This window comes from Rutidosis leptorrhynchoides, chromosome 4, assembly GCF_046630445.1.
Source record: "Rutidosis leptorrhynchoides isolate AG116_Rl617_1_P2 chromosome 4, CSIRO_AGI_Rlap_v1, whole genome shotgun sequence".
In the NCBI taxonomy this organism is placed as follows: Eukaryota; Viridiplantae; Streptophyta; class Magnoliopsida; order Asterales; family Asteraceae; genus Rutidosis; species Rutidosis leptorrhynchoides.
In genome coordinates, this window is record NC_092336.1 from 569,642,921 (window position 1) to 569,715,009 (window position 72,089).

The following is a 72,089-nucleotide window of genomic DNA, read 5'->3' on the forward strand; positions in this document are numbered from 1 at the left end:
GTGGGAAGGGGTTAAATTCTTTCGGATTTTTAAAATTTTTTATCTTTATACACTTGGTTACCATTAAAAATACTAGTAACGTAGTAGTTGTATTAGAATCTAGTGCTCTCTGATAATAAAGAACAGCCCTAGTCTTATATACTGACTACCCAATTCTAGTAAAAATTTTCAAAATTTTCAATTAAATGAACTCAAAATCATGTTTATACATATTTATGAACGATAAAACTAGGTGTTAACACCGAAATTATTGTTACCTAGGAAAGGACATAAATTGAGAAACAAACCAAAATGTTAAAATTCATTTAAAATGGAATAGAGAACAATAAAAAGGAAAATAAAAGCCAAGTGTGGGAAAAATTACCAAGTTATCTTAAACATATGTCACATATTTCTGTAACAAATAAACTGAAAATACTTTTGCTTTGGACTAAACTAAACTATTTTACCCGATGAAAGAAAAGAAGAGATGGATCTACACGATGAATCAATTCCATCATTAAAAGGAAGTAAAGTCTTCCGAAAAAGACACGCGCTTCTTGATTTAGGTCAAGAAGTTGTCGTCCAGACCAGCTGTAGGTTGACGAAAAATCTAGAAAAGTCATCACTAAAATCAACAGGAAATCCACGGACCTCAGCATTAAACAGGGTCACCAAGTGGTCAGATTTATCCTAACCATGAGAAGGATTTATCTCGTACAATGGGGGGGCACCATGCAAATTAGCTTGATAAAGACTAATGAATCAGATCCCCAGAAAGGATAATCTCCTTAAAAGATCAAAAATCAGCTTTTAAGCCTGATATTACTCAATCCTTGAGATTGACCTTAAAGATTGAGAATTACAAACTCATGGAATTCAATGATATCTAAACTCGAGCTTGAACGAGAAAATATTTTGATCAAAATTACAAACCGATTTGTTTTCTGAAAACCCTATTTTCAATGCGTTCATTACCATTGAACGTAAAATCCTAGGAATTCACCTGGAATTCATTAGGTCACCTGAACTAAATCGGGTGTCAATCGTAAGAACGGTGGTTGCATAGTGGTCAAAGACAGGACCTTGTGCCAGACCGAAAAATCATAAGGGTGAGCTTTACTATTGCTCCTACAAAGGATAGTAATTGCGTCCGACACGTTATAGATCATAATTAAAAGCATGTCAGGGGACATTGCCTTAACAGTTGTTTGTTCAACGCTTTCCTTTACAACCGGACGGTAGTTTATCGAAAGGTAATATACGGGACAAGTAAACTGGACGTGTTGCTTTCCTAATACAAGGTTAGCAAGTGGGTGACACAAAACCGCAAGTTTTGAGCTAAAATTTTCAAATCTGAAACCCACCAATCCCACAAAAATATTTTGCAAACACCGGTGAAGGGTTATTCTGGAAAACTTATCTAGGGTAAAAACTAGATTTAATTTTCAATTGATCAAATATTTTCATAAAGATCCAATTTCCTTAATGGATCTAAATTTTTATATAGTCATATGGGACTGTAAACCACATCATTACTACCATTGTTTATACCGCCGTATAGAAGTCACTGATGTACATAGTGTGAAGAATAAAGAAGTGATTCTAGTATTTCAAGACGATATTGCTTGAGGACAAGTAACGCTTAAGTGTGGGAATATTTGATAATGCTAAAAACAAACATATATTTCATAGCATTATTCCTCAAGAAAGACAAGCTTTTAGTTACAATTTTTCTATTTACAAGTGATATTCGTTTAAATAATAAAAGGTGAAGACAAAAGACAGATTCGACGAATTGAGGACGCAAACGACCAAAAAGCTCAAAAGTACAAAATACAATCAATGAGGTTCCAATTATTGATAAGAAACGTCTCAAAATTACAAGAGTACAAGATTCAAAACAAAAAGTACAAGATATTAAATTGTACGCAAGGACGTTCGAAAATCCGGAACCGGGACCAGAGTCAACTCTCAACGCTCGACGCAACGGACTAAAAATTACAATTCAACTATGCACATAAATATAATATAATATTTAAATAATTCTTATAATTATTTAATATATTATATTTATTTATAAAACCGTCGGCAGAAGATAACAACCAAATGTGAGCCTCCCCAGCTGGCCATGCGATCGCATGGCCTGGAAGGTATAAATCCATGCGATCGCATGAGCCCCAGTTCCAGCCCACATGCCTATAAAAATCGAGCTTTGGTGCACCACAAAATCCATCTATCTTTCTCTTCTCCATATATACGTAAATATATATATAATTTATATTTTAATTTTAATTTTAATTTTAATTATAATTCTAATAATAAGGGTATGTTAGCGAATGTTGTAAGGGTGTAAGTCGAAATTCTGTCCGTGTAACGCTACGCTATTTTTAATCATTGTAAGTTATGTTCAACCTTTTTAATTTAATGTCTCGTAGCTAAGTTATTATTATGCTTATTTAAAACGAAGTAATCATGATGTTGGGCTAATTACTAAAATTGGGTAATTGGGCTTTGTACCATAATTGGGGTTTGGACAAAAGAACGACCTTGTGGAAATTAGACTATGGTCTATTAATGGGCTTTATATTTGTTTAATTAAATGATAGTTTGTTAATGTTAATATAAAGATTTACAATTGGGCGTCCCTATAAATTACCATATACACTCGATCGGACACGACGGGCGGGGTATTTATATGTACGAATAATCGTTCATTTAACCGGACACGGGAATGGATTAATAGCCACTAGAATAATTAAAACAGGGGTGAAATTATGTACAAGGACACTTGGTATAATTGATAACAAAATATTAAAACCTTGGGTTACACTCAGTCGACATCCTGGTGTAATTATTAAACAAAGTATTAAAATCTTGTTACAGTTTAAGTCCCCAATTAGTTGGAATATTTAACTTCGGGTATAAGGATAATTTGACGAGGATACTCGCACTTTATATTTATGACTGATGGACTGTTATGGACAAAAACCAGACGGACATATTAAATAATCCAGGACAAAGGACAATTAACCCATGGGCATAAAACTAAAATCAACACGTCAAACATCATGATTACGGAAGTTTAAATAAGCATAATTCTTTTATTTCATATTTAATTTCCTTTATTTTATATTTAATTGCACTTCTAATTATAGCATTTTTATTGTTATTGTATTTAATTGCACTTTTAATTATCGTACTTTTTAATTATCGCAAGTTTATTTTATCGCACTTTTATTATTCGCAATTTCATTATTGTTATTTACTTTACGCTTTAATTTAAGTCTTGTATTTATATTTATTATTTTACATTTGGTTTTAACTGCGACTAAAGTTTTAAAATCGACAAACCGGTCATTAAACGGTAAAAACCCCCCTTTATAATAATAATATTACTTATATATATTTGTATTTTTATAAAAGTAAACTAAAAAAGCGTTAAGCTTTGTTTAAAGATTTCCCTGTGGAACGAACCGGACTTACTAAAAACTACACTACTGTACGATTAGGTACACTGCCTATAAGTGTTGTAGCAAGGTTTAAGTATATCCATTCTCTAAATAAATAAATATCTTGTGTAAAATTGTATCGTATTTAATAGTATTTTCTTGCTAAAATTAATAGTATTTTATATACACCTCGCGAGGCATCAGTTATGATGGGTGTGGTCTTACCATCGGCTACTTCTACACTAACCGGTTTAGGTAACACAGTAGCTGGTAAATTCAACTTAGCACAGAAATTTAGGGACATAAAACACCTATTGGCACCACAATCAAACAATACGCGAGCAGGTATTGAGTTGATTAGAAACATACCGGTGATCACTTCGTCGGTTGCCACAGCATTCTCAACCGACATCTGAAAAGCTCTAGCCTCTGCTGTTAGAGGGTTCTTCCTCTTCTGCCCACTCGAGGCAGTTGACCCTTCAGCTGATGCTGAACGCGCCCCTGACCCTGCCCCGGAACTACCACTCTTCGACGGACAACTAACTTCACGATGCCCTGGTTTGTGACAAGTCCAACACACACTATTCAGATACGAACATGCTGAAGACTCATGCCCAATAACACCACATTTTAAGCATCTTCGTGTTGCCTCAGAACACTGACCACTGTGAGAAGATCGACAAATGTGGCACCAATTCCCTTTACCTGATCCTGATCCAGTACTACTCTGACCACTTTTACCCTTCGATTTAAACCCACTAAACTTCTTGGATTTAGATCCTAATTGACAAGATACTTGCCCACCTTGTTGTAGCACATTACCAAACATTCTGTTTCTGGCGGCCTGAACATCACTTTCTACCATCTTAGCCATCACAACAGCTTGAGACAACGATGTAGCTGTTCTAACAAAAGTTCGGTACTCTGGTAGAATAATATTAACAAAATGCTGAATACGAGATGCTTCGTCTGGCACCCATTGTTGTACAAACCTCAGTTTATCCATAAACTTCTCTACTACCTCACCGATCGTCATTTGAGGTGTCATCTTCATTTCAAGAAACTCAGTCTTGATTCGGTTCATATCAAACGGATTACAATACTGTTCACACACCTTCCCATAAAACTGCTCCCATGTGATCATACTCACTTGCTCTTTCGGTATACTGGAAATCAAAGAATCCCACCAAATCATAGCCCTACCTTTCAATAGTCTACTAGCATATGTTACCTTCAGCTCGGGTTCACACTGACACGCTTCAAATACCCTTTCAACTTCTAGCAACTAATTAAGAGTTACAGTTGGATCAATACTTCCAGAGAACTCGGAGGGTTTGAAATCACGAAATTTTTTATAAGTACACCTTTTAGATGGTTGCATGTAAGGTTGTTGGAACATTTGCATTTGGTATGGATTCATCATCATGGGATTTTGGTAAGTAAAGGTGTTTTGTGGTGGCATATAATATTGGTTAGGTATTTGATTCTGAAACTGGTTCTGGGACACATTAGGTATCGTTTGAGATTGCGCGGTTGGTGTGACGCCCTGTACAAAACCATCGTGTACAATTCGTCAACAACAGGATCTTCACACGGTCAAACACTATATGTTGTTTGAAAACCAGTTTGCATTCATAAAAAGATAGCGTTTTACAAAAGATAACGTGCATCCTACGAATAGGAGCATAAACATAAGTATTTGAACCTAAGGTCGTTACAAAGCCATTGTTTGAAATTAACATAAACTACGAATGCAACAGAAAAGTTCCATGAATGAGACATCTCTAGTAATGCAGCGGATAACTAATACAGCAGGTCCTTAACAGCAAGACAACAAATCTAACAGCGGAAGCAAGAAACCTCTAGGCACCTGAGAAATACACGCTTAAAAGTCAACACGAATGTTGGTGAGCTATAGTTTAAATTGTAACAGTAATGTAAGGTAGGCCACGAGATTTCAGTGTAACAAAACAGTATGAAAAGTATATGTATAACCGTGGGCACCCGATAACTAGACTTAACATTTATAACTCCCTAAAAGTACACTTGGTGAGTGCGTATGTTCACGAAGTATTAAACACCCGTTAAATGCTAGCGCGACTAGCCCGAGTGGGGATGTCAAACCCTATGGATCCATATCTAAGATTCGCGTTCACTGGTTCAAAAACCAATGACTAAACGTTACCGTGCTAAGGGGAATGTTTCTGCCGCTGTATAACCCACAAACATATAAAGTTTAAGTACTCATGCCTAGTATGTAAAACATAAAAAAGCACATGTATTCTCAGTCCCAAAATAATTAAAGTAAAAAGAGATGCTATAACTCACAGTGATAAAAGCGGTAAAGTCGGTAATGAAAGTACGCAAGTAGTAAGTCGGTCCAAAAGGTCGTCAACCTAAATCAAGGGTTACTAGGTCAGTAGGTTGTTTTTATAAATTCTAATAGTGCATAAAATAAGTTTAAGTGTCATCATCATCATCATTCATCATCATAAAAGCTAAGTAAGTTCAACAAGAATAGAGATCGAAACAATAGGCTGACTTCGGTCAGCTGATACAACCTCTACGTAAATCGAAAAGACGCATAGTCAGTGGATATGGCTCCTATGTGAGTCTCCTAACCGCTGATCAATTTTCAGAACCTAACTCGTCTTCGTTTGACCGTGGCGACGGTTTAAGTGTGAGTAGGTCAGAAATTTCAGCACAACGTTAATAGGGTGTAGTGACTCTCGGAGGCCCATAAATCCTAAACCGTAACTCGGATTAAGACAAGGCCTAAATGGAAAATCATCTACTCGAACCAAAATAACTGAAAATAAACTTTCCAGTAGCCCAGGTGGCCTGATAAGATACGAAAATCAGTGGACATGTGCTCCGGTGGGGTTCTTGGTGCTTGATGCTCATCACGGTTCTCATCCTTGATGCTTGTAGCTTCAAGTGTACAACTCGTTGATGGTTTAGCATCACTTTTGACCAAGATTCTACCATCAATACAAAATATGTTAAGACCAAGTGGTAACACAACTCATTTAAGAGTCTTAGATGGATGATGAACCAATGTTACATCATATCCTTAGTCTTAACACAAATACAAGTCCTATTTACAAACAAAGTTACAAACTTTACATCAATCAAACAAGTATGAGCACAATCTAAGTCAAATGAGGTGATGAAACCCTAAGCTAGAGAGCTTGGATCCTATTCACACAAGTTACAAGGTTGCAAAGCTAGAAAGCTTGAACCTTTATTGTTCTTGAAGATCTTGAAGCATAAAGCTTGGATCTTTAAGTTTCATGAAGACCATAATGACAAGTTTTGATCTTTATAACAAAACAACAAGATCATAAGCTAGAAAACTTAGATCCAACAACAAGATATGAAGATTCAAGCTAGAAAGCTTGCATCTTGGTTGTTCTTGAAGATCTTGAAGCATAAAGCTTGGATCTTTAAGATACATGAAGATTACAAATACAAGTTTGAATCTTTATAACAAAATAACAAGATTAAAGTAAGAAAAATATAGATCTACAAAGTTGGTGAAGATTCAAAGCTAGAAAGCTTGAATCTTCCATGTTCTTGAAGGATTCATGCTTGAATCAACAAGATATAATCAAGATCAAGGCTAAAGAGCTTGATCTTCCATGATGATGATGTTCACGAATTAGAAAGGAAGAAAGGAAGAAGAAAAATTAAATACTTACAAGTTTCTAGAGTGAGAAAGACTAGAAAGAAGATAGGAGAATAAGTGTGTGTGAAATACAAATGGAAGCAAGTGTAAAATGAGAGGAATATGGCTAGTATTTATAGGCAAATTTTGACATGGATTGGTGAGGTGGAGGGGCCTTATGGCCGTGATTTTCAAAGGGGGAGGGGGGGGACAAAATCTTGCTTTTTGGTTAGTGGTTGTCTAAAGTAGGTACTTATGCTAGGATCCCATGTAACATTATGGATAATCCTTATCCAAATGCTAGTATGACTCATCCAATTAAATGGGCATTTATTTTATTTATTATGGGTCACTAGTAAATAATACTTGGGCTAATTAATTGGGCCACTAGCTAGTGTAGGGTGAGCTAAGGTCCAATAAGGTAGAAAGTCCAACAAGAATAACTATTGTGATCTAGTAAATAATTAAATAAAATTTAAGCATCCAAAAGCCCAGGAAATTATTATTATAAAATAATAATTAATATTTCGCAGTCATAATATTTCGGTTACGACAAAAGTCAAACGTGCGCGCAGTTCGCTGTTTATTCGAAACGTTAAGTAACGCTAACGGTTATAAAGGATTTCGGTGAACAAGTTAAGTATCCTACGTACTCTAAGGCACGTTTTAACATATAATTGGAAGTAAACCACGTATATCAAGTTTCCAGAGTATAAAGTAGCACAGTACGCACAAATACGCAGTTTCGCAAAAATACAAGGCACGAAAGCAAGTCGAAAAAGTCGGGTCGTTACAGTTGGGAATCCAGGTGGTGTATCATTATTTCCAGAATGCCTTGCCAATTCAAGCTCATTAATTTTGTCCTCAGCCTCTTTTAGCTTGCTTTCTAACTGAAGGATGTAACTACTCTGATCATCATCCGACTCAACACCCTCTTCTGGTGCTCTGAATGTTCCGGGGTTGGAAGGGCCAGTTGCGTTTCTATCAGCCATACATGTGCTACAAAACATCTCACACAAAAGCTTAGTGGATAACAGTTAGTTCAATCACAACTAACACATGTATATCCTATTTTCACTTAGCCCCCACTCCCACAGACATGTTTGACTTGCCTCAAGGTTTGGAAACAAAATACGCGCACGTATTTGCTGCCAAACCATGCTCTGATACCAACTTGTAACACCGGCAAAAAAAAAAAAATTTAAACACAGCGGAAGACTTTATTAACAAACACACTATAAGTCGCGTCATTACATTAATCTGAGTAATTAAGTTTAAGTTTACATAAAGGAGTTACGTTATTACAAAACATGATTTAAACAAAAGTCCACATCAGAGTAGGGTTGTCAAACATGTCTTCTGCATCAGCACCCATCCCGACTAGCAGTACCTAAACCTGTAAGGGGTAATTATGTGGGGGATTAGCGCACTGCTAAGTGAATGGAATCTATCTAACAGATATAGCTTAAGTCACACACAAGCTATATACTAACAACAACACATGCTAACTACCAATTAGCATACAATAAGACAATACAAGGATCGACGGCTTGTACGAGAACACGACTCCTAGCTGATCGGACTTAAGTCTACCGATAGTCTCTGCTACTCAATTCGCAGTATAGTTATCCAGATGCAGGTGATGCATCGTTCACACTATACTCCACAATTAGTAGCCTATGGACCCAACCTCCCATAGGCACGGTTGACCTCATACGGACTATAACCTCTCCTAGGCACGGTTTCGAGTCCACAGTCTCCCTAGGCCTGACTGGTGCCATTCACACAGTGTACACATAAATCACATACAACATCAGGCATACTATATTATTCTAACATGGCAATTTCTACACTATGCATGGTAAAAGATTCAACCACGGCAGCATGATATGCTACTTAAACTCTATCTAGAGATAGACCCACTCACCAATTACCAGCAACTGCTCAGTTATTATTTCTGAGCTTCCTCCTTGTTCTTATAACCTGAGAACAACACAAACAAAGTTAATATGCATATCTAATAAATAATATACTCATTTCATATAATTAAATAGGTCATAATACCATATATTCATAATTTTATGAGTCTACATCATGACTCCATTCAATAATGGCATACAGGTGCGTGCAAAACACGACATACACACTAAAACTCCTTTTCTGACCCAAAAACAGTTTGACCTAGTTTATTAAAAGTTCACCATTGAAAAGTATTCTTTATTACGATTCTAACAATAGTTTATTCATCAAAAACGGAGTTACGTTTTGAAAGTTACGCCTGTTTCAATTTCATAAAAGGTACTGTAGCAAATAGTGGTTTTTGAACACTGTAGCAAATAGTGACACTGTAGCAATTTTGGCACTGTAGCAAATAGTGACACTGTAGCAAATAGTGACACTGTAGCAATTCGGGTACTGTAGCAAATAGTAACACTGTAGCAAATACTGTAGCAAACTGGGTTTCGAACAAGTTCACCGATTTTGTGATTTTTTTCCCCAAAAACTCGATTTCTAAGTGTTTTTGACCAAATTTTAAGCACAAGAAAGTTACTAAACATATATACAACCTATTTCTAACATCAATTGATGTTTTTAAACATCAAACAACTAGATTTGAGCTAATTTCTATCAAAAACCCATTTAACACAAAAACCCAATTAGAACAAGAATCAAAGCATGAATCTATGAAACACTTACCTTGTGAGGATCACGAAATCACAGAGAACAAGTTGCTAGCTTCAATTAATCCAAAGGCTCACAAAATCAAATTAGGGTTTATGTGTGTGTTTGTGTATGCGTTCGTGTGTGTGTTTGATGAAATGAGAAATGGATATAAATATCCAGAAACAAATACTTAAATGAGTTACAAACTCATACCCTATATCACGCAGGTATTTACCAGTTATCTTATCTGATAACCTTTCATATCTCCTTAGGCGGTCCTAACGGAGTCCAAATTAAATAAACCAACCTGTTCTTGGACCCTTGTCACAAACTGGTCACAACACAATTATAATAAAACACTAATAAAATAATTAAAATAAAAGCACTTAAGACTAAGCACAAACCCTAAGGGCAAAATAGGCAAATTACAACTAGCCCGGGTTTCAGTCTGTTACAAGATCTAAACTCGGAATGCGAAATAACCGTAGATCACATAAATCAGTTCTCGAATAAAGTGTTGTTTGAAACAGGATTTTGACTTAAGAAGATCACACTCTTATTGTCACACAAAATAGTGGGACGATCAGGAGGTAAAACATGCAACTCGCGAAGAAGATGTGTGATCCAAAATTTCAGCAGCAGTGTTAGCAAGTGCCCTGTATTCCGACTCATAACTAGACCGAGCAACATTAGGTTGTTTCCTTGCACTCCAAGAAACCAAATTACCACCCAAGAAAATCGAATAACCATAAGTAGAGCGTCGCGTCTCAATGCAACGTGCCCAGTCTGTGTCTGAATAACCAAGCAAAGTTGGTTTTGTGGCATGTGAAAACTGAAGACCATAATGAATAATGAATAGTTCCTTTCACATATCGTAAGCTACGCTTGATAGCTTGAATATGATCAGTTGTCGGAGCATGAAGAAATTGGCTCACGTGATTTACAGCATAGGAAAGGTCGGGACGAGTTATAGTGAGATATTAGAGGGCACCAACAAGAGATCGATATTGTGTTGGATCCGAATAAGGAGTGCCCTAGGTTGTAAAATTCTCACTCGTTGACCAGGGAGTGGCAGCAGGCTTTACATCAAGGAGTTTGGCTCGAGTGAGAATGTCACGAGCATACTTTGTCTGACTAAGAAAAAGACCTGAATCCAAATAAAGCACCTCAAGCCCCACAAAATAACTAAGTTGAACGAGGTCAGTGATGGAAAAGTCATCATGCAATCGAGTAACAAATTTTCGAATATATGTAGCATCATTTTCTGTAAGAATCAAGTCATCAATGTAAACAAGCAAATAAAGGAGACATGTACCACGTTTATAAATGAAGAGGGATGGATCCGCGTGAATGTTGCTAAAACCAAGTTGTAGAAGAAAGTTGCTGAGACGTTGAAACCATGCATGAGGGGCTTGCTTAAGACCGTAGAGAGCTTTCTTTAGTTGACATACATGAGTAGGGAATCGTGAATCAATGAAACCCGGTGGTTGTTCCATAAAAATAGTTTCAGTAAGATGGCCATTGAGAAACACATTTTTCACATCAAGTTGACGTAATGGCCACCTATGAAACTGTGACAACCCGGAAATTTCCGAACAAATTTAAACTTAATCTTTATATATTTTCGACACGATAAGCAAAGTCTGTAATATTGAAATCTCAAAAACTTTGAACTATGTTCATATATTCATTTACCCTTCGACTGCTCTCGATGATTCACGGACAATTATGTGTAAATAGATATGTATGAATATATACATATGCGTAATTAGTAAATTGAAAAATATTAATAAAACATTTAATGGGTTGGTTGTTATGAATATAATTATGAAAGTATTATTATGACTTGAAAATGTTAATAAGAGTGTTTGTTGAATAATACTTTACATAACCATATTAGCTTCAATATAAGAATATAGATGAAATTATAAGATAATATCAAATGGTTGAATTATCAAGATTCATTACGATATGATTTACGTGTCTCTGATTGAGAGGTCCACTTTGAATTAGGGGACCTTTTCTTTTTAACAGTATTTGGAATAATTGGTAAAGTGAATTACAAGTAAGAACAAAAGTGTCAATTAACGGGAACTAGACAAGAGTTAATGGAAATTCCTATTTAATTTTCAATTCATGCTTTACAACATTTTCCTCGAGATTTTAATAAGATAACTATTTTAACTTTCATCTTAAAGTTGGAACGTGGAATATAAATAACTTAGATGTTGGATATCGACATTTTACATTAAGATGATTTCATACGTTTATCTAACCTTTGGACTTCATATCACGTTTCACCAACAAACGTTAACTTAAAAACTTGAAACCTATTAAGAGTGTATTTAATCTTACCTTTCTAAAACGTTTTACGATATAACAACTTCTACTATTATAACCTTTTTAGTAAAATGATTCTTAAATATATTTAGTTTTGGAAAAAAAAAGTTCTCATATTTATTTAAACGTACAAAAACATTTTTGTTTAAAAAGAACTTTATTATTAAAATGTTTTATAAGATAATTTGTATATGACTTTTGAAGAATTTAAATAAAGCTTATATTATAAATTACAAATATATAAAGTGTTTCAAAAATGTAAACGTGATTTGGTATTATATTTTTCTACTATTCCAAAATGAACTTTTAAAATATAATTAGTTTTGAAAAACTAAATATTATAATATTAAGTAAATATTTCAATATGAACAAATTTATATATTTTTTAAAATAAGGATATATATATATATATATATATGTATATATATATATATATATATATATATTACAAGTGACAAAATATAATATTTAACGGTTGATTTAAAGTAATATATTTTGATAAACAACGAGACTTTTATTTATGGAAGCAAATGACCACGACACTCAAATATAAAAGATTATGCGTTGGATAATATAGTCTATCCATGTTAAAGTCTAATTATTGATAAAGGTACACGTCGCGTAACGTAAAGGACAAGTTTTCTTAGCGTACGAAAGGGCGTTCGAAAAACCGGAACCGGGACATAAGTCGAGCGTCAACGTACAAGTCATAGGAACTAAAATTATAAGACAACTATGCACGTAAATATAATATAATATATAATTAATTATAAAGATTAAATATATATAATTATTTATATTAAATAAATGGGTGTCGGTAGCCTAAAATGAATGAATGTGAGTTGAATTTGTGTCTCATGCACTCGCATGAGCTCTCCACACAATTCTCATGCAAGTGCGTGAGGTGGTTAGGTGGTGAAAGTAGCCTTTAAATATCGAATGAATTGGATTCAGTTTGCACACGTTCATTTACATACTCCGTAGGATTTATATTATTATTATTATTATTATTATTATTATTATTATTATTATTATTATTATTATTATTATTATTATTATTAGTATTAGTATTAAGATTAATATTATTATTAATCTTATGGTTAGGAGTATTATTATTAGTGTTATTATACATAAAATACTACGACGAGGTTCTACTCGCATGTTTTCAAAAATGGATTTTTCGAGTAGGATAGGGCTAAGGAAATTATGGGTTATAGCTATGGAGGTGATGGGTAATGTTCGGGGGTATGCTCGTGGGGTCAATCTATTATTTATCATCTCCGTTGCGTCTACGTACTTTCCTGCAATATTGAATCTCAATATTGATACGTGAGCACTCATAACTTAACTTTTATATATTAATAGTGTATCCCTAACTAGTGCTCGAGTATATAGGATTATGCATGCTTGTATTTTTGATATTGTCGTTAGATAGGATATGTTGAATCCTGAATTAGTTACACGTGCAGTTGAGATAAGGTATAAGATATGCATGTCGTTGGAAAGATAGTGAAAAATTAAGAACTTTTCATTTAGATATCGAATGGTTTCGATGAACGGATTAGAAGTTATAGTCAATTGAATTTTTGTATTATTATTAAAAATGATTATTATTATCGTCGTTATTATCGTCGTTATAGTTTTTATCTAATTATTATTATCATTATTATTATTATTATTATTATTATTATTATTATTATTATTATTATTATTATTATCATTAAAAATTGTTATTTTTATTATTATTACTATCGTTATTATCGTTAAAGTTATAATTATTATTATCATTAATATTATCATAATATTTATTATCATTAATATTATTATAATTAAAACTAATATTAGTAACACCTAATTATTATGATTACTATTATTATCATTAATATGAACGCGATATAAAAGACGACTAAAAGCTATTAAATAAATCGATTAGGAAATAATGAGTATGAGTATCATGACGAAATTAAAATATTGTAAGATATTGATTTAGATAAAAATATCGTTCTTATTATTTTTATCATTATTATTATTAAAAGTATTATTACTACGAAATTATATGTATTTTTACTACGAAATACAGTATTGTGAGTTTCATTTGCTCCCTTTTTAAATACTTTTGCAATATATATTTTTGGGACTCAGAATACATGCTCTGCTTTTATAAATGTTTTACGAAAAAGACACAAGTAATCAAAACTACATTCTATGGTTGGATTATCGAATCGAATATCACCCTTTTTAGTCTGGTAATCTTAGAATTAGGGAACAGACACCCTATTTAACACGAATCATAAAGATAGATCTAATAGGCCTAACAAACCCCATCCGGGTTACGGATGATTTAGTACTTCGATTTTATCATGTCCGATGAGAGTCCCTGAATGATGGGGATATTCTAGACGCGTTTTGTTAATGTCGATTACCAGGTGTTCGCCATATGAATGATTTTTATCTCTATGCAGTTTGTGCGAAATGCCTGATATGAGATGATGTTTATGAAATATGAAAATAGAAATCTTGTGGTCTATTGTATTATTGAAAATGATTGTTTATGATAAACTAATGAACTCACCAACCTTTTGGTTGACACTTGAAAGCATGTTTATTCTCAGGTATGAAAGAAATCTCCCGCTGTGCATTTGCTCAATTTAGAGATATTACTTGAAGTCATTCATGGCATATTTCAAAAGACGTTGCATTCGAGTCGTTGAGTTCAGCAAGATTATTATTAAGTCATTTATAGTTTGGATATATTATGAAATGGTATGCATGCCTGTCAACTTTCGTTGAAGTGAAAGTTTGTCTTTTAAAAACGAATGCAATGTTTGTAAAACGTATCATATAGAGGTCAGAACCTCGCAATGTAATCATATGTTATTGTATTCATTCTTATGGATTAAGACAGGTCTTTACATGTGGTATCAGAGCGCTGGTCTTAGCGAACCAAGTCTGCATTAGTGTGTCAAACTGATAGTCGTTAGGATGCATTAGTGAGTCTGGACTTCGACCTTAGCTGCATGTCAAAAAGTTTTGCTTATCATTTCTTGTCGGAAATTACATGCTTATCATTCTTAGTTTAGACACATCTTATTGCATTGATTGCATGAATAGTGTATAGACAAAATTCATATCTTAGCGTATCTGCTAATTCATATCATAGTGTATCTGTTACTGTAAACTTTGCCTGCCATATTCCGTAAATTCCTCCGTAATCTACGAAATCTTTTGCTCTATATATAGATATTCTATGTAATTAGAATACCACTCGATAGCCGAAAAATCATTTCATATCGAAAAATCCTTTATTCAATTGTACAAAATGGAATTCGTCATTAGTTCAAGTCCCTCGGACTCCGAAATAGAATCCCACTCGAGCTCCGAAAGCAGTGTGACCGGAATGGATCAACCAATCAGCCATCATCTATTCTGGATGAATTGGAGATGGGTTCGTAGCCTCCTCAATCATTGGAGACAAGAAGAAAGTGATCCTTTCCATCCACCACATTGTCCTCTTGGCGATGAACCTGAAGCACTTACCGGCGAACCTGTCCGAGACACCATTTTCTCTCTCATTTCCAGAGTATCTCGGCATGATTATATACTATCTCACATTCTAGATCTTACTCACCCACTCGTCCGAACCACCAATCATCCCGGTCTGATAAAAGAAGTCAAAGAGGTTCACGCTCAGATAGTGGCTTTGGAGAATATGGTGCATTACAAACACCACCAGCAGCAGCAGCAGCACCAGCAGCATAACCATTATCACCTCTAACCACAACCGCGTTGTAAACCTCAACTTTACAATCTGTCCTACGAGCACAAATGTCATACGCTATGTAGATACCATGGAATACCAACAACAACAAACGATGAAGTGTTGATTCATAACTTCATTGGAGAAACACTCTGCGACAATTATGTAGTCTCTAAACTCTTAGAGATTATCTATTCTAGCCCTAACCATAAATCAGTTGAGTGAAACAAAATGATAGAAGAAAGAGTAGGAACCCTGACAAGAATGGTGTTTGATTTACAAGTTAGACTTGTTTTACCAACAGCATCAACAGTACCGTAGCATTACCAACACAGTCAGTGCCGTCAGCATCGTCAGAATCAGCAGCACCTATAACATTACAAACTCCGTCAGTTCAAGAATCACTGTGGGCATCATTACGAATCAATAACGTGTATATTGTATCAACGAGTTATGAAGTATTAACACATTCCCTCTGAAGAAATTATATATATATATTTATATATATATATATATATATATATATATATATATATATATATATATATATATATATATATATATATATATATATATATATATATATATATATATATATATATATATATATATATATATATATATATATATATATAAAATTTGAGATCAAAATAAATCTTTTTGTACTAAGTTATTATGTATGGATCTTAACTACTCGGTTAATTCATATTACTAATATGCTATGATGTACATCCTTCGTCAGTAACTTAACCATCATTAACTACGATCTCTGTTCTAATTCAATGAATTCCAGCTCATAATAAATCAAGTATATTATTCAAATATATGTTTGATTTTACACTTTCATCATCAATGTACTCGAAACTTTTCTGATAACATTATTCATACCTTGCAAAGTTCACAAGAATTCTACAACTACCAACATCATGCATCAACAAATAACGAAGTATTAATTCATAATTTCAAATTTCATTGAATAAATACTCCGTAAAAGTTATGTAATTTCTAAAGACTTTAGGGACTATTCAATTCTAGTTTCAATCGTAAATCGAATGAGTTTAATTTAGTATTAACTCATTAAAATCTATGTTACATCTGAAGAAAATATACACATATATATTTTCATAAAGACTGTAATAAAATTCTTTTGTACAAAATATTAATTGTGAAATTTTTTTAACGGGTAGGTAATACCCAAGATATATATATATATATATATATATATATATATATATATATATATATATATATATATATATATATATATATATATATAAATTCACAATTTATATGTTACATTCTTCAAATCTGATTCAGCAATCATCAACTATACTCATTACTCTCACAAAAATATACATTCTTTTATAGAAATCAAAACAACCATTCTTATCCAAATTTGATTACGTATTATGATTTTGACAAATCAAAATTTAAGTCAAGATTCAACCGGTATCATCACTCTTAGATTCCTACATCTTTCAAAGCTACACTTTGACTTCAAAACTGTGTTAGAACATCAAATGTATATTAACGATTACAATCTGTGTTCAAATCCTCCGAAATTCCTGAAGACACTTCAAACAATGAACAATCGAGATGATGATCCAACCACATGTTATTCACAATCATACATCTGGAAAACTCTTGAAACCTAAGTAACAGTTTAACACGTACCCGCGTTAAATCCTTTGGCATTTATTAGCAAAAATAACCATGCTAATCCTTTTCAAAGTAGAAAATTCTGTCACAGCTCCAGCAAGTAAACTTCGATTTTTCATTCAGAGTAACCTTATTATAACCCTGATATATACGATTACCCTTTTGTTACCGGGGAACCTTTTATATTCTACGACATTATCAGCAGATGTACCAGCAACTCGTTACCCCTTTGGCGTAAGTCTCTCCGAAAAATCATTATATGTACTCATTGAAACCCCATCATTTACTCATCTGCATCTTGTAGCGAGAATCGTCATACGAATCATCGGGAATTAGCAATCAGTATTTTGAAATTCCGCAGCATGACTACGCCAACAGTTATATGTGTACATATAACGTCTATCTTCTGGACTTATATACTTCGAATGTGAAGTTTCTGAAAAACACCCTAAACTGCAAACTAGTTCTCCGAATTTTGAAAAAGCTGAATGAAGCAGCAGAAACTGTACATAACCGTAACAGTCAAAAGTTTGATGATAAAGAATAGTGTGTTGGCAAAGCCCAGAAGAAGAGAAGGTTTGGAACTGGAAAACGGATTGAGCAAACCATAAAGGAGGCTGTGGACAAATCACAAAGACTAAACATGTCTTCAAAGAATCTAAATGATTCAGTGACTGTTGAAGTCATTAACGAATACCTTACTCCTGACTCTAAACCCCTACGGACAATATCCTTCATCATCCTCTGATATTAGAAATTCTAAGATATCATCGTATCTGTCATTATAAATATCCTCCATATTTCTGAAGATATTTCCATAATTATTCTTATCTGAAATCATTTATCTCTTCACGTTATCTGTATTACATCATAAAAGAAACTATTTTAGTTTCTAAATTCTGAAACCTTCGATTTTAAAATAAGAATATTTTTGAAGTAGTATTGAGAACTGAAGCATGAATTAGTATAATATAATGACACTTGATCAACGTGATTATATTACAGTAAGTCATGCTGAGTTTCTAAATGGAACGTGATGATTCACAGATCATAACGTCATCATGTGCCATGCTACACGACTCTTGTATTCTATTTAACCTCTAAAAATATCAAGAATATATTTTCTTGATGATTCGGTCTTTTCCGGGATATTCTGGTAATTTGACAAATCAAGACCGTACTATTATAATTTCTTTCTTAGAACATTAACTATATTCATTTCGAAATCCATACCTACGAATTCTGGACCGTTATTCGCTTGACTTGAAGTCGGGAAGAAGAGACGAAAGCATGGAATTCTGAAATACAAGGGAAAATATAAAGCTCGACGACAACACATAAATTACAAACCGTGTATATCAATACGTATTGTAACGTAAAGACACGGGAGAATTAAAAACACTATAACCCCAAGGTAATAGTAAAAGTAAATAAAATCCTTCGGTGGGAGATGAAAGAGAAGAATGACATATATGAAAGTTAGGAATATATCAAGAATCAAAACGGGATGGAGCATATTGATGAATGCTTTAAAGTATGAGTTAAGGGAGAAAGAATAGAAGGTGTGAGTTGTAAGGAAACGAATGAGGTGGATTTATAATAAAATATCCGACAGAGAAATCAAGATGGATTATCGCATTAAATCGAAGAGGATCATAATTTCCTTAATCGCCGAAGAATCAAATCCTATATAGATTACAAATATTTCCTTTAATCAACTGTGATGACGTCAAAAGATAAGGCAATTCTCTATTTTCTCATTTCACTCTTTTACGATAGCTTCACTCATACGCTTCAAAAAATCGAATTATTTTATCCGTATTTCTTAATCATGATAAAATTCTATGTATCAGCTTATATTCGTCATAATAACATTCTTACTGTTAGTCATGACGACCTCGATCAAATTTTAGGGATGAAATTTCTTTAACGGGTAGGTACTGTGACAACTCAGAAATTTCCGAACAAATTTAAACTTAATCTTTATATATTTCCGACACGATAAGCAAAGTCTGTAAAATTGAAATCTCAAAAACTTTGAACTATGTTCATGTATTCATTTACCCTTCGACTGCTCTCGATGATTCACGAACAATTATGTGTAAATAGATATGTATGAATATATACATATGCGTAATTAGTAAATTGAAAAATATTAATAAAACATTTAATGGGTTGGTTGTTATGAAAATAATTATGAAAGTATTATTATGACTTGAAAACGTTAATAAGAGTGTTTGGTGAATAATACTTTACATAACCATATTAGTTTCAATATAAGAATATAGATGAAATTATAAGATAATATCAAATGGTTGAATTATCAAGATTCATTACGATATGATTTACGTGTCTCTGATTGAGAGGTCCACTTTGAATTAGGGGACCTTTTCTTTTTAACGGTATTTGAAATAATTGGTAAAGTGAATTACAAGTAAGAACAAAAGTGTCAATTAACGGGAACTAGACAAGAGTTAATGGAAATTCCTATTTGATTTTCAATTCATGCTTTACAACATTTTCCTCGTGATTTTAATAAGATAACTATTTTAACTTTCATCTTAAAGTTGGAACGTGGAATGTAAATAACTTAGACGTTGGATATCGACATTTTACATTAAGATGATTTCATACGTTTATCTAACCTTTGGACTTCATATCACGTTTCACCAACAAGCGTTAACTTAAAAACTTGAAACCTATTAAGAGTGTATTTAATCTTACCTTTCTAAAACGTTTTAAGATATAACAACTTCTACTATTATAACCTTTTTAGTAAAATGATTCTTAAATATATTTAGTTTTGGAAAAACAAAGTTCTCATATTTATTTAAACGTATAAAAACATTTTTGTTTAAAAAGAACTTTATTATTAAAACGTTTTATAAGATAATTTGTATATGACTTTTGAAGAATTTAAATAAAGCTTATATTATAAATTACAAATATATAAAGTCTTTTAAAAATGTAAACGTGATTTGGTATTATATTTTTCTACTATTCCAAAATGAACTTTTAAAATATAATTACTTTTGAAAAACTAAATATTATATTATTAAGTAAATATTTCAATATGAACAAATTTATATATTTTTTAAATAAGGATATATTTATATATATATTTTTTACAAGTGACAAAATATAATATTTAACGGTTGATTTAAAGTAATATATCTTGATAAACAACGAGACTTTGATTTATGGAAGCAAATGACCACGACACTCAAATATAAAAGATTATGCGTTGGATAATATAGTCTATCCATGTTAAAGTCTAATTATTGATAAAGGTACACGTCGCGTAACGTAAATGACAAGTTTTCTTAGCGTACGAAAGAGCGTTCAAAAAACCGGAACCGGGACATAAGTCGAGCGTCAACGTACAAGTCATAGGAACAAAAATTACAAGACAACTATGCACGTGAATATAATATAATATATAATTAATTATAAAGATTAAATATATATAATTATTTATGTTAAATAAATGGGTGTCGGTAGCCTAAAATGAATGAATGTGAGTTGAATTTGTGTCTCATGCACTCGCATGAGCTCTCCACACAATTCTCATGCAAGTGCGTGAGGTGGTTAGGTGGTGAAAGTAGCCTTTAAATATCGAATGAATTGGATTCAGTTTACACACGTTCATTTACATACTCCGTAGGATTTATATTATTATTATTATTATTATTATTATTATTATTATTATTATTATTATTATTATTATTATTATTATTATTATTATTATTATTATTATTAGTAGTATTAAGATTAATATTATTATTAATCTTATGGTTAGGAGTATTATTATTAGTATTATTATACATAAAATACTACGACGAGGTTCTGCTCGCATGTTTTCAAAAATGGATTTTTCGAGTAGGATAGGGCTAAGGAAATTATGGGTTATAGCTATGGAGGTGATGGGTAATGTTTGGGGGTATGCTCGTGGGGTCAATCTAGTGTTTATCATCTCCGTTGCGTCTACGTACTTTCCTGCAATATTGAATCTCAATATTGATACGTGAGCACTCATAACTTAACTTTTATTATTAATAGTGTATCCCTTAACTTTCTGACCAAATTTAAACTTTATCTTTAAATGATTTAATGTTTTCGACACGATAAGCAAAGTCTGTAATGTTGAGTCTCAAAGTTTTGGAACTATATTCATGTAATCAATTATTCTTTGACTGTTCTCGAAGATTCACGAACAATATATATATAACTTAATGTGTGTATATATATATATATATATATATATATATATATATATATATATATATATATATATGATTTCAAGTTATTTAGTAAACGATATTAACATTCGATTATTGATTCGATTATATTTAGATAAGTTAACTAAAACGTTTAAGATGAACCAGTAAAACACTAATTTGCTACAGTATTTTCGAATTGCTACGTTTTCGAAAATCACTATTTGCTACAGTCAAAACGACCTTAACGTTTTCGAAAATCACTATTTTTATACATATCTATTTACACATAAACGACCTTAACAGTCAAAAGTTTGATGATAAAGAATAGTATGGTGGTAAAGCTAAGAAAAAGAGAAGGTTTGAAACTGAAAAATGGATTGAGTAAAATATGAAAGAGGCTGTGGATAAATCACAAAGACTGAACCTGCCTTCAAAGAATCCAAATAATTCAGTGACTACTGAAACCATTAGTAAGAACCTTACTTCTTATTCTAAACCTTCACAGACAGATTTTTTGCATCATCCTCTGATATTAGAAATTCTAAGATATCATCGTATCTTTCATTATAAATATCCTCGATATTTCTGGAGATATCTTCATACCTATTCTTATCAGAAATCATTCATTTCTTCGCACTATCTGTGTTACATCATAAAAGAAACTATTTTAGTTTCTAAAATCTGAAAAATTCGAAAAAAATGGATGTTTTGAAGTAATGCTGAGAACTGAAGCATGAGTTAGTATAATATAATGACACTTGATCAACGTGATTATATTACAGTAAGTCATGCTGAGTTTTTAATGGAACGTGATAAAGCTTCACAGATCACACCCTCATCATGAACCATGTTACATAACTCTTTCATTCTATTTAATCTCTAAATATATCAAGAAAATACTTTTCTTGATGATTCGGTCTTTTCCAGATATTCTGGTAATTTGATAAATCAAGATCTTGTCATTACAATTTCTTTCTTAGAACATTAACTATGTTCATTCCGAAATGTATAGCTACGAATTCTGGACCATTATTCGCTTGACTTGAAGTCGGGAAGGAAAAACGAAAGCATGGAGCTCCTAAATATAAAGGAAAATATAAAGCCTGACAACAACACATATATTACAAACCATTTATATCAATGCGTATAGCAATATAAAGACACGGGAGAATGAAAAATACTATAATCCCAAGGTAATAGTAGAAGAAAATAACTTTCTCTGGTGGCAGATGAAAAAAAAGAATGAAGGATACGATAGCCAAGAAAATATCAAGAATCAGAACTTGATTAAGTATTTCACAATCTTTTGGAAGTATGAAATAAGGAAGAAGATGTAGGAGTGGTGAAAATAATGAAACGGAAGTGGTTAATTTATAGCGAAATATCAGACATAACAATCGAGGCAGATTACGCATTTAAAGGAAGTCTTAATTTCCTTAAATTTCGAAGAATCAAATCTTATTTAGATTATGAAGATTTTCTATTCCTTAAATTCCGAAAATCAATCGTAACTACGTCAAAAGTTAAGACGAATCTCTATTCTTTCATTTCACTCTTTTACGATAACTTCTCTCATACGCTTCGAGAAACCGGATTGTTTTATTCATATTATTCAACGGTGATAAAATTCTATTTATCAACTCATATTCGTTATGAAAACATTTTTATTGTTAGCCATGACGACCTCACTTAAATTTCGGGACGAAATTTCTTTAACGGGTAGGTACTGTGATGACCCGGAAATTTCTGACCAAATTTAAACTTTATCTTTAAATGATTTAATGTTTTCGACACGATAAGCAAAGTCTGTAATGTTGAGTCTCAAAATTTTGGAACTATATTCATGTAATCAATTATTCTTTGACTGTTCTCGAAGATTCACGAACAATATATATATATAACTTAATGTGCCTATATATATATGATTTCAAGTTATTTAGTAAACGATATTAACATTCGATTATTGATTCGATTAATATTTAGATAAGTTAACTAAAACGTTTAAGATGAACCAGTAAAACACTAATTTGCTACAGTATTTTCGAATTGCTACGTTTTTGAAAATCACTAACTTTGCTACAGTAAAACACTATTTCAAAATGAAAATGTATATATTATATATATATTAACAAATAGCGAGACGATGATTTATAGAAGTAAATGACCAAAACACTCAAAAGTTTAAGATATACTTTGAGTGGTATAGTTTATGGATAACTTAAGGCTATATTTTGACAAAGGTACGTGACACGAAACGTAAAATGAAAGTTTTCTAAATGTACGAAAGAACGTTTGAAAAGCTGGAACTGGGACATAAGTCGAGTAACGACGTACGACTTATCGGAACAAAAATTACAAGCTATATAGGTACGAGAATATAATATAATATATAATTAATTAATATAAATTATATATATTATATATTAATATAAAAATACGTCGACAAACTAAAAACCAAACAAGTGTGAGCTGGATCCTCCAGCCATGCGATCGCATGGCCAAGGAGGCTAAACCCCATGCGATCGCATGGGGTACTTTTTCAGCTGAGGTCCTATAAATTCAAACGATTTCAGTGCTGTTTTCCTCACATTATTCTTAATATTACTCCGTAAGTATTTATTTATATTATTATTATTATTATTATTATTATTATTATTATTATTAAGATTAATATTATTATTAATCTTATTATTATTAGTATTATTAATATTAATTAGTATTATACATAAAATACTATGACGAGGTCATGAGCGTGTCACTTTCAAAATGGATTTCGAGCGGGATAGAGCTAAGGAAATTATGGGTTATAATTATGGAGGTTATGGGTAATATTCGCAAGTCAAACTTAGTGTTTATCATCTCCGTTAAGTCTACATACTTTCCTACAATATTGAATCTCAATATTGATACGTAAGCACTCATATTTTATCTTTTATATATTAATTGTGTATCCATGTCTAGTGCTCGAGTATATATATTTATACATGCTTGTATGCTAATTTTCGTCGTTAAACAGTTATGATGATTCACGAAGTAAATACATATATTACTGATAAAAGGTATATGATATGCATGTTTTCGGAAAGTTGGCGAAAAATCAATAACTTTTCATTTAGATATCGAATAGTTTCGATGAACGGGATAAAAGATATGATCAACTGAATTATGATTGACGTTAATTGAAATTGCTTTTGAATCTGCAATTAAGATTTAAACAAATGGTTTACGAGATTGATAAAATGGATTTTTAAATATTACTAGCCGAGTAAATGAATTCTTAAATAAGGCATGTCTCGTTTGTTGAACAATTGATAGTGCTCCAAATGAACATATATTTAGTAGCAATATCGTTCCAATATGTAAAGTTTTTAAATGTAATTTCCTTATTTTTAGTTGTAATAGTTAAATAAATAAGTGCGAAGACGAAAGACGCAAATCGCTCGAAAATGAAGATTTAAAGACAAAAACGAAGATTTGAAAGACCAAAACGTCCAAAAAGCTCAAATGTACAAGATACAATTCAAAAGGTTCAATTTATTGATGAGAAACGTCTAAAAATGACAAGAGTACAAGTTACAAAACGCAAAGTACAAGATATTAAATTATACGAAAGGACGTTCGAAAATCCGAAACCGGTACCCGAGCCAACTATCAACGCTCGACGCAACGGAGCTGAAAGTACAAGTCAACTATGCACAAGAATATAATATAATATTTAAATAATTCATAATAAGAATAATAATAAATAATAAAAAGTTGTTAATTGAGCATAGTTAAGGGGTCATAAGTGAAAATTTCAAATCAACATTTGCCTATAAAATGGAATTCACGTAGTAATGAAAAAGAACACCTTCACTTCATTTTTCTTTCTTTCCCTCTGTAAGAATATATATATTTATATTTATAATATTAAGTTTAATTTAAGTTTAATAATAATTGAGTTATTGTAAGAAATATTTTACGGGTTTTAAAGTCGAAACTCTGCCCGTGTAACGCTACGCGATTAATCACCACTGTAAGCTATGTTCTTCCTTTTTAAATTAATGTATCGTAACTAAGTTATTATTATGCTTATTTGAGCCGAAGTAATCGTGATGTTGGGCTAAAATATTAAGAAGGGGTTATTGAACTTTGGACCATAATTAAGGTTTGGGCAAAAGACCGACACTTGTGGAAATTGAACTATTGACTATTAATAGATGGGGGGTATTGTCTAATTGAGTGACAACTCATTGGAGTCTGTCGAACCTATCTTCAAATTAATTAACCTAATAATTAATAATGATTATGGTTGTCCTATTTAGTGATGTTCATATGGAATCTGTTATAATCATTTAATTAATCAATTGGGTTGGGTAATTGATTATTCATTCTGATCAAGTGGATGAATTAATATTCATAAACTAATTAAAACAGGGGTGGATTACATACAGTGATAACTGGTGTAATTGTTGACAGAAGTGATAACTGCGTCACAGTTTAAATCCTTAATCAGTTGGAATATTTGACTTCGGGTATAAGGGTAATTTGACGAGGATACTCGCACTTTATATTTATGACCGATGGACTATTATGGACAAAAACCAGATAGACGTATCAAATAAACCAGGACAAAGGACAATTAACCCATGATAATAAATTAAAATCAACACGTCAAACATCATGATTACGGAAGTTTAAATAAGCATAATTCTTTTATTATATTTCTCATCGTATCTTTATTTACTGTCATTTTATTACTCGCAATTTTATTTACTGTCATTTTATTTATTGTCATTATTTTACGCACTTTAATTATCGTCATTTATCTTTACGCTTAAAATATAGAATCGACAAACCAGTCATTAAACGGTAAAACCCCCCTTTTATAATAATATTACTACTTATATAATTATATATTTTTTGTATAAATATAGTTAAAAATATAGTAAGTATCACCAGCTCCCTGTGGAACGAACCGGACTTACTAAAAACTACACTACTCTACGATTAGGTACACTGCCTATAGTGTTGTAGCAAGGTTTAGGTATATCCCATCCGTAAATTAATAAAACTTGTGTCATATTTTGTAGTATTTTGTATTAAAAATAATACTATTTCGTACCCTCACGCTACATCATCAAGTTTTTGGCGCCGCTGCCGGGGAGCGCTAAAACGCTATATTTTTAATTATAATAATATTGAAATAAAATATAATAATATAATAATATTGAAATAGAATATAATAATATAATAATATTGAAATAGAATATAATAATATAATAATATTTTAGAATCAAAATTTGATACGTAAAGTTTTAAAAAGTCGTATTTATTAAATACTTCAGGGGTATATTATGTAACTTGTAATTAATAATTTCTATCATGTCGCTTTCATGTGAATAGTAAATTAATTAATTTCTTTTCATTTACTATTCATGAATAGTAAATGAATTAAAAAAAAGTTTTGAAAAAAAATAATAATTATAAAAAAATTATTAATTTGTAAAAAAAAATCGTTTTTAAAAAAAAAACGTAAAAAAAAAACGTAAAAAAAAAAAAAAAATTATTAAAAAAAAATATATTTTTTTAAGATTTTGTCTATAAAAAAAATGTTTTTTTTGTTTTATTACCTTTAGATTTTTAGACTATAGTTACAATTTTTAGTATTAAGTTTAGTTTTGCATAGTTATTTTTATTTCTATAATTTTTAGGTTTGCCGTAAAATCCCTTAAGTGCTTATTCCTTAGACTAAGATTTAGGTCCTTTAGAATTTTGCGACGCCGTTTTTCGCGCTACTTTCTTATTTTTATTTTTCGACGCCTATTTTTCGACCTTTTATTTTTCGACATTTTTCGACGCGCAATCTATTTCTTTCTTATTTCTCGCCATTCTAGTTTTTAGGACTTAGAATTTTTTCTACTTCTTCTCTAAATTTCTTAAAATTACGAAAATTTATTTTAAGCGGTTAAGTTAATAGACGTTGACATTTTTCTGGTTCGTAGTAATAGTTGGATTTGTTAGTGGCTAGTTGTGGGCTTCCGATTTAAAGGGTCCTGGCTACCTGCTACATCTTTTGGCTATTCGAAACGTGGGCAAAATCAGAAAAGTCTATTAATTGGACAACTTATATAAGTTTTTCTTATTTTTTTTATAACTACTAGGATATTCTGTGAATGCACCGAGCAAAACGTTCACCACCTTTCATACGTTCACCACCTATAACTCGATCAAGACATCTAGCCAATATTGTCGCCGTTGATTTTTCTTTAGAATCATCATCTAGTCGACCAAGAACTCCAACTCAAATTTCTGATAATCCATCTTTTGAACCCGACCTCACAATTGAGAATCCGGAGAATATTCAGGGACAATTCCAAGATCCAGAACCACTAATCATTCCTCCTGAACCACAAACCATTAAATCAGAATCTTCTAGTGATTCGTATTCAACAAATTCAATTATGGAAAATCTGGAACCTCTAAGTATGGAAGACCGAATGAGAGCCACACGCACGGGCCAAGGTCACGCCATTATTAAGCCAGACATTAATGCGCCAGATTATGAAATCAAAGGACAAATCCTACACATGGTAACTAATCAGTGCCAATATAGTGGTGCGCCGAAGGAAGATCCAAACGAACATCTTCGTACGTTTAATAGGATCTGTACACTATTCAAAATCCGAGAAGTTGAGGATGAACAGATCTATCTCATGTTGTTTCCCTGGACTTTAAAGGGAGAAGCCAAAGATTGGTTAGAATCGTTACCTGAAGGGGCGATTGACACATGGGATGTTTTAGTTGAGAAATTTCTTAAAAGATTCTTTCCGGCATCTAAAGCCGTGAGACTTCAAGGAAAAATTGTTACGTTCACACAAAAGTCAAATGAAACTCTATATGAGGCGTGGACAAGATTTGGAAAGTTGTTGAGAGGATGTCCTCAACACGGTTTAGACACTTATCAAATAGTACAAATATTCTACCAAGGTGTCAACGTTGCTACACGAAAAGACATCGACATAACAGCTGGTGGTTCCATTATGAAGAAAACCGCAACTGAAGCTTACAAAATTATTGATAACACAGCCTCCCACTCTCATGAGTGGCACCAAGAGAAAGATATATATCGTTCATCTAAAGCGGCTAGAGCCGATTCTAGCCATAACTTTGATTCCGTTTCCGCAAAAATAGATGCTTTCGAGAGACGAATGGAAAAGATGAATAAAGATATTCACGCAATACGAATTAGTTGTGAGCAATGCGGTGGACCACACTTAATGAAAGACTGTCACATTGAACAAACGATGGAACAATGTGAGAATGTTGTCTACATGAACCAAAGGCTGGAAAATAGTTATCAGAATAATTATCAACCGCCAAGGCCAAACTTCAATCGAAATCAAAACATTCTTTACAATCCAAAAGGACCCGACAATAACTCGTATAACCAACAAGGTCCGAATAACCAACCAACTCAAAACAACACTTTCAATCAACAAAGACCTGGCTTGTATAAACCACCACAACAAACTGACGAGAAGAAGTCAAATCTGGAAGAAGTGGTATTTAAGCTAGTTGAATCTCAAACACAATTTATTGAAACTCAAACCCAAACGAATGAGAGGTTTGATCAGTCATTTAGAACTCAACAAGCTTCCATTTTGAATCTAGAAAAACAAGTAGGTACTCTTGTTAGATTGATGAGTGAAAGGGAACAAGGAAAGCTACCGAGTAATACTGAAGTAAATCCTCGGAATGAGAATGTTAATATGGTTTCAACAAATTCTGAAAAACCAGCTCCAGAAGATGGGAAGGTTTTAGATGAGAGTAACAATGAAGAATTTACACCACCACCACCACCCGAGTATGTAAAGCCAGTGGTGTCACCATACAAACCACCCATCCCGTTTCCAAGAAAAGGAGTTGAGTATGAGCAAGTAATAAGTAATAAAGATTGTGATACCTCTGGAAAGAAGAAGAAGAAAAAGAATAAGAAAGTGCAAGAAACAAAAGCCGTAAATATAAACCCGGTGAAGACAGTTCCACCAAAACCTCCACCTAGGGTAGGTGATCCGGGTGAATTTATTGTTCCTTGTCTACTTAGTGATTGTGTCATGTATGATGCACTAGCAGATTTAGGTGCAAGTGTAAGTGTTATGCCTCTTTCCTTATATAAGAGATTAGGTGTAGGTAAGTTAAGTCCAACGGATATGAGTGTTCGACTCTTTGATCAAACCATTAAGCACCCAGTTGGAATTGCTGACAACCTACCCGTTCAAGTAGGCAATTTAACCTTTCTAGTCGAATTTATTGTCATTGACATAGAAGAGGACCCAAACGTTCCTCTAATTTTAGGTCGACCATTCTTTGCGTCCACCAAGGCGTTATTTGATGTAGGAAATGGAAGAATGACACTTAAAAGTGGTGACAAATCGATCACCTTTATGATTCGAAAGACTAAATCTCCACCAACCAAAACCGTTGAACCAGCAAAAACGATTGGTAAGAACCATGTGCTTTTACCAACTCCAACGGTAATACTTAGCAATAATGAAACGCCTAAGTGTGGGGAAAATGAAGTAACACCTAATGATGACATGATAACAAAGAACCCCGTTGTTGATACGAAATTAAATGATCCCGTTATTAATAGTTCAATGAAGAAACTTATTAAATGGATTCGCGATGCTAGAACCAAGGGGAACTTTAAGTTATGTAACCGGTTAGTATCCAATCTATCGCCTAAAGAAAAGGTGAAGCTAGTTGAAATTGTGGATATTACACAGGAATCCGACCAATGGCTTAAAGAGAAAGTCACAGATATGCAAGTTGATTATGGACCAAGAGAAATTGACGATGAAGTTAATCACAATTTTGACACCACAGCTACCTAAGTGTGGGGAGATTCAAATGTTCTAAAAAGAAAATGCTGTCTAGAGTTAATTGTTCTGTTCTCGTGTAGTTCCGAGAATGGAATCCGATTGGTCTTTTCCGCTAGCAGACACTAAAGAACTAGTTTTCTCCCTCCATTCTGAATTTTTATTTTTTTTAGGTTTTATTTGAAATTAATATGCATTTTAATTTATGTTTTATTATGATTTTAAAAAATAAAATTTACTTTAATTCATTAAGTTGAAAAAATGATTTCTAAAATTCGTCGTGAGTTGAAGACTAGGTCGTTGAACCGAAATTGCTTTACCCAAGGACGGGGCGATAAATTTTGTTATCATTTAATTTTATTGATCTAAAGTATGCAAAAAAAAATATTATATTAATTTTTGAACGTAGGGGTTATATACCAAACTTCAAAAAATATGTATATATGTTTGTATTTTATGTTATGTACACAACAGGGTAAAACAGCGCACTTTCAAAGACTGTCATTAAGTTCAACAAAAAGCTACTAATTTTGATGACAAGGCGCAAAATATCAAATGTGATGTAAAATAATATGCTTATAAACTGGGTATTTTTAATCACTTTTCTACACTAATCACCCTCATGAATTTATAATTATAGTCTGATTTCATGCAAATGAGGGCATTGCATGATCTCAAGTGTGGGGAAGGGTTATAAATTCTCTCGGGTTTACACTTAGTTTATTTGCCAAATTTTGTGAAAATTTGAAAAATTTTCAATTAAATGAACTCAAAATCATGTTTATACATATTTATGAACGATGAAAACTAGGTGATAATACCGAAATTATCGTTACCTCGAAAAGGACATAAATTGAGAAACACCCTAAAACGCTTGAATTCATTTAAAATGAAATAGAAGAAAATAAAAAGGCAAAGAAAGAAACTAAGTGTGGGAAGAATGTACCAAGTTATTCAATTTAAAACATATATCACATATTTTTGTACAAGATTATTGCAGGTACTTTTGCTTTGGACGATACTAATCAGTTTTACCCGGTTTACTGTAATACATTTGAAAGAAAGATGGATCTACACGATGAATCAATTCCATCATTAAAAGGAAGTAAAGTCTTCCGAAAAAGACACGCGCTTCTTGATTTAGGTCATGAAGTTGTCGTCCAGACCAGCTGTAGGTTGACGAAAAATCTAGAAAAGTCATCACTAAAATCAGCAGGAAATCCACGGACCTCAGCATCAAACAGGGTCGCCAAGTGGTCAGATTTATCCTAACCATGAGAAGGATTTATCTCGTACAATGGGGAGGCACCGTGCAAATTAGCTTGATAAGACTAATGAATCAGATCCCCAGAAAAGGATAATCTCCTTAAAGATTAAAAATCAGCTTTTAAGACTGATAATACTCAATCCTAGAGATTGACCTTAAAGATTGAGAATTCAAACTCATGGAATTCGATGATATCTAAACTCGAGCATGAACGAGAAAATATTTTGATCAAAAATACAAACCGATTTGTTTTCTGAAAAACCATTTTCAATGCGTTCATTACCATTGAACGTAAAATCCTAAAAAATTCACCTGGAATTCATTAGGTCACCTGAACCAAATCGGGTGTCAACCGTAAGAACGGTGGTTGCATAACATGGTCGGAGACAGGACCTTGTGCCAGACCGAAAAATCATAGGATGATCTTTACTATCGCTCCTACCAAGGATAGTTCTAGCATCCGACACGTTAAAAGACCATAATCATCTGCATGTCACGGGACATTGCCTTAACAGTTTCTTGTTCATCGCTTTCCTTTACAACCGGACGGTAGTTTACCGAAAGGTAATATACGGAACAAGTAAACTGGATGTGTGCTTTCCGATACCGGGATAGCAGTGGATTACACGAACCTAAAAGTTTTTAGCCAAAATATTGATCCACAAATATATTTTGCAACACCGATAGTGGATCAAATCAGAAAACTTGTCTAGGGTAAAATCTAGCTTGAATTTTCAAAAGATCAAATGTTTTCATAAAGATCCAATTTCCTTAAAGGATCTAAATTTTTATAGTCATGTGGGACTGTAAACCGCCTTTCAAATGTGCACTTTGCTTTGGAAACCGAAAGTAAATCGGCTATTTGATTGCAAGTGTCGTTGACCTAAACCCAAGGCAACTGTGGATGACACACCCACCTTTAACCATATCGTTACTATCATTGTTTATACCGCTATATCAAAATCACTGATGTACAAAATGTGATGAATAAAAAAGTGATTCATGTATGTTTTTATTTCAAGTTCTGTATTGCTTGAGGACAAGCAACGCTCAAGTGTGGGGATATTTGATAGTGCTCCAAATGAACATATATTTAGTAGCAATATCGTTCCAATATGTAAAGTTTTTAAATGTAATTTCCTTATTTTTAGTTGTAATAGTTAAATAAATAAGTGCGAAGACGAAAGACGCAAATCGCTCGAAAATGAAGATTTAAAGACAAAAACGAAGATTTGAAAGACCAAAACGTCCAAAAAGCTCAAATGTACAAGATACAATTCAAAAGGTTCAATTTATTGATGAGAAACGTCTAAAAATGACAAGAGTACAAGTTACAAAACGCAAAGTACAAGATATTAAATTATACGAAAGGACGTTCGAAAATCCGAAACCGGTACCCGAGCCAACTATCAACGCTCGACGCAACGGAGCTGAAAGTACAAGTCAACTATGCACAAGAATATAATATAATATTTAAATAATTCATAATAAGAATAATAATAAATAATAAAAAGTTGTTAATTGAGCATAGTTAAGGGGTCATAAGTGAAAATTTCAAATCAACATTTGCCTATAAAATGGAATTCACGTAGTAATGAAAAAGAACACCTTCACTTCATTTTTCTTTCTTTCCCTCTGTAAGAATATATATATTTATATTTATAATATTAAGTTTAATAATAATTGGGTTATTGTAAGAAATATTTTACGGGTTTTAAAGTCGAAACTCTGCCCGTGTAACGCTACGCGATTAATCACCACTGTAAGCTATGTTCTTCCTTTTTAAATTAATGTATCGTAACTAAGTTATTATTATGCTTATTTGAGCCGAAGTAATCGTGATGTTGGGCTAAAATATTAAGAAGAGGTTATTGAACTTTGGACCATAATTAAGGTTTGGGCAAAAGACCGACACTTGTGGAAATTGAACTATTGACTATTAATAGATGGGGGGTATTGTCTAATTGAGTGACAACTCATTGGAGTCTGTCGAACCTATCTTCAAATTAATTAACCTAATAATTAATAATGATTATGGTTGTCCTATTTAGTGATGTTCATATGGAATCTGTTATATGTAACACCCTAGGCAAATCCCACATCGCCCACGGACATGAGTGATCATGGGATTATAAGGTAATACTCACGCTTAAATGACACAACGCGTTTTGGGACCACGGGCAGAGCAGATGTGTGAGTACGATACAGTTAAGCGTGCTCGGGTGAGAGCACTACCAGGAAGGGTGACCTTCTGGGAAAGTGCTTCTCGTGTGTGGTCGCCAAGAAAAAGCCGTGCGCCTGCGGGCAAAGCGGACAATATTGTGGTCATGTTAAGCTGGGGTGTTACAGAATGGTATCAGAGCCACTCATGTGCCGTTGGGGTGGTGGGGCAAACCTCATCGAGGACGATGAGTCCCTAAGGGGGGGTGAATGTAACACCCTAGGCAAATCCCACATCGCCCACGGACATGAGTGATCATGGGATTATAAGGTAATACTCACGCTTAAATGACACAACGCGTTTTGGGATCACAAGGTTGAGTAGAAGTGCGAGTACGTTGTGGTTAAGCGTGCTCGGGCGAGAGCACTACCAGGATGGGTGACCTCCTGGGAAAGTGCTTCTCGTGTGTGGTCGCCAAGAAAAAGCCGTGCGCCTGCGGGCAAAGCGGACAATATTGTGGTCATGTTAAGCTGGGGTGTTACATTATAATCATTTAATTAATCAATTGGGTTGGGTAATTGATTATTCATTCTGATCAAGTGGATGAATTAATATTCATAAACTAATTAAAACAGGGGTGGATTACATACAGTGATAACTGGTGTAATTGTTGACAGAAGTGATAACTGCGTCACAGTTTAAATCCTTAATCAGTTGGAATATTTGACTTCGGGTATAAGGGTAATTTGACGAGGATACTCGCACTTTATATTTATGACCGATGGACTATTATGGACAAAAACCAGATAGACGTATCAAATAAACCAGGACAAAGGACAATTAACCCATGATAATAAATTAAAATCAACACGTCAAACATCATGATTACGGAAGTTTAAATAAGCATAATTCTTTTATTATATTTCTCATCGTATCTTTATTTACTGTCATTTTATTACTCGCAATTTTATTTACTGTCATTTTATTTATTGTCATTATTTTACGCACTTTAATTATCGTCATTTATCTTTACGCTTAAAATATAGAATCGACAAACCAGTCATTAAACGGTAAAACCCCCCTTTTATAATAATATTACTACTTATATAATTATATATTTTTTGTATAAATATAGTTAAAAATATAGTAAGTATCACCAGCTCCCTGTGGAACGAATCGGACTTACTAAAAACTAAACTACTCTACGATTAGGTACACTGCCTATAGTGTTGTAGCAAGGTTTAGGTATATCCCATCCGTAAATTAATAAAACTTGTGTCATATTTTGTAGTATTTTGTATTAAAAATAATACTATTTCGTACCCTCACGCTATATCATCAACAATCGTCAAAATTGACTGTTTTATCATGTTTTTTAAAGCTTCATAAAAACTATAGTTTAATTTTACAAGAATTGGGAAACTATATGAAATGTTAAAATGGTTCGATTGCCATGATCATTCAACTATTGTATTGAATCAGATTGACTTTTTGAAACAACTTTGGATAACTTTTGTATGTCGATCTCGAGCATTAGGATTGTGATACACTATGACCTGACCTAGCTTGATAGACATTTATTGACCAACATATGTTCTCTAGGTTGAGATCTACGGTTATTTGGTAATCTGAGTTTCAGTCACATTTTGGTGAACGACTTTATATGCTGCTAAGGTGAGTTTCATTTGCTCCCTTTTTAATTGCTTTTGCAATCTATATTTTTGGGCTGAGAATACATGTACTTTATTTTTAAACGCAATGGATACAAGTACATACTAAATTCTACACCGAGTTTGAACCGAAAATCCCTTAGCTTTGGTAACTAGTAACTGCCGGCTATAAGAACTGGTGGGCGCGAGTAGTAGTATATGGATCCATAGGGCTTGATATCCCCGTCCGAGCTAGAGCACTAGTCTTTTAACGGACGTATGCTATTTGAGAAGCGTACACGTTGGTTTGCGAGTATTATTAAGATGATTATACAAAGGATATAAATTATATATACATTAAGTTTAGCTACCAGGGTGCTCAATTTCGTAGAATATTTTGATAAACGTTTCTGGATGAAACAACTGAAAACTTGTGATCCACTTTTATATACAGATTATGCGAAACACTAAAACTATGAACTCACCAACTTTTGTGTTGACACTTGTTAGCATGTTTATTCTCAGGTTCCTAGAAGTCTTCCGCTGTTTGCTTATATGTTAGACAAGCTATGTGCATGGAGTCTTACATGGCATATTTATCAAGGAAATGTTGCATTCACCAAATCATCACCATGTATCTTATTTTGACTGCATTGTCAATGGAAGTACTATTGTAAACTATTATTTACGGTGATTGTCTATATGTAGAAATCATCAGATGTCGAAAACCTTTGATTTAAATATTCATTTATGGTGTGCCTTTTCAAAAGAATGCAATGTTTACAAAACGTATCATATAGAGGTCAAATACCTCGCAATGAAATCGATGAATGACGTGTTCGTCCATATAGATTTGGAACGATCGTCACATCTACCATTTTGTTCTGGTGTGTAAGGACATGACATTCGATGATGTGTACCGTTGGCCAAAAGTAGAGATTTAACTTTAGCATTAATAAATTCTGTACCCCTGTCACTTTGAAACACTTTGACCTTGCGCTCAAATTGAGTATGTACAAGATTTAAGAAGATTGTAAACCCGCAAACAAAAAAAAAATCAGACTTAGCCTTTAGCGGGTAAAACAAAGTGAAACGTTAGAAATCATCAACAAATATTACATAATATCTATATCCATGCGTAGACATAACAGGAGCAGGTCCCCATAAGTCACAATGTATCAAGTCTAAGACATGAGAAGAACGCTTTTTGTGATGACCCGAAAAATTTCGACTTATTTAAACCAATTCTCTATACGATTTATTATTTTGACACGTTAAACAAAGTCTGTTAGATTGAGTCTCAAAATTTTAGAACTGTTTCATATATCCAATTACCTTTGACTACTCTCGACGATTCATGAACAATTATATGTATGTATGTATATATATATATATATATATATATATATATATATATATATATATTATAAGATGTACTGTAAAAACGACTTTGCTACAGTAAAACACTATTTGCTACAGTAAAAACGACTGCTACATTAAAACACTATTTGCTACAGTGAAAAACGACTGCTACATTAAAACACTATTTGCTACAGTGAAAACGACTTTGCTACAGTACTACAGTGAAAACGCCTTTGCTACAGTAAAACACTATTTGCTATAGTAAAAACGACTTGCTACAGTAAAACGCTATTTGCTACAATAAACACTATTTGCTATAGTACACACTGTTTGCTACAGTACACACTGTTTGCTACAGTACACACTATTTGCTACAGTAAATACTATTTGATGTCGACGAACTAGCAAACAAAAGCGGATCAGGCGGCCATGCGATCGCATGGCAAAAGCACTGAAAACCCATGCGATCACATGGGCCTCAGAATCAGGATATGTGCCTATAAAAAGCCAGTTTGCTCGACGAATTTCATACACCATTTCTCTTATCTTTATTCTGTAACTTATATTTATAATTATGATTATAATTTTAATTTTAATTTAAGTATAATAATAATAAGGAATATTACGCGGGTGTTTTAATTCGGGTTTCAAACCGTTTTAAACTAAGAAAATATTGGGTATTGTTCGGGGTATTGTTCTTAAATCCAAGGCCAACCATACAGTCGTCTACCATCATTACGTCTACGCAATTTTCCTACAATATTGAACCTCAATATTGAACCGTGAGTTTATAGTCTCCCTTTTTAAATACTTTAAATATTTTTGGGCTGCGAATACATGCAATTTATTTTAAACGCAATAAGACACAAGTACATACTAAATTCTACACTGAGTTAAACCGAAAATCCCTTAGCTTTGGTAACTAGTAGCTGCCAGTACATAGGATATGGACTGGTGGGCGTGAATAATTGTATATGGATCCATAGGGCTTGACATCCCCGTCCGAGCTAGAACGCTAGCCTTTTAACGGACGTATGTTATTTGAGTTTATGACACGTTGGTTTGCGTGTATTAAAATGAATGGGGTAATTATCATTATAACGTTAAAGTTTAGTTACCAGGGTGCTCTGTTACGTAGAATCTATTGATAAACTTTTGATGAAATCTTGTGGTCTATCTTTATATATATTTATGACTCGAGCAATTAAACCTATAACTCACCAACATTCGTGTTGATTTTTTAGCATGTTTTATTCTCAGGTCCTTAGACTGCTTCCGCTGTGATGTGCTTGTTGCCTGCATGGAGTCTCTCATGCTTTGTATAAAGTTTATTGCATTCTAAATAAAACTGCGTTGTGTAATAAATAATTTGACTGTGATGTCAAACTGTATGATAAAAACTTATGTATTTTGGGGATTTGCTTATACCTAAGCACTTACCCACACGTTTATAACTTTCTATGTTTAGAAAGTCGCTTATTTTAATGAATGCAATATTTTATCAAAACGTATCATATAGAGGTCAAAACCTCACTGTGAAATCAATGATTAACGTGCCGCGTCAATAGCGATTTTGACGGGTCGTTACACTTTTCGTTATTAATAAATAATAAGCGTTTGCTCTTAGAGAGTTGACATGATGAACAAAGGCCCGATTTCGGCAATAACGATGTGACTGATAACTGTCCAAATTTATTCAATAATAGAATAGTGTCAAATGAGACATGTCCTAGACGACTATGCCATCGTTCAAAAGAGTCACGAAGTTTTGTGGAATGTAACTTCGAAAGAAAAGCCTTGTGTCCCCGTTCAAGCACATATAGATTTTGACTACGCCGACCCGTTGCTACAATTACTTTTGTGAGACGATTCTGAATAACAACTCATGATCATTAAATATTATGTCAACAGGGTTATCAGATGTCAATATACTAATAGATAAAAGATTCTTGGTAATATAGGGGACAACAAGAACATCTAGTAATTTAATATCTTTATAGATGAGGGAAGAGCCGATATGTGATATCGGTATCGAGTTACCATTACCAACCATGACTTTCTCATTACCTGAGTGGGGTGCGGCTGAGTCAAGATGAGATGATGAGGGAGTCATATGTGCGGTAGCCCCTGAATCAATATACCAAACAGGATAATTACAGGCTTTAGCGAAGTTAGCTTCAAAAACAGATGAGCGAGATGCATAAGTATTAAGATCGGGACACGCAGAAGCATAGTGCCCGTCATTACGACATAACTAACATCGAGGAGATTGTCTACCAAAAGCATGGCCTCTCACGATAGCGAGTCACACGGATAACACACAATAATATAACTGTGTTGTGGCTTAATAATGAAAAAAAGAAAAATTGCTTCGAATATACGCTGATAAGTAGAAGTACGAATCGATTTTGTTGAATTAAACTAATTGTGTTGAGATAGGGACAACCGGACAAATTAACTCAATGATAAAGAAAAGATAAGTCGGCGATACGGATGAAGAACAGAAAAGAAAAAGAAATAGCTGGACGTGATACAAGTCGGTGCGAAACAAAATTATGCCTAGACTTTTATGCAAAACAATACGGTGGCATAAAACTACTATGCAAATACCAATCTTGAATTAGTTAATTCTTAGTAGATTTGCAGTAGCAACGAGTGAAAAAGGAAAGAAAAGAAAGAATAATTAAACGTATTTTAGATGATCGTGAGGATCGGATAAAAAAGTTAGGCTGATACCATGTAAGAAATAGTTCTTCACACAATTGTGGGAGTAATTTGATTAATATTTATAATACAATATAACTTGGAGAGAAAGATAAATACAATTATATGGAAAGTGTATCTACACTAAAAAAACTAAAACTTGTTCTCCAAGTACGTGATCATAGCCATTACGTAATCTTGTCTCTAATACAGACCCAATATATTTTCAGATTTTATAGTTTTTTGAAGATGACAAATACTAATATAACATTCAAATATAACTAGTGTTGAAAATTTTTTCAGAACCCCATTGAATTCGTATCCTGAAATTGCCACCGCCTGTATACGCATATGGATGTAAAGTAGAAAACATTTATACTACTTTATTCATATACAATGACAATTTTTTAAAAAAAAAAAAAAAAGCAAAGTAGCGTAATACAAAAACAATTTTACTAACCTCAATCTGTTAGTGTTTTGGTGATGACGTGACCTCATTTGAGTTTACCCTTAGGCCCTATGAGCTACGTAATATTTTTATTGAGCTTACACACTCATTTCATAGGTCTCGTAGGTTGCGGACATTTCGCGTTCGAGCCTTAATCGATAGGCTTTTACCACACAGGATGCTCATTTATGAATTCGCTTTGGAGGCTTCCTCATGCGGGACGATAGGAATGTAATGTTTGTCTGAGAAAATGATCTGGTTCATGGGTTCCGACATCAACTTCGGATATCCGTCAATAACTCTTAACTAACATTAAGAAAAACAATAACAATTTATCTTTAGCTAATAAATGTAAATGTAATTTATTACTGTATTACTTTTAACTTTTATTTATAATTTTAATTTTAATTTTAATATATGCTCAGATCAATACGAATACAATAAATTTGATCCAATTCATCTCATGTTAAATAAATTGGGACGCGGTATTAAACCTTGCAAACGAGTAACCGCGTTACCGATTGCCCTGCCACTAATTTCTATCACATGGCGACGTGGTGCTGGACAGCCCAAAATTTGACCTTATTTAATATTCCCCTCTGCCCATTTGATCTTTGCTCCTGGCCGTAGGTTTATCAATCAACGGTCCCGATTCGTTTTAAGAATTTACTATTAACATAAACAGATTTGGATCAAGATCCATGATGGGATTGGGTCCCACAACAAATAGTTGTCAGCTAATCAGACATAAGTCCTTTAATAGGTACGGTTGATTGCCGAAAATCACCGATAGTCCCATCCAACGGTCATAAATAATTCTCGTGAAAAACAATGTAGCAGCAATACACAGTAGGGCAATTTCCCAGATCCAACAACCCCTTTTCTTCCCTCCTTAATTACATCTATAACCCTTCTTGTTTACTTATCTTACTAAATAGACTGCTATTCTATATTTCTACTAAATACATGTGTCACTCCGTAGTATGCTAATCCATATTTTTATATTAGTATATTCTAAGCAGTGTTGTAAATCTCCCGAGATCTTCCCGAGATCTCCTCCGAGATCTCGTTTTTAGAAGGCAACCGAGACGAGATGTTCCTCTCCCGAGATTTCTCAGTCAACGAGGTCAAACTTAGTCAAAACCACGATTTCTCAGATTTTCTTGCCAATTTTTAAGATTTTCTTGTAAAATTCGTAAATTCTAAGATTTTCTCGCTCATTTCTCGGATATTTTTGTAAAATCTCGTAAAAACGCATATAAATATACATATATTTATGTTTATATGTATATTTTTATTAAAAAAAACTATAAAGTCAACGTAAGTCAACGTCCGAGATCTCCCCGAGATTATTCCGAGATGCCGAGATCTCCCTAAAAAGTTCAAACGAGATCTCCCCGAGATCCGAATTCTCCAACCTTGATTCTAAGAAAATAAAAGTGTCATTATATTTTGAATAAACTTATTTGCATAACCATAATTAAAGTCTTTGATCACTTCGTTTAATAACTAATAAATTTGCAACGAGTAATAAGTAAAAAAGTAGTGTACGAAGTTATTCATTAATAAAGGATTTGTTAACTGTCGTAATTTCATCTTAATGTATGTATAATAAGTAGACGTTCGTAATAATCATAGTCATAAACAATATATATAAATCACCTTATACTTTACATTATTTCTACTCATCTAATCTATCTTCTCTCAAGTACATATCAGTATATTCATATTTCATAGATCAAAATCTGATGCAATAAAAGTGGTATGTTTTGAAATTTAATTATTATTCTTTTGGTTTTGGATTTTACCAACGACAACCCTAAAATTCGTCATTAACACGCTTTAATTTATTGTAAATTGCCGGTTACTAGTCACTTTCTTAATGACTGTTACCAAAACATACAATAACTTAAAACGTATTAACGACAACTCGTAAAGTTATCGTTAATAAAATTCTATTTTTTCTAATAAATAATAACTCTTTTTGGAATTAAGATTCACAAAGTTACAATATAACTTGATTAATCATAACTGTTGTAAAATAAAAAATTTAATTTTGGCTCTCTACATTTTTGCTTACAAAAATTATAACTTAACCTATTAAATAATTTTATACTTGAGAGGATCATAATTCATCTGTTTACTAATCTATAATTTTTATTTTTAAAGGCTAATAACATAAAGGAGTGTTAAGTCACAATCAATTCATAAAATGAGGTGGTTACTTTTTCAATGAAATTCAATTATAATCTACATTCATTTTTTATTTTTTTTTCCCTTCTATCTTGTTTTCCTACCAGTTTAAAAAAGTGTAAAAAATTTTCTGAAAGTTTTTTTATAAACTTTTTGCAACTCAATTATATCTCATAATATATTTGTTTTAATGTTTATGCCTATGCCTATACTTGCACTCGACAATGAAGACCTGTTAATTGAGTTGAAAAATCTAACCAACTAGGTCCATACATACAATACAAAAATAAAATAAAATAAAATAAGGTGCGTGTCCAATCAAAACCTATTTATACCTCATTAAAAATTGAACATGTCTAATGAGTCTAATTTTTGGGTCTAGTTGGGTCGATAGATTGAAAATTAGATCCACAAATACTATTTGATTATACGTTCTTTCTTTTCCATCCAGAATGTGTATATTCTTAGGTTTATCTTTCATCAGAATGTGTATCTTTCTTCCCTAGTAATTATATCATTTTTAATTTTTGATAAACCGGTGTAGTTGGAACAAGGACCACGTGCATGATTTGAAAACATGGTCAAAACGGATTGAACTTTAAATGAGTCGAACAGGTCGAGTCGAGACACAAGTCGGTTTAGGTCAGATTGGTCAAGACCGTTTTTTAATGTATAAGCTGTACTTATAGATATAGATGACATGACATTAAAATCAAACTCTTTTAGGTTCATAATTTAAACATAAACAATTACAAAGGACTAAAATCAGACATATTATAAATTAAATGGCTCTTTAATGTAAATTTTCACATTCTCTTTTTAAGTCTTTGGTAAGCAGTCATTCACCTCTCTTTCCCTTTTATCCTTCTCCTCACGAAAAAACCCTCCGACCACCTCCGCCGCTCTCCTCCGTTCAACACCGTAATAAACCGTCGCCTTAAAGGAGACTACAGGATTTATCAACAAATCAAAACAAATCACAAGATGCAACCAACAACAAACGGCAACACAAACACAAACGCCGCAACTGATTTAACTCAGCAGCAACAACAACAACAATGGCTAGCGATGCAACAATATCAACACCAGCAATGGCTAGCGATGCAACAATATCCAGCTTCAATGGCGATGCATCATCCAGCTATGATGTATCAACAACCACCACACTATATGCCTTATTATCAACAACAAGCTCAACAATATCAACAGCAACAAAAAAGTTTAAATAATAGTCAACAGATTCAGAGTACAAGTGAAGACAATAAGACTGTTTGGGTTGGTGATTTGCAACTTTGGATGGATGAAAATTATCTTCAATCTTGTTTTTCTCAAACCGGAGAGGTAATTCATACTATTAATGTTATTATTATTATTATTATTTAGGATTTTGACTTTTTATTAATATTTGACTCTTTATTTATTTGTTGATGTGGTTGTTTCTATTATTGTGTAAATGTTAAACTTTCAGTAACATTTAGGGTTTAGTCTTGTTGATCTAAAAAGAGATATTCATCATGCTAAAACTAAAGTTGCTACTATTATATTGTAGCAATTAGTTAAATTTTGAATCATATTTTGTATTTTTTTTAGTTATCTTACATGGATAGTAATTTTATTATGTTTTTTTTTTGAAAGTTTGTATTGGTTCAAAAATAGAATTTGATGCCTCTTTTGGAATGGTATGAACTTTTAGGATACTTAAATGTTGGTTCATATGAAAAGGGTATTTTGCTCCTTGAATTGGCCCAACAGTGCTACTTGTTTTATGGCTTTTTAAGCATAGTGTTTCATCTTGTATGGTACTATATACATATATTATGTATATTATACATATATATTTAGACAAACCAATATTGAGCTGGTTTGTATAATTGTGTGAATAACTTTTTAAGTGTAGCATATATATATGCACCAACATTCAATGTCTATGCTCGTATGATAATAATGAAAAAGGTGTATTGCTAATTAATTATATTGTTATATTCTTGTTAACCTCTTACATTTGGACAAATTGCTTTATCATTAGGATGTCTGATATTATTTAAAAAGCATTTCCATGTTATTAATGTGTATATTGCTAATTTCATGTTATCATGTTATTAATTATTCAATTCAAGATTCTAAGAATCGCATTTTTTATGGGGTTAACAACCATATTAAACAAAAATAGCGTCATATTTCTATGTTTATTGATTTTTTTTTGATTTTTTTTTGCAGGTAGCATCTATAAAGCTGATACGAAACAAGCAGACTGGTCAGTCAGAACGTTATGGGTTCATCGAGTTTGTTTCTCATGAAGCTGCTGATAAAGTTCTTCAAAACTTCAATGGGGCTATGATGCCTAATACTGATCAAGCTTTTCGTTTGAACTGGGCAAGCTTTAATACAGGTGAAAAACGGGCCGACACCGGTTCAGATCTATCCATATTTATAGGAGATTTGGCTCCCGATGTAACAGACACACTTTTGTATGAAACATTTGCCGATAGATATTCGTCTGTCAAAGGTGCAAAAGTTGTTGTTGATACAAATACCGGTTGTTCAAAAGGTTACGGGTTTGTTAGGTTTAGTGATGAGAATGAGAGAACAAGAGCCATGAATGAAATGAACGGTCAATATTGTTCAAGCAGGGCCATGCGTATTGGTGTTGCAACCCCTAAGAAACCGTCTACTCAACAACAATATGGACAGAATCAATATGGGTCTCAAGGTATGGGTTTCTGGTCTCCTTTCTTTTGTATTGCTTAGAGGTGGTAATACTTACCCAGTTACATATGAGTTTTTTGGTTTGGGATATGTTACAGTGGGTCAAACGGGTTTACATGAAATAGTTTAAGATGAAACGAGTTTATGTATTGAATCAAAAGTCGTCCAAAGTGTATGCACTTGGGTTAAATTATATTTAAAGGGTTTTCTTTCATACATACACACATTGTTGTAAAACTCCCTGATCAATGCCAATTACTCCTGATTACAACTTTTTAGGAACCGGGCGAACTTTTTTTCTAATATCTGAGTAATTATTTGGTCAACATTGGTCAAAGGTTTAAAATCAGATTTGCTGGTCAAATACGGATTTTGTCAGTCAAAACCGGTCAAAGTTAATATTGGTCGTCATTTTAATATGAATTTAAATTTTAATAAGAATTTTGAACAACTGAGGATTATGTTTATGTTTCTAGGCAATTATGGTAACGTTTATGTTTATGGAATTCTTGTATATCTACAAATATAATTTTGAGATTTATTATATATATGTATATATGTATGAAATGTCCAAACCGATTACTTCCCGATTATTCCCTCAAAAATGCCGAAACCGAGTACTCATCAAGTATCGATTTTTGCAACCTTGAATATGCACACATCTTCTTTTGCTCACGTATATAAATTGTTTTCTACTTTTAGCTGTGTTATTAAGTGGGGGAAATGGTTATGGAGCTGTTCCTCAAAACTCCCAATCTGATGGAGATTCTTCTAACACAACCGTGAGTTGAATGTTTAATTTTTTTTAGTAATTATAACTAGCTGATCGAGCTGGTATCTAGTTTACTAACTTTTTTTTTTTTAACTCTGCGTAGATTTTTGTGGGCGGACTTGACTCCGAAGTCAACGATGAAGACTTGAGGCAGACATTTTCTCAGTGTGGCGATATTTTGTCTGTTAAAATTCCTGTAGGAAAAGGATGCGGTTTTGTTCAATTTGCTAGCAGGTACATTATACTTGGCTACCATTGTAGCATTCGGGTATTAACAATTATGTATTTATTATGTGCGAATTGTTTTTTTTTTATTTTGTTCCGGAGGATATCTAAGATATTAACTTCGAGTTGGATTTTTGTAGATGCACAAGATTGGTACCGATTGTTTTATTTTTTAAGGTATGAAATTTAAAAGCAGATAATTATTATTCTTTGACTTTCTTTATACAGAAGCAGTGCTGAGGATGCAATTCAGAACATGCATGGTACAGTGATCGGCAAACAGACTGTTCGTATTTCATGGGGTAAAACCCCTGCCAACCGACAGGTGTGTATTTTTTGATTTCATTATTTTTGAAAATCAGAATTTTGTATTTTTCATTTGTCTGCAAACATATATTAACAATGCACTTCTTTATGCATTTTCAAGTACTTTATATCATCTCATTTGGCTAAAACATGACTAAATGACATGACATGAGGTAGAATGTTTAATCAGAGTTTATTTTCATATATGGTATCTTCTTAAGTTGTACACTCTAGCTACAGAAAGTTGTGCAAGTTTCGTAGGTTGAGATCTTTTTTTTTGTTTGTTTTTACAATAGTTGTGTTGTAAGTTTCATAGGTTGAGATGAAATGGTCAAACTTGTCGCTGTTAATTTTTCGTTATGACATAGATACTCTTGGTTTTGGTGGACAAAGTTCTATAAGGGGGTGTTTGGATTTTATGTAGTCTGATGAATCATGTACTAATAAATCTAAACAATTTAACATTTCACGTATTTAACAAGTATCCTATCCTAATACTATATTTCATGATATCAACAACAATAGTAAAACTTGATGAAAAATACTTAAAACACGGTATAATGGAAAGGTGAGTGTGTTCTTTAGTTGTCACTAGTATTCAATCATGCCGTTGAGAGTATGGAGTTGATTATTTAACCCCTAGCCCCTAGGTATTCTTAATCACAATATCCAATTTTTTAAAAAGTGATTATAATGTGTGCATATTGCGTTCACATTTTGTTTCAATGATGTTAATACTGTGTTTTCGGTAAATTGAAAAGAACTTGGCATTTTAGCTATATTTGTTGATAACATCACACCCAAAATGCCAAGTTGTACCCTGATCAAGTTTCCGAGCTCCATGTAGCCCGTTGATCATTTTTAAACTATTTTTATTGTTAATGAAAATCATTTTTTAAGTATGTACCATTTTGCTATTAGAAAATGGGACCCAATATCACTGTCATCATTTTTGCTTGATTTTCTCTTATTCATATGGCTTTGTATTTGCTTTTAACAGAGGATGGGTGGTAACGGAGGCAACGGAAACTACTACGCGAAGCAAGGATATGGTGGCGGCGGATATGGATATGGCGGGCAACAGAATCAGGATGGCGGCATGTATGGTGCTGCAGACGCATCAGCCTATGGGTCAAATGGATACGACAACCATCAGCAGCACCCTGTTAGCTAATCATATCTTGTTGAATCACGATGACAACAGCTATTTGATTTAAACCTGAACACCATATGATGAGACTTTATAGACACCTATTATTATTATTATTATTATTATGTTCCTTAATATGGGATATATAAATATCTATGATGTAACTGGAATTTTGTTTGAATCGCATCCATGTTTTTCTCTTTTTTTTTTTTTTTTTTTTTTCCTTCTGTCATTACTTGAGACTGTTTAGGTCCATTAGATTTTTGTTCGAATGTCGTTTTGTGTTTGTTGCATTTTTGCAGTTGCATGTTTTGGTTTCCAAGTCACAAGGTATTGGCCCTCTAACTTTTTCGTTGAGAGTAAATAACTCAATCTTCCATAGGTAATTGTAGAGATTATTATATCGCCATATTGTGGTAAAGCGTGGAAGCTCTTAAAAGTTTATTGCTTTTTATCATTCATATACAATTTATAATCAATGACGAATGATATGAGATATTTTAATCATGATTGTTATATCAGTTTGGACTTTGGGGAGAGTCCTCCTAAAGTTTAGTCTCTATTTTTTTTTTCTTTCTGTATGATGACTACATTTTCGTTGTCTCTGAATTTGAGTGGTTTGCTTGACTTTTTTTTTAAAGGCCGAGTGTTATGCGTTTACATCTTTACGTGGTACATTTTACATTTACATTTTATATTTTACGTTTTATGTTTACGTTTTATAATTACATTTACGTTTATATATAACGTTATAAATTCAGGTTCTGCATTTAGGTTGTACATTTTACGTTTACATTTTGTTTTACATTTCACGTTATACATTTACATAACGAAAACAAAAAACGTTAATATGAATGCGACACGAAACGGGAAACTAAAACACGAAAGAATTTTAAGCTTCAGTTTCACATTTTGCGTTTCAGTTTTCAATTTTGTGTTTTAGTTTTCAATTTTTTGTTACTATTTTCAGATTCTATTCAACGTTTAAGTTTTCAGATTCACGTTCAATTTTGTGTTTAAGTTCTCTGTTTCACGTTTTACGTTATTGTTATCAGTTTTGCATTTCAGTTTTCAATTTCGCGAAGCTTGAATTTAAAATCTAAAATGCGAAACACGTATTCGAAAACCGAAACGTGAATTTGAAAACCCAAACGAGAATCTAGAAAGTTAAACACGTATATGAAAACGGAAATGCGAAACTGAAAAGCGAAACTTAAATGTGAAAATGAAAAGTATTGAAACTGAATTGCGAAACGCTAAACTGAATTCTGAAACACGCCACTGAAAATTGATAATGGGTCTCGACCGAACCCGACACAAAAAGTTAAGATGATAAATGGGCCTCCACCCAACTAGACCTAACACGACTTGAGTCTCGATTCAACCTATTAGACCTATTTAAAAATTGACCTGTTTCGACTCATGAGTTGTTTTAACCTAAACCCGTTTACATGTTTGCAAGGTATAAGTACATATGATATTCTATTCACATAGTAATTCAAAACGTTACCAAACATGATAACAACAACAACAACAACAACAACAACAACAACAACAACAACAAAACCCAATACCACATAAGTGGTGTATGGGGAGGTGAGATGTAAACAATCCTTCCCCTATCCGAGAATAAAGTCAAGTCATTTCTCCACCTAGAGTGAAAACACTCTCAAAAGTAGAAAAAATCATCCCTCTCTCTATTCGACGGATAGAGAGATTGCTTTCGAGTGGACCTCCGGCCAATAAGTAGGAAAAAGTTATTTAAAAAATAAAATAAAATAAAAAATAAAATCGAGACGCCATGAAAATGGTAAAATCAAATTTCCATGGGTTTTAAATCCTGCCTGAAATTTAATTTAGGCTCTAAGAGTCAGTCAAGTCGCCAATAAATCGACGCTTGCTGTTGACTCAATAACTAGAGCCCATATGATAAGTAATCGATAATTTGTTACATAAAGTATTTTTGTTGGTGGAGATGTCAATGCTGTTGTTGCAATCTCTGCCTCTCTGGCACGCGGTATTCTATTGATGCCATGAATCTTAAGTGGTAAAACCATAGCGATTTTGGACAATGTTTAACGCACCGATATTCTGTTCATCTTTTTATTACTTTTTAGTTTAATGGATTTTATCAAAATTAGTAAAGTAAGTTACTTTGTTAATTTATACTCCGTATTTTTGTTAACGGCAAAATTGGAATATTATTAAGAGCAAATGGTCCGAAAAGATAACTTATAAATTTGATAATAAAGGTAATATCGTATGATTTTTCTTGGTGCCCGAAAAGGATTACAAGTTTCTATTTTTGCACGAAAAAAATTATTGTTAGAAAAACTGTACAATTGAGATGATATCGTCAAATTCATTAACGACCATTAGTCGAATTTCGTTAAGTGTTTACATGTGATTGGCATGTGATGGAAAAAATTACACGGTTGATTCTTGAACCTTATAAAGAATTTAAATAAATAAAAAAGTTAAAATATTATTTTTATTTTTTAAATTTTTTAAAATTTTTATTATTTTATATTTAATTTTTTTTTTTTTTTGAAACGCAAGATGCTATATAAAAAAACCCGAAAGGCACAAGAGATCGGGATTCTTACATGCTCATAAATCGCCCATCGATACACGAAGACTACAAACAACACGAAACTAAAGTAACACGAATCGATACAATTTAAAGAGAGATGCGAAGATAGCAACCCTACTAAAACTATCACGACATGTTGAGGTATATTTTATTATTATTATTTTTTTTAAATTGACAACACAAACCAATTGACCTGAAAACAATAAGACTCGATCATGCATCGAAGCCTACTAACCAACACCCGAGATCAATACTCAATATACACACTAGACACTCCGAGCAATGACCATCAAAAAACATCTACTCTCACAAGGATCTTATTTTCTTCTAAGAGTACTTCCGCTTCATTTTAATTATCCATCTTATCTTATTTTTTATATATATTACAAATTATAAATATGTTCAATTACATAAAAATAACAGCTAAAGATCATTAAATTATAGATTCTATCTATATTTGTTATATTAATATTAATTATATAACTTCTAAATAAAAACTTACTTTAAACGTAAAGACAAAACCAAATCATAAATTAAAAAGAATGTTGAGAAACAATTATCATGTGATAGAGAGATTACAAATTTTGGTAAACAACTGCTAAAAATGATGAGTCTCTATCCATACATGTCATTTCCTAAAGGATTTTATCAACGTATGTCTATATGAAACACATTATTCTGCATTTAGTGAAGTAAAATTCCTTTTGTATCAAAACATCTAAATAATAATACATGAATATAAAAGGTAATAATCAGATTGCACTAGTGAATATTATATGCAAATAAGGATATTTTAGGAAATTTCGATTTCAACAAATGGAGTTTAATATGTGTCATAAGAATAGACATTAGCAAAACTCATTTATAAAATAGGACAAATGGCCCGAAAAGATAACTTATAATACTAAATTTGACAATAAAGGTAATGTGATTTTTGCTGATGCCCGAAAAAGATTATGTGTTTTAATTTTTGCCCGAAAAGAATTATTGTTAAGAAAACTGTGCAATTGAAGTAATATCGTCAAATTCATTGACGACCGTTAGTTGAATTTCGTTAAGTGCTCACATGTGCTTGACATGTGAGAGAAAAAATTACACAGTTGGTCCCTGAAGCTTATAAAAAAATTAAAATAATATAAAAATACTAAATACTAAATATCTAAAAATAATAAATATTTAAAAAAATATAAAGTTTAAAGATTTTTTTATACTTTTATTATAATTTTTTAATTTTAATATTTATTTTTTAATTTTATAATTTTTAAAAATTTCTAAATATTTCTAAATATTTTGAAAATTTTTTAAGAAATTTTAGAAAAATAAATTAAAAAATTAAAATATAAAAAATTAAAATGATAAATAATTTGAATTTTTTTTAACTTTTTTAATTTTTTAATTTTTTTATAAGGTTCATGAATCAACCGTGTAATTTTTTCACTCACATGTCAAGCACATGTAAGCACTTAACACGAATGAGCCAATAGCCTAGTGGCGAATGACTCACTCTCCCTTAGGGGAGGTGAGGGTTCGATTCCCACTAGGTGAGGATTTTCCAAATAATTGGATCAAAAACCATTCTTACCAGGCCCAAATAATCCCTTGGTCCCACGCATGCGAAGATTGAAACAATGACAATGCAGGTTCGAATATCGGGCCTGGCATGCTGTGGGGAAATGGGTGATGGTGTTTCGCCAGGCTCCAGTGGGCTACCGGGGACCGCTGAATGGATTGACAAAGTCAACACAGAGCTAACATGTCCCTGCCGATACACATGTTTTGAAACAATGTAAGCACTTAACGAAATTCAACTAACGGTTGTCAATGTATTTGATGATATTACCTCAATTGTACAATTTTTTTTAACAATAATTCTTTTCGGGCAAAAATAGAAACTTATAATCCTTTTCGAATACCAGCATAAACCATATTGCCTTTAATGTCAAATTTGGTATTATAGGTTAACTTTTTTGGTCATTTGCCTATAAAATTTTAAATAATAATGAAATACTCCGTACATTTTTATAATCGTCTTATAGGATATTATGGGCTATAGTGGGTTAAGAATCTATCACCTGATTGATACTAGATTCGTGTAGTCACTTTCTTTATAGAGTATTTTGACCCACTTGGCCACGGGTTACACGAAAGCACTATTAGGATAAGACTAGTATGAACAATCTTTCTTGACCAAAAGAATATTTGTTCCTTACAATTGTAGATTGTAAAATATGGAAGTTTGAATGTTGAAAGTGTGCTTAGAATAATTAAATTCTGTAGCAAAATCTCTAACCATTCATATGGAAATGACTCTATATATTTATAATGGGTCAAAATATGCAATGAAGTGTTGTAACCTTTCAAAATGGGTCATATTGATATGACACAACCCTTGGTAATTAACCCCTTGAAATGGTGTTAAAATGGGCTTGAAAACATGTTAATACCGTGCCTTAATATAACACCCCGTCAAATTTTCATCTGACGGCGTGTTAATTGTGACAACCCGGAGATTTCCGACCAAATTTAAACTTGATCTTAATATGGTTTCGACACGATAAGCAAAGTCTGTTAAACTGAATCTCAAAAACTTTGAACTGTGTTATGTATACATTTGACCTTTGACTAATCGCGACGATTCACGAACAACTTTATATAAATAAAAATGTAAATACATATATAAATATAAATAAAAGTATATGAACATTTTTAAATAAATAAAAATACATTTTAACTAATTAGAATAAAAAATGTAAAGTAATAATTAGATTAATTAAGTTGTAATTAAAATGAAAATATATATGGTTTCTATACCTAATTAATATTATATGTATATTACAATATATATACAATATATAAATATTAAATAATCCATATGTGTTATTAGATGTTATTAAAAATTACATATTTAATAAAGTGTAATATCAACATATTAAATTTACTAAAAGATAAAATATAATTACCATATTAATATTAATAGTACTTTCATTAAAATAAAAACTTATATTAATATCATTATTAATAGTATTATTAATATTATTATATAGATATGAAATTTAATACATTTAAATTGTTATAATTATTACTAATATTAGTATTGCTTCTATTAACTACACATAGTGGTAAATTATAATTTTTTTTGACATTTTTTAGTTATCATTATTATTATTACTATTGATATTATCATATTATTATTATTATTCTTTAAAATTACTATTATTATCTTTAACAATAATATTATTATTATTATTATCATTATTAAACTTATTATTAATGATTATTAATACAATTGATATTATTATTGGTATTAATATTTTAGTATTATAAATAAGATTAAAAGTATTATTATTACTAAAATAATCATATTTATTAATAATTAATATAAAAAAAACAAAGAAGAAAACAGATGCGAATCTATTTCTGTTGCCCATCTCCATCGATGTTATCAAATTTTTTTTGTTTCTGTCTGGTATCGTACAAATGATTTCAATTGTTTCACTATCAAACTATTCTATTAAATGTATTTATCTGCTTTAGATATTCATTGATTGAAATACAACGTACTCCTGTCCATAATTTGTTATATGTCGACTTCTCCAAATCAATTAGAATTCAAGGTAACTGTTAAATCATATACTCTTTCACATTATATAAGTTACCACACTGTAATTCAAAAACGAAAATCAAAAACCCAAGAAAATAAGAACGTAACCTCTGTTCTTGAAACTTTTTAATCATATTTCAATTTCGAACCAAATTTCAAAAAGTAATTTTGCAACTTTGTTAGAAATCCTCTAGTGAAGCTCTCTGTAAAAACTCATATTCCAATTCCTCAAATAGAGTTCTAATTTTCGAGTCAAACGTTTAACTCAAAAAGGTCAAACTACCTGTTCTTCATAAAATTCGGATTGGTTTTGAGGTTATAAGTTAAATTGACAATTTTTAAAGTTTCTATGTATGAAGTAAAAACTATTTCATGAAGAAAGTGTAGGCTAAAAACATTTAGATTTCAAAATCAATTTATTTTTTTCCTTTCACAGTCGAACAGCAGAAGCAGCACCATTTTTTTATATTTTTTTTGTTGATCCAATTAACCACAATTAATCGCTTCTGTCATGGTTATTGAATCTTTAAACCAATTCGTGAAGTCACTAAATTATTTGGGTGTTTGGACTTAGTCGACCTAATTGAAGAACATGAGGGAATCAGTTTAATATACTGGTTAAGTGAAAATAATCTTGGGTTAAATCAGAAAAAGAAGAGACAGAGGGGTGGTCGTGGGTGTCGTTGGGTGAGCGGGAGGTCGCGAGTTCGAGCCTCGTCCGTGGCATTTCTTTTTAGAAAAACATTCACAAGGGTATACACTTTTAATTTAACTTCCATTATTATTATTATTATTATCATTATTATTATTATTGTTATCATTAATTATTGTTATTATTATTATGTTAACTTAAATATTACGGTTAATAATATTATCATTTTTGCTTTTAAGAAATATCACTAGGTATTATTATTGGTGTTATTATTAGTATTAATATTGATATAAACATTATTATGAGTAGGATTATTATTATTATTGTTAGTATGAAACTAATACAAACTAGTATCATTAATAATAGTATCAGTATCATTTTTGAATTATTATTATTAGTATTAACATGAGTATTATTATTAAGATTAACATTAGTAATAAGATTGATACAATTATTATTGTTTTTATGGTTAAGTTAAGTATTACTATAACTATCATACTATAAGTTATTATTATCATCATTAAAATTAATATTAAAATTATTATTACTATTACCACTAATATAATTATAAGTATCATCATTTATATTATCATGAGTATTATTAATATATAATTACTAAAATTATTATCATAAATATCATTAACAATAAAATTCATATTTTACAGTTATAATTATTATATTCATTATCATTATCATAACCATTAAAATAATTATTAACATTATTATTTTTATTAGTAATAATAAGTATTATCATTATTATCATTTTTACCATTACTAACATTATTATAAATATTACATTATTTTTAACAAACAAATTATATAAAAATATATTCAATACGTATAACATAATGAAATTTATATTTTTCTATACAAAATGAATATATATATATATATATATATATATATATATATATATATATATATATATATATATATTAATATAAAATGATATAACTAATAAATTTATATATATATTTATTCGATTACAATTATGTATATTAATAAATATACCAATGATATAGGTTAATGAATCCGAGGCCAACCTGCACTTGTTCAATGTCGACATATGTATTTTTACTACAAAATACAGTATCGTGAGTTTCATTTGCTCCCTTTTTAAATGCTTTTGCAATATATATTTTTGAGACTGAGAATACATGCGCTACTTTTATAAATGTTTTACAAAATAGACACAAGTAATCGAAACTACATTATATGGTTGAATGATCGAAGCCGAATATGCCCCTTTTTACTTGGTAACCTAAGAATTAGTAAACCAGTCTACTAATTGACGCGAATCCTAAAGATTGATCTATTGGGCCCAACAAACCCCATCCGTTGTAGCGGATGCTGTAGTACTTCGATGTTGTTTTATCATGTCCGATGGATGTCCTGGAATGATAGGGGATATTCTTATATGCATCTTGTTAATGTCGATTATCAGGTGTTCAATCCATATGAATGATTTTTGTCTCTATGCATGGGACGTATGTTTATGAGAAATGGAAATATGAAATCTTGTGGTCTATTAAAATTATGAAATGATTATTTATGATAAACTAATGAGCTCACCAACCTTTTGGTTGACACTTGAAAGCATGTTTATTCTTAGGTACGAAAGAAATCTTCCGCTGTGCATTTGCTCATTTTAGAGTTATTACTTGGAGTCATTCATGACATATTTCAAAAGACGATGCATTCGAGTCGTTGAGTTCATCAAGATTATTATTAAGTCAATTATAGTTGGATATAATATGAAATGGTATGCATGACGTCAAATTTCGATGTAATGAAAGTTTGTCTTTTAAAAACGAATGCAATGTTTGTAAAATGTATCATATAGAGGTCAAATACCTCGCAATGGAATCATATGTTATCGTATTCGTCCTTATGGATTAGGACGGGTCGCTTCATGTGGTATCAGAGCAGTGGTCTTAGCGAACCAGGTCTTGTATTAGTGTGTCTAACTGGTAGTTGTTTAGATGCATTAATGAGTCTAGACTTCGACCGTGTCTGCATGTCAAAAGTTTTGCTTATCATTTCGTGTTGAAAATTACCTGCTTATCAATATTAAGGAATCACTTGCTTATCATTCTTAGTCTAGACACATCATATTGCAATGATTGCATGAATAGTGTATAGACAAAATTCATATCTTAGCGTATCTGCTAATTCTTATCTTAGCGTATTTGTTATTGTTACCTTTGCCTGACAGATTCCTTCGTAACTTATGGAATTTTAGTATTATATATGCATATGTAAATTATGTATTGCAGGGTACTAATATACATCTTATAATCTAATTCTTATCGAAAATCCTTCATCTGATCGTACGAGATGAATCCCTCAACTAGTTCGAGTCCCTCAAATTCCGATAGCTATTCCGACACGGATGTTCACCTAAGCTCCGAAAGCAGCGTCACCAGAATGAATCAACCAATCAGCCATCCTCAATTCATCTGATGGGTTCGTAGTAGACTTAATCAATGGAGACGCGAAGAAGACGATCCCTTCCATCAATCGAATTCACCTCTTGACGATGAACCTGAAGCACTTACCGGCGAACCTGTCCATAATACCATTTTCTCTTATTTCCAGAGTATCTCGTCACGATCATATACTATCTCAGATTCTAAACCTCATTCATCTGCTCGTCCGAACCGACAATCATCCCGGTATAATAGAAGAAGTCAACAAGCTTCACACCCGAGTTGTAGCCTTGGAAAATATAGTGCAAAACATACCAGCTTCAACAACATCACCGGCACCAACAGTACCATCAGTAATAGCACCAGTACCATCAACAATCCATGCCTCAACAACTCATTCTATACCTCGAGTATAATCATCGTTCTACGTATCATTGTACATCTATTATCTTCGTTCTTCACGGCGATTATGTAATCTCTAAAGTTTAGAGATTATTCATTCTAGTTCCAACCGAAAATCAAATGAGATTAATATCATATTAACTCATTAAATCCATGATTACATCTGAAGAAAATATATATGTATATATGTTTTCATAAAGATTGTAATTAAAAATTCTTTTGTACAAACTGTTAATGGAAAAAATATTTTAACGGGTAGGTAATACCCGAGGAATATTTAGATTTCACATTAATAAGTTACACTGTACATTCTTTCAATCTGATTCAACAGTCATTTACTATCCTACATACATCCACAGATATACGTATCCATTCACCGCAGAATAACCATTCTCATTCAATTTCATATTTGGATTTTGACCTATCAGAATCCAACAAGTGGCATAATGAAGAACACATTTGACGAAATAAAAATTTGATAGAAACAAACAAATTAACTATGAAAAAAAATTGTTAAGAATCCACGCTAACTGTTTTCAGCTAACTGTTCCTAGCAAACTGATTACATTTTATTTATCGCAGTTTATTTATCGCAATTTAATTATCGAAATTTTATTTATCGTCATTTAATTTCTGTTATTTACTTTGCGCACTTTATTTATCGTCATTTAATTTCTGTTATTTATTTTACGCACCTTAAATATCGGGACACGTATACAAGGTTTTGACATATCATATCGACGCATCTATATATATTATTTGAAATAACCATAGACACTCTATATGCAGTAATGCTGGAGTTAGCTATACAGTGTTGAGGTTGATTCTACAATAATATATACACTTTGAGTTGTGATCGAGTCTGAGACATGTACACGGGTCACGATACGTATTAATTAATTCAAATATTATATAATAAACTATATATGAATTGTTGAACTACAAATTGTGGACTGCTAACTGTGGACTGTCAATATTGGACAATTAAAATGAATTAAAATATTGATTATAATATATGAAACTAAACAATTTTTCAAGTTTGCCACTTGATTTCACCTTAAACCTCATTTGTATCTTGACAATTACAATCTGTGTTCAAACCTTTCATGATTCTTGAAAACACCTCAATCGAAAGGATGAACCAACCGCACTTTACCTACGAAAGAAAAGATGGATGCATATAGTTATGCACCTGAAAAACTCTCGGAAACTAAGTAAACGTTTAACACGTATCTGTGCTAGCTCCTTTTGCATTGCTATTCCCGAAAATAACAATGAAATTTCTTTTCAAATTAGCCAATTTTGTCACAGCTCCAGCAAGTCAACTCCGACTTTTCGTTCGAAACAACCTTATTATAACCTTAATATATATGCGTGCTCTTTTATTGTTACCGGGTAAACCGTTTATATTCCAACACATTACCAGTAAAACTTACCAGCAACTTCATTACTCATTGACTTAAGTCTCTCTGAAGAATCATTATAGCTGTTCATTAAAACCTATCATATACTCATCCGCATCTTGCAACGATAATTGTCATACCAATTACCGGGAATTAGCAATCAGTATTTTGAACTCTCGCAGCATGTCTACATCAACAGTTATATGTATACATATAACATTTATCTCTTAGAATTATGATCTTCCATTCTGAAATTCTGAAAAGCACTCTAGTCTACGAATCAGTTCTTTGAATTTCGAGAAAGCTGATGAAGCAGTGAAAACTGGAGACTGCCTTAACAGTCAAAAGTTTGATAATAAAGAATTGAGCAAACCATGAAGGAGACCAAGGACAAATACAAGGACCAAACCCTGTGTTTAAAGAATCCTGATGATTCTCTTTCTGATGAAATACTTAGCGAATACCTCACTCCTTAATCGCTCTAAATCATTGTGAATGAATATCTTCATCACACTTTGATTCTAAAATTGTAAGATATCATCGTATCTTTCATTATAAATATCCTCGATATTTCTGAAGATATCTTCATAAATATTCTCATCCGATATTAATTATCTCTCCGCACTATCTGTGTTATATCATAAAAGGAAACTGTTTTAGTTTCTATATTCTGTAAACTTTCGAATTTAAAGTATGAATGTTTTGAAGTAGTGTTGGAAACTGATGCATGAGTTAGTATAATATAATGACACTTGATCAACGTGATTATATTTGTGACGATCGCTTCAAATCCATATGGACGAACACGTCATTCATCAATTTTATTGCGAGGTATTTGACCTCTATATGATACGTTTTGTGAACATTGCATTCTTTTGAAAAGGCTCACCATAAATGAATATTTAAATCAAAGGTTTTTGATATGTGATGATTTCTACATATAGACAATCACCGTAAATAATAGTTTACAATAGTACTTCCGTTGACAATGCAGTCAAAATAAGATACATGGTGATGATTTGGTGAATGCAACATTTCCTTGAAAAATATGCCATGTAAGACTCCATGCACATAGCTTGTCTAACATATAAGCAAACAGCGGAAGACTTCTAGAGAACCTGAGAATAAACATGCTAACAAGTGTCAACACAAAGTTTGGTGTGTTCATAGTTTTAATCTTTCGCATAATCTGTACATAAAAGTAGATCACAAGATTTCAGTTGTTTCAACCAGAAACATTTATCAAAATATTCTACAAGATTGAGCACTCTGGTAACTAAGCTTTAACGTTATAATAAGTACCCCTGTTTTAACATACATGCAACCAACATGTACAATACACGCAAACCAACGTGTACTAAACTCAAATAGCATACGTCCGTTAAAAGGCTAGTGCTCTAGCTCGGACGGGGATATCAAGCCCTATGGATCCATATACTACTACTCGCGCCCACCAGTTCTTATAACCGGCAGTTACTAGTTACCAAAGCTAAGGGATTTTTGATTCAAACTCAGTATAGAATTTAGTATGTACTTGTGTCCATTGTTTAAAATAAATTGCATGTATTCTCAGCCCAAAAATATAGATTGCAAAAGCAATTAAAAAGGGAGCAATGAAACTCACCTTAGCCGAATATAAAGTCGTTCACCAAAATGTGATCGAAACTCGGATTACCTAATAACCGTAGATCTCAACCTAGAGAACATATGTTGGTCAATAATTGTTTATCAAGCTAGGTCAGGTCATAGTGTATCACAATCCTAATGCTCGATATCGACATACAAAAGTTATCCAATGTTGTTTCAAAAAGTCAATTTTGACAATAGTACAACAAACGAGACGTACCTTATATAAGGATTCATTTACTCGGTTGGTAATATTTAAAAATTCACTTTATCAATCTCGTAAACAAGTTGTTTAAATCTTAATTGCAGATTCAAAAGCAATTTCAATTAACGTCAATCATAATTCAGTTGATCATATCTTTTAATCCGTTCATCGAAACTATTCGATATCTAAATGAAAAGTTATTGATTTTTCGCCAGCTTTCCAAAAACATATATATCATATACCTTTTACCAGTAATATATGTATTTAATTCATGATTCATTATAAACTGTTTAACGATGAAATTTAGCATACAAGCATATATAAATATATATACTCGAGCACTAGACATGGATACACAATTAATATATAAAAGATAAAATATGTGTGCTTACGTATCAATATTGAGATTCAATATTGTAGGAAAGTACGTAGACACAACGGAGATGATAAACACTAGGTTTGATTCACAAATATCTCCCGAACATTACCCATAACCTCCTTGACAATAACTCATAATTTCCTTAGCTCTATCCCGCTTGAAAACCATTTTGAAAGTGACATGCTCATAACCTCGTCGTAGTATTTTATGTGCTACTACTAATAATAATAGGATTAATAATAATATTAATCTTAATAATAATAATAATAATAATAATAATAATAATGATAATAATAATAATAATAATAATAATAATAATAATAATAATAATAATAATAATAATAATAATAATAATAATAATAATAATAATAATAATAATAATAATAATAATTTAAATTATACGAGTAAGAATGAATGAGGAAAGATGGAACCAGATCGAGCTATTTATAGTATGTGGCCTGCTACAGTACCCCATGCGATCGCATGAGTTTTCAGTGTTTTTGCCATGCGATCGCATGGCCGCCTTATCCGTTTTTGTTTGCTAGTTCGTCGACATCAAATAGTGTTCACTGTAGCAAATAGTGTTCACTGTAGCAAATAGTGTCTACTGTAGCAAATAGTGTTTACTGTAGCAAATAGTGTTTTACTGTAGCAAAGTCGTTTTTACTGTAGCAAATAGTATTTTACTGTAGGAAAGTCGTTTTTACTTGTACATATATATATATATATACATGCATATAATTGTTCATGAATCTTCGAGAGTAGTCAAAGGTAATTGTATATATGAAATAGTTCTAAAATTTTGAGACTCAATCTAACAGACTTTGTTTAACGTGTCAAAATAAAAAATTGTATAGAGAATTGGTTTAAATAAGTCGAAATTTTTCGGGTCATCACAATATTACAGTAAGTCATGCCGAGTTTCTAATGGAACGTGATGATTCACAGCCCATACCGTCATCATGTGCCATGTTATACGACTCTTACATTCTATCTAATCTATAAACACATCAAGAACATATCTTCCTGATAGTTCCATCTTTTCTCTTGAATTCTGGTAATTTAACCAATCAAGATCGTGCTATTACAATCTTTATCTTAGAACATTAGTCATGTTCATTCGAAACTTCATACCTACAAATTCTGAACCATTATTCGGTTGGCTTAAAGTCGGGAAGAGAAAACAAAAAGGATGGAATTCCAAAATATAAAGGAAACAAAGGAAGTGGATTTAAAATGGAAATATCAGACAAAGTAATCGAGGCAGATCACCGTATTTAATTATAGAGATCTAAATTGTGACTATCGCTCCAAATCCATATGGACGAACACGTCATTCATCGATTTCATTGCGAGGTATTTGACCTCTATATGATACGTTTTGTAAACATTGTATTCTTTTGAAAAGGCACACCATAAATGAATATTTAAATCAAAGGTTTTCGACATCTGATGATTTCTACATATAGACAATCACCGTAAATAATAGTTTACAATAGTAATTCCGTTGACAATGCAGTCAAAATAAGATACATGGTGATGATTTGGTGAATGCAACGTTTCCTTGAAAAATATGCCCTGTATGACTCCATGCACATAGCTTGTCTAACATATAAGCAAACAGCGGAAGACTTCTAGGGAACCTGAGAATAAATATGCTAACAAGTGTCAACACAAAGGTTGGTGAGTTCATAGTTTGTATGTTTCACATAATCTGTATATAAAGATGGATCACAAGATTTCAGTTGTTCAATCCAGAAACGTTTATCAAAATATTCTACGAAATTGAGCACCCTGGTAACTAAACTTAACGTATATATAATTTGTACCCTTTGTATAATCATCTTACTAATACATGCAAACCAACGTGTACGCTTCTCAAATAGCATACGTCCGTTAAAAGGCTAGTGCTCTAGCTCGGACGGGGATGTCAAGCCCTATGGATCCATATACTGTTATTCGCGCCCACCAGTCCATATCCTATGTACTGGCAACTACTAGTTACCAAAGCTAAGGGATTTTCGGTTCAAAATCAGTGTAGAATTTAGTATGTACTTGTATCCATTGCGTTTTAAAATAAATTGCATGTATTCTCAGCCCAAAAATATAGATTGCAAAAGCAATTAAAAAGGGAGCAATGAAACTCACCTTAGCCGAATATAAAGTCGTTCACCAAAATGTGATCGAAACTCGGATTTCCAAATAACCGTAGTTCTCAACCTAGAGAACATATGTTGGTCAATAATTGTTTATCAAGCTAGGTCAGGTCATAGTGTATCACAATCCTAATGCTCGAAATTGACATACAAAAGTTATTCAAAGTTGTTTCAAAAAGTCAATTTTGATAATAGTTCAACAAACGAGACGTACCTTATATAAGGATTCATTTACTCGGTTGGTAATATTCAAAAATCCATTTTATCAATCCCGTAAACAAGTTGTTTAAGTATTAATTGCAGATTCAAAAAGCAATTCCAATTAATGTCAATTATAATTCAGTTGACCATATCTTTTGATCCGTTCATCAAAACTATTCGATATCTAAATGAAAAATTATTGATTTTTCGCCAGCTTTCCAAAAACATGTATATCATATACCTTTTACCAGTAATATATGTATTTAATTCGTGATCTATTATAAACTGTTTAACGACAAAAATTAGCATACACGTATATATAAATATATATACTCGAGTACTAGACATGGATACACAATTAATATATAAAAGATAAAATATGAGTGCTTACGTATCAATATTGAGATTAAATATTGTAGGAAAGTACGTAGATGCAACAGAGATGATAAACACTAGATTTGATTCACAAATATACCCTCGAACATTACCCATAACCTCCTTGGCAATAACCCATAATTTCCTTAGCTCTATCCCGCTCAAAAACCCATTTTGAAGGTGACACACTCATAACCTCGTCGTAGTATTTTATGTATATATACCACTAATAATAATATTAGAATAAGATTAATAATAATAATATTAATCTTAATAATAATAATAATAATAATATAATAATAATAAATAATAATAATATGTGGAGAGTGGAGACCAGATCGAGCTTTTATACTATGTGGCCTGCTACAGTACCTCATGCGATCGCATGAGTTTTCAGTGTTTTTGCCATGCGATCGCATGGCCGCCTTATCTTGTTTTTGTTTGCTAGTTCGTTGACATCAAATAGTGTTTACTGTAGCAAATAGTGTTTACTGTAGCAAATAGTGTTTTACTGTAGTAAATAGTGTTTTACTGTAGCAAATAGTGTTTACTGTAGTAATTCATTGCAGCAAAGTCGTTTTCACTGTAGCACTGTAGCAAAATACGGTTTCACTGTAGCAAATAGTGTTTTTCGAAAACACTGTAGCATTTTGGGTACTGTAGCAATTTGAAAATACTGTAGTAAATTAGTGTTTTACTGGTTCATCTTAAACGCTTTATTTAACTTATCTGAATATCAATCGAATCAATAAACGAATGTTACTATCGTTTACTAAATGACTTGAAATTATATATATGTATATATCTTTTTAATATACATAAATCAGTTTTTAAATACACATTGAAAGTTATTTATAAATAAATTTTAATAATAAATATTTCAACTTATCATATATATTCAAATAGATATTTAAACCAATAAGTTTAATGTACGGTATCAAACAATTAATACATTGTTACCTTTTCAAGTTATAGTATATATGTATCTATTTACATATAATTGTTCGCGAATCGTCGAAAACAACCGAAGGGTATTTAAATATATAAAAGTAGTTCAAAAATTTTGAGATTCAGTTTTACAGACTTTGCTTATCGTGTCGAAAATGTTAATCATACAAAGATTAAGTTTAAATTTGGTCAGAAATTTCTGGGTCATCACAGTACCTACCCGTTAAAGAAATTTTGTCCCGAAATTTGAGTGAGGTCGTCATGGCTAACAATAAAAATATTTTCATGACGAATATGAGTCAATAACTAGAGTTTTATCACGGTTGAATAATATAGATACAACAATCCAATTACTCGAAGCGTATGAGAGAAGATATCGTAATCAAGTGAAATGGAGAATAGAGATGCGTCTTATCTGATGTAGTAACAATTGATTTCCGGATTTTAAGGAATAGAAAATCTTCATAATCTAAATAAGATTTGATTCTTCAGAATTTGCGGAAATTAGGATTTTCTTTGATTAAATGCGTAATCTGCCTCGATTGCTATGTCTGATATTTCGCTTATAAATTGACAACTTCCATTTCATTTATTTTCACCATTCCTATAATCTTCTTTCTTATTTCATACATCCCAATAGATTGTGAAAATACTTAATCCAGTTCTGATTCTTGATATTTTCCTGGCTATCGTATCCTTCATTCTTCTTTTTCATCTGCCACCAGAGGAAGTTATTTTCTTCTACTATTACCTTGGGGTTATAGTGTTTTTCATTCTCCCGTGTCTTTATATTGCTATACGCATTGATATACACGGTTTGTAATTTCGGGGTTGTTATCGGGCTTATATTCTCCTTTATATTTCGGAGCTTCATGCTTTCGTTTTCTCTTCCCGACTTTAAGTCAAGCGAATAATGGTCCAAAATTCGTAGGTATGGATTTTAAAATGAACATAATTAATATTATAAGAAAGAAACGGTAATGGCACAATCTGACTTGTCAAATTACCAGAATACCTCGAAAAAACCGAATCATCAAGAAAAATATTTTCTTGATATGTTTAGAGGTTAAATAGAATGAAAGAGTTATGCAACATGGTTCATGATGAGGGTGTGATCTGTGAACCTTTATCACGTTTCACTAGAAACTCAGCATGACTTACTGTAATATAATCACGTTGATCAAGTGTCATTATATTATACTATCTCATGCTTCAGCTCCCAACACCACTTCCAAAATATTCATATTTTAAACTTGAAAGTTTCAGAATTTAGAAACTAAAATAGTTTCTTTTATGATGTAACACAGATATCGCAAGGAGAAAATTAATTTTCGATACGAATGATTATTAAATTATCTCCAGAAATATGGAGGATATTTATAATGATAGATACGATGATATCTTAGAATTTCTAATATCAGAGGATGATGAAGAATATTGTCCGCAAGGGTTTAGATTCGGAAGCAAGGTATTCATTAATGGCTTCAGCAGATACTGAATCATTTGGATTCTTTAAAGGCAGATTTCGTCCTTGTGATTTATCCATAGCCTCTTTCATACTTTGCTCAATCCGTTTTCCAGTTCCAAACTTTCTCTTTTTCTGAGCTTTGCCAGCACACTATCCTTTGTCATCAAACTTTTTACTGTTAAGGTCATTTACAGTTTTTGCTTCTTCATCGGCATTTTTTCAAGATTTCGAGAACTAGTTCGTAGTTTAAGGTGTTTTTCAGAAACTTCACATTCGAAATTTGTAAGTCTAGAAGATCGATGTTATCTATATATAACTGTTGTCGTAGAAAATGCTGCGAGATTCAAAGTACTGATTATTAATTCTCGGTAGTTGTAATGGCAATTACCATTACAAGATGTGGATGAGTACATGATAGGGTTTCAATGAACAATTATAATGGTTTTTCGGAGAGACTTTACGTCACAGATTAATGAATTTGCTGGTACCTTTACTGTTAATGTGGTGCAACATGAAAGGTTTTCCAGTAACAAGAACGTATATATTAAAGTCACAATAAGGCTAATATGAAAAGTCGAAGTTGGTTGGAAGTGTGATAAAACTGGATACTTTGAAAATGATTGCAATATTATTTTCAGTAATAACAATGCTAAAGGATCTTTCACATTTTTTGAAGTCAAAGTATAGCTTTGAAAGATGTAGGGATCTAAAAGTGATGATATCGGGTATATCTCGACTTGGATTCTGATATGTTAAAATCAGAATATGTAATTGATTTTGAATGAGTATGGTTGTTTTGATTTCTATGAAAGAATGTTTCTCGTTATGAAAGTAGTTGATGATTGGTTGAATCAGAATCAAAAAATGTAACATGTTAATTGTGAATTTATATATCTCTCGGGTATTACCTACCCGTTAAAATATTCTCACCATTAACAGTTTATACAAAAGAATTTTCTTAATTAAAATCTTTATGAAAATATACCTACATATATATTTTCTTTAGATGTAATAATGGATTTAATGAGTTAACATAATATTAATCTCATCTGGTTTTTGACTAGGACTAGAATATATAATCTCTAAAACTTTTAGAAGCTACATATTCTCTGCAGAATATTTCTTCGATGAAGTTATGAATCAATACTTCATCGTTTGTTGTTGTTGGTATTCCTTGGTATCTATGGTGCGTATAACGTTGATGTTCGAGGTACAGATTGTGATGTTGAGGTGTGCGATGCGGATGTTGTTGTTGGTGGTGGTAATGATACTGTTGAAGTTGATGATGGTGGTACTGTTGATGCTGGTGATGCTGCTGGTGCTTGTAACCTTTGTACCATATTCTCTAAAGTCACCACTCGAGCACGAAGCTCGTTGACTTCTTCTACTACACCGGGATGATTGTCGGTTCGGACGAGCGGACGAATAAGATTTAGAATGTGAGATAGTATATAATCATGACTAGATACTGTGAAAATGAGAGAGAAATTGGTATTACGAACAGGTTCGCCGGTAAGTGCTTCAGGTTCTTCGCCAAGAGGGAAATGTGGTGGATGGAAGGGATCACCTTCTTCTTGTCTCCAATGATTGAGGAGGCTACGAACCCATCCCCAATTCATCCAGAATAGATGATGGCTAATTGGTTGATCCATTCTGGTTACACTGTCTTCGGAGTTCAGGTGAATATCAATATCGGAATAGCTGTCGGAATTTAAGGAATTTGAACTAGATACGGGATCCATCTTGCATAATTAGGGAGATTATTTTTGATATGAATTAGATTATAGAATTTAGTTTGGTATTCTTCAATACATAATTTACATATGTATATATAATACCAAATTCCATAAATCACGGAGAAATTTTCGGAAGATGTCAGGAAAAGTTTACAGTATCCGATATGCTAAGATATGTATTAGCAGATACGCTGAGATATGAATTTTATCTACACACTATTCATGCAATAATTGCAGGTAAACGTGTCTAGACTTAAGAATGATAAGCATGTAATTTCTGACAAGAAATGATAAGTAAAACTTTTGACATGTAGACACAGTCGAAGTCCAGACTTACTAATGCATTCTAACAACTATCAGTTAGACACACTCATGCAAGACCTGGTTTACTAGGACCAACGCTCTGATACCAACTGTGACGATTGCTCCAAATCCATATGGACGAACACGTCATTCATCGATTTCATTGCGAGGTATTTGACCTCTATATGATACGTTTTGTAAACATTGCATTCTTTTGAAAAGGCACACCATAAATGAATATTTAAATCAAAGGTTTTCGACATCTGATGATTTATACATATAGACAATCACCGTAAATAATAGTTTACAATAGTAATTCCGTTGACAATGCAGTCAAAATAAGATACATGGTGATGATTTGGTGAATGCAACGTTTCCTTGAAAAATATGCCCTGTATGACTCCATGCACATAGCTTGTCTAACATATAAGCAAACAGCAGAAGACTTCTAGGGAACCTGAGAATAAACATGCTAACAAGTGTCAACACAAAGGTTGGTGAGTTCATAGTTTGTATGTTTCGCATAATCTGTATATAAAGATGGATCACAAGATTTCAGTTGTTCAATCCATAAACGTTTATCAAAATATTCTACGAAATTGAGCACCCTGGTAACTAAACTTAACGTATATATAATTTGTACCCTTTGTATAATCATCTTACTAATATACGCAAACCAACGTGTACGCTTCTCAAATAGCATACGTCCGTTAAAAGGCTAGTGCTCTAGCTCGGACGGGGATGTCAAGCCCTATGGATCCATATACTGTTATTCGCGCCCACCAGTCCATATCCTATGTACTGGCAGCTACTAGTTACCAAAGCTAAGGGATTTTCGGTTCAAACTCAATGTAGAATTTAGTATGTACTTGTATCCATTGCATTTTAAAATAAATTGCATGTATTCTCAGCCCAAAAATATAGATTGCAAAAGCAATTAAAAATGGAGCAATGAAACTCACCTTAGCCGAATATAAAGTCGTTCACCAAAATGTGATCGAAACTCGGAATACCAAATAACCGTAGATCTCAACCTAGAGAACATATGTTGGTCAATAATTGTTTATCAAGCTAGGTCAGGTCATAGTGTATCACAATCCTAATGCTCAAAATTGACATACAAAAGTTATTCAAAGTTGTTTCAAAAAGTCAATTTTGACAATAGTTCAACAAACGAGACGTACCTTATATAAGGATTCATTTACTCGGTTGGTAATATTCAAAAATCCATTTTATCAATATCGTAAACAAGTTGTTTAAGTATTAATTGCAGATTCAAAAAGCAATTCCAATTAATGTCAATTATAATTCAGTTGACCATATCTTTTGATCCGTTCATCAAAACTATTCGATATCTAAATGAAAAGTTATTGATTTTTCGCCAGCTTTCCAAAAACATGTATATCATATACCTTTTACCAGTAATATATGTATTTAATTCGTGATCTATTATAAACTGTTTAACGACGAAAATTAGCATACACGTATATATAAATATATATACTCGAGCACTAGACATGGATACACAATTAATATATAAAAGATAAAATATGAGTGCTTACGTATCAATATTGAGATTAAATATTGTAGGAAAGTACGTAGATGCAACAGAGATGATAAACACTAGATTTGATTCACAAATATACCCTCGAACATTACCCATAACCTCCTTGGCAATAACCCATAATTTCCTTAGCTCTATCCCGCTCAAAAACCCATTTTGAAGGTGACACGCTCATAACCTCGTCGTAGTATTTTATGTATATATACCACTAATAATAATATTAGAATAAGATTAATAATAATAATATTAATCTTAATAATAATAATAATAATAATAATAATAATAATAATAATAATAATAATAATAATAATAATAATAATAATAATAATAATAATAATAATATAATAATAATAATAAATAATAATAATATGTGGAGAGTGGAGACCAGATCGAGCTTTTATAGTATGTGGCCTGGTACAGTACCTCATGCGATCGCATGAGTTTTCAGTGTTTTTGCCATGCGATCGCATGGCCGCCTTATCCTGTTTTTGTTTGCTAGTTCGTCGACATCAAACAGTGTGTGACTGTAGCAAATAGTGTACTGTAGCAAATAGCGTACTGTAGCAAATAGTGTTTACTGTAGCAAATCATTGTAGCAAAGTCGTTTTCACTGTAGCACTGTAGCAAAATACGGTTTCACTGTAGCAAATAGTGTTTTTCGAAAATACTGTAGCATTTTGGGTACTGTAGCATTTTGAAAATACTGTAGTAAATTAGTGTTTTACTGGTTCATCTTAAACGCTTTATTTAACTTATCTGAATATCAATCGAATCAATAAACGAATGTTATTATCGTTTACTAAATGACTTGAAATTATATATATGTATATATCTTTTTAATATACATAAATCAGTTTTTAAATACACATTGAAAGTTATTTATAAATAAATTTTAATAATAAATATTTCAACTTATCATATATATTCAAATAGATATTTAAACCAATAAGTTTAATGTACGGTATCAAACAATTAATACATTGTTACCTTTTTAAGTTATAGTATATATGTATCTATTTACATATAATTGTTCGCGAATCGTCGAAAACAACCGAAGGGTATTTAAATATATAAAAGTAGTTCAAAAATTTTGAGATTCAGTTTTACAGACCTTGCTTATCGTGTCGGAAATGTTAATCATACAAAGATTAAGTTTAAATTTGGTCAGAAATTTCCGGGTCATCACATAAATTTCCTTATTCACCGAAGAATTAAATCTTTTAGATTTCGAAGATTTTCTTTAAATCCCTTGAATTCCGGAATTCAACCACGACTACGTCATCGGTTAAGACGAACCTGAATTTACTCGTCTCACTCTTTTGTGATATCTTCAACTATACTCTACGTGTAATCAAATCGTTTTATCTATATTAATCAATAATGATAGAACTCTATTTATCAACTCATATTCGTCATGAAAACATTTTTATTGTTAGCCATGACGACCACGATCAAATTTCGGGACAAAATTTCTTTAACGGGCAGGTACTGTGACGACCCGGAGATTTTCGACCAAATTTAAACTTGATCTTAATATGGTTTCGACACGATAAGCAAAGTCTGTTAAACTGAATCTCAAAAACTTTGAACTGTGTTATGTATACATTTGACCTTTGACTAATCGCGACGATTCACGAACAACTTTATATAAATAAAAATGAAAATACATATATAAATATAAATAAAAGTATATGAACATTTTTAAATAAATAAAAATACAATTTAACTAATTAGAATAAAAATGTAAAGTAATAATTAGATTAATTAAGTTGTTATTAAAATGAAAATATATATGGTTTCTATACCTAATTAATATTATATGTATATTACAATATATATAAAATATATAAATATTAAATAATCCATATGTGTTATTAGATGTTATTAAAAATTACATATTTAATAAAGTGTAATATCAACATATTAAATTTACTAAAAGATAAAATATAATTACCATATTAATATTAATAGTACTTTCATTAAAATAAAAACTTATATTAATATCATTATTAATAGTATTATTAATATTATTATATAGATATGAAATTTAATACATTTAAATTGTTATAATTATTACTAATATTAGTATTGCTTTTATTAATTACACATAGTGGTAAATTATAAAAAAAAATTTGACATTTTTTAGTTATCATTATTATTATTACTATTGATATTATCATATTATTATTATTATTCTTTAAAATTACTATTATTATCTTTAACAATAATATAATTATTATTATTATCATTATTAAACTAATTATTAATGATTATTAATACAATTGATATTATTATTGGTATTAATATTTTTAGTATTATAAATAAGATTAAAAGTATTATTATTACTAAAATAATCATATTTATTAATAATTAATATAAAAAAAAAAACAGATGCGAATCTATTTCTGTTGCCCATCTCCATCGATGTTATCAGATTTTTTTTGTTTCTGTCTGTTATCGTACAAATGATTTCAATTGTTTCACTATCAAACTATTCTATTAAATGT

At 31.8% G+C, this 72,089-nt stretch overlaps 1 protein-coding gene across 1 annotated transcript; it reads left to right on the plus strand.

The window, feature by feature from the left end:
* The first annotated feature begins 43,229 nt into the window (after positions 1-43,229).
* Positions 43,230-47,722, plus strand: LOC139845393 (polyadenylate-binding protein RBP47-like). Its single transcript, XM_071835654.1, has 6 exons — positions 43,230-43,723; positions 44,600-45,092; positions 45,791-45,870; positions 45,964-46,094; positions 46,314-46,410; positions 47,392-47,722. Exons 1-6 carry the CDS (start codon positions 43,367-43,369, stop codon positions 47,563-47,565), a joined length of 1,332 nt encoding a protein of 443 aa, XP_071691755.1. The 5' UTR covers positions 43,230-43,366; the 3' UTR covers positions 47,566-47,722.
* The last annotated feature ends 24,367 nt before the right edge of the window (positions 47,723-72,089 follow it).

Excerpts from the sequence above, each read along its gene's own strand:
- LOC139845393 (XM_071835654.1), top strand. The coding sequence starts at position 43,367 with ATGCAACCAACAACAAACGGCAACACAAACACAAACGCCGCAACTGAT. Across the intron at positions 43,724-44,599 it reads GTTTTTCTCAAACCGGAGAG|GTAGCATCTATAAAGCTGAT; the intron begins GTAATTCATACT and ends TTTTTTTTGCAG. Across the intron at positions 46,411-47,391 it reads AAACCCCTGCCAACCGACAG|AGGATGGGTGGTAACGGAGG; the intron begins GTGTGTATTTTT and ends TGCTTTTAACAG.